We start from the raw sequence: 72,089 nt of genomic DNA, 5'->3' as shown, positions 1-72,089 counted from the left end.
GAAAACGAGGCCAAATAAGCAACACTTCAGAAACAAGCCCAAACTATATATGTCTATGAAATTAATACCAAGGACCCCAACGGAAACAAGTCTGTAAGGACTTTTTTGGTTGGACCTTTTAGACAAAAGTATTATAAATGTAAATGTGTTGTTTTACATTCTTTTTGCCTAATAAAAAATTCAATCAATCAATTAAACTGCTGGGGAAGTTTGTTAACCAACAGGGTGGCAATGGTAGTGAAAATCTGTTTATCAGTAATGAGCGAGCCACTTGAAATAATGCAGATGTTTGTAGTTAAAAATGTCTATTCCTAACTCTAACCTTCTAAACCTAATCTCTAAATGTCTATTCCTAATCTTAACCCCTAGACCTAACCTCTAAATGTCTAATACTAAACACTAAACATAACATCTTAATGTCTAATCGTAACCCTAACCTCTAAAACGAACCTCTATGTGCTTAATGCAAGTCTAACCCCAACTTGAATCTTTTAATTGTAAACCCACCTCAAACATAACATGTATGACGTCATAGAGTGGCCTCCAGGTACTATATTAATGGGCAATGTGCAGAGTCTGCTCTTAACTACAGTTCTGCTTCCGAAGTAACTAGCTGTTTAATTCGATAACTGCAATATTAGTTAATTAATTTCAATTAATTAAGTGTTTAAGCGTCAGAGAATAATGGATGTCGTCCCAGTTTACGCTGCTGCTTCCCCAGCGAAAGCAGAAGCAAGGAGGAGGAGAACCGTGAAGGCGGCGGGTCCCAAGAGAAGGAGGAGGAGGACCACCGCCAAGAGACGCGTTGCGTCCGTGAGGCCCAGGAGGAGGAGGAGACGCGCAGCTGCAGCCGCAACAACCACCAGGAGACGCAGAAGGTCCACCAGGCGTCGCAGGAGGCCCGCAAGAAGGACCGCGCCAAAGACGCAAGTGAGGAGAAGGAGAAGAAGGCGGGCCGTATCGGCTGAGTAAGCATTCATATTAGCCACTTAAACCCCTGTAGTCTTCTAGGAGAACCGGACTTGAGTTACAACTGTACTTTGGCCACTTTTTCCATTTACACCAAATCCCATCTACAAGCCTGAGCTTGTAGATCAGATATGTGTGGCTAATGTTCCCCCCAGAATATGGACGCTGGGTTCCAAGTGGTTAGGGCTGCAACTATGGATTATTTTCTTTTGATTATTCCCTTGATTAATTATTATAATTTTTTTGTATATGACTGGATTTGATAAACAGATAGTCCTTAAGCATTTTTGTTTCTCCATTTCACATGAAAGCAGATAATCATAGCAAACTTTTAATTAGATTGCCCATCAGTTTTGAAAATGGAATTAGAATCAACGAAGCGATTAACCAAGCATTATTTTTATACTTTGTTGCACAGCGGCGGCATGCAGAAATAGTGAAAATGGCCGATCTAGAAGCTCACAACTTGTGAGCTTGCGGTGAGCTTGTAGATCAGCTGTTTTCACATTTTTTTATTTTAACCTTTTTAGTTTTTTACACTCTTCACTTATAATTGCGACGTGTTGTGAGGTTGTAGATTTTCACCCTTTTTTTTTAACTTTTCACCTAGACAGACATGCCCAAAATAGGGATTGATTGTTAATTATTTTATTACATTAAGGTTCTCAAACTTTTTTATAACACAAACCGTTTTATGGATTTTTTTTTGCCGACCCCACACTTTATTTATAGTGCTATTTCAAAGTGAAAATAAAGAATATCTTAAAATAAAAGCATACATTTCCCTCTATAATCCCATTAGAATTTTCTATTATATTCAAATATATTTTCAAATATGCCTATATAATATAATTATATAAAATCATTTATAGTTAGGCCTATACAATAATAAACACCCACGTATCGTGCACACATACAAATGCTATAATAACAGGCTAAACTAAATAGTGAAACTAATATATTAGTTAAGGGTTATGGTTTTAGTTTAGTTTAGGTTCCTTTTCTGGGTTTTTTCGCGCGTCCAAGGAAAAGACTCACCTTGTGGAGTAACCTGGCCAGTGGCTATCGACGTTGGCCCTGCAGTTCGTCCTCTTACAACAGCTGTTGGAGTTGAATTTCACCTTATGACCCACACAAAGTACAGATACTTGTAGCACGGAGACAATAAGGAAAAACCAGACTCAGACAGGCAACCAAGGGTATAACGAAACATGTTTGTATTCAGATCAGAGAGACATTAGAAGGTTACAGTATATCACAGGTCCGCAACATCGGCCGTCCATCTCTCCGCAGTGTAACAGAGCAAGCACGAGCTTTTAACATTGTCCAGTAACATAAACATATGACATCATAGGATGTGACATCGATGAGGTTCCGTGCGAAGGTGGACTTCTCGGATTGGATGAGAGCGATGGTTACGTCGTCGTCTGATGATGGTAGATGATGGTAGATTATGATGGAGGATGATGGTGTGACAGTTTATCTCTGGACAACAGCGTCCCCATGTCTGGGTCAACAGGTTTGACATCTGACTGCTCTGACCTGTCACTGGTCAGAGGAGATTTGGTGACACTAAGGGAGACAGCTGTAGAAGAGAAGAGAACACCCAGATACCGTGTTCCCAAAACAAGATTGTCACAGAAAGCCTGTAGCATGGATTTGACCTTGGTTGGCAGACAGAGGGACTGAGAGTACAGAGTACTTTTACCATGACAGGCCCATTATGAGACCATAATTAATAGGACATTTTAACCAGGTTAAGGACCCTAGACACATTATGATAATTAAGATAAGATAAGAGATCAAATGACTCTATCAAGCCTACATCTTATCATGATTTGGATAGGGTCAAAGGTCAAGCTGATTGTACCTTGTGACATTATTCAAAATCAAATCAGACAGGCAAAGATTTAAATGACTTAAGGGCAAAAATAAATGGTTATGGTTAGATAACATACACATTTATACTTCTTCAAAAGGACTGTATAATTTATTTATTCAAATAGGAAGCAAAACAGGGTTAGTTCATGAATTTCCTAGACACTCCACACGTGTCCAAGTTTTCCCTTTGCACCTTTGCAAATAACTTTATTATAATTCAAAAAAAAATCTCAGCTAATGTCTCCGTCCCAAGCAAATCTTTTCAACATGTTTGGTTTAACTAAGACAGACAATTTTAGCACAGTTTAACGGCATGGCAGCAGAGAGATTGTAGGGAGGGACAACTTACTAATCTGCAAGTTTTCATATTGAAATCTGACAAGAGACCTACGTCTCGCGTCATTGATTGTTTCTGTACACGTTCAGAAATAGAAAAGTTACCTTCCTCGTTGTGGAGCTGCGGTCCTTGTGCTCTTATCAAGATATAAGTATTTAAAATGGAACGGGACACTTCTGTACCCTATGTAAATTTGTACACTACTTTACACTTTACTTTGGGAAAAAACTTACGCGATATCGTCTTAAAACTCAAGAAATACTTCCTGATTGCATGTAGGCATGGGGCATCAAACATCTGTCTATCCAAGACACAAGTTGAAATCTGTAAGACAGAATGGAAATCAAATTTACTGTTCGGCATAGTTTAAAACAGTTTTGTAACCAGATGTAAAATTAAAGTTTAGCCCTGTATGTACAATTGTATGTACAATTAGCAGGTAATGTGACCTTATGGTTGTCCAGGAATTGGATTAATGGGGTGGTTTACATTCTCGTTCTAAAATGAAACACAAAATGAAAATGAAACACAAAACACAGCAATTAAACATTAAATGAAATCATATTTAAATCAAATATTCATCAAACTCCCCTCTATTTGACACCCATATATCTATAATATAGTGTGTGTCAGATAATTTGTTGATGAGAAAGGGGATGAAAAAAAAAAAAAAAAAAAATTAAAAAGTTATAATTAAAACTTTTAAAATTAAAATATAACAATGAAAAATAAGGAATAAACATCTTTGTTCTGAAGAGTATATTGAAATGAGATCAGTACAGAAAAATAGCTTCTGAAAATTAGCAAATCTACAAGCTCATAAAAAATCTTAAGTTAAAATGATAAAATATTTTCAAAACTTTTAAAATAAATCAAAATGACTTGATAATAAACTTAATATTATAGTTAATGTTCACCAATATTGATATGGAACAAATTGAATCTTATTAGGGTTAATTTAACGGATCTATGTTTTAAATGGAATTCAATATAGACTCAGCTGGTAGGATGACGTTGCCATGGAACCGTGTCTAACATACCACTAACACTTCCTGCTGAAGGAATTATGGGAAATGGAGTCTCAGACCAGAAGGAATTATGGGAAATTGAGTTTTAAGAGATCAGAGCGACCATTTTGGATGAGCTGATGACGTTAAATTAATGATTTGTCACTGACAGATCCTTGGAAATTGTTTTACTTTGTTCTAACTGACTGGGGAATTAATTAAATTTGGACTAAAATGGTTAGAACTAGCGAGACAGACAAACTCAAACATTCACGCATTCTTGCATAGCTGAAATCGTTCATACATAGATAGAAGGGAGAAAAAGATAAACAGATAGGCACTTTCACTCCTTCGTTCCCTCGCTCGCTCGGACACACACACACCGCAGACGACAGCTTGCGGACCCATAGAGAGAGAGAGAGAGAGATAGAGAGAGAAATCGTTCATTACTACACACAGACATACAAACATACCGAACATAGATATCTTCCAGCAACAAACTAATTTTGGAATTAAAAAGATTTTAACCTGATTGGTTTACTTATTATTTTAAATTATATTCAAAAGAAATTAAAACCTATTTGTAAGGCAAAAATAATTATACTGATGGTTCAATGAATTTAGAACAGTGTTAATATATATATATATATATTTTAAACTTTTAAAACAAGCCTTCATAGTTATAGTGTGATTATTATTCTTGTCTGTGGGCATAGCCTTGTTATGATACCAGCTCTGAACAAGAGAATGTAAACAGATAAGACATGGGAGAAGTGAGAGGCTGTAGGGAAGAGGGGTTTAAAACCTATTGTTAAAGCTCAATATATTAAATGGATGGATGATTTAACTACAGTGGTCAAAATAAAACAAACATATAAGACAAAACAAAAAAAATGTACTGACACAATGTACTAAAGTTTCTGAATCAAGGGTGACAACCTGGCAATTGTCGTCTGGGTCGAACATGTTAGTAATGTTCGGTATGCAGCTGGCTGGTAATGTTTCGTACTAAGAGGGATGGTAAGGGTGGTACTGACATTGAAAACACAGATCTGTATACATGGTGTTACCTGTAGCGAGCAGGTAAATGTAGCCAGGATATTGGAGAGCAACACTGAAATACTCTCCTCTTATGGGTTGATATGAGACCCGTTTTGTAACATTAACCCACATATAGCAAATAGGCAGTGTAAAAGGGTGGCTATATCACAGGGGTTAATCTTAGGTCAAATATCAGTATAGAAGGAAAATTAGTACATTATGACAATTGTAAGGATATATTCATGCAGGCACACAGACAAACCCCCCACCTAGTGTAAAACTAATATTAGATAAATTCACCCGCACCGAAAACCAAAGCGTGAAAAAGTGGTAATTCGAGGTACAAAAAAATAAATCCATATATTTATATATATAGCCATGCATTGCTCGAACACCCAAGTTGAATTGTGGGTTATTCTAGACGCCTTGACATGAATATATATATAAATAAAGACAAATAACTGATAGTAACAGCTGATAGTCAAACATCTGTGTAAAAAAACGTCGGGGTGTCTCCGGTGGTCTCATAAACATATACAGAGACAAAGACAAACTATATAATGACCCAGGTAGATAAGAGAATTTATGAGACATTCAGGAATGTTCTCCCAGGGATAAAAGGTGATAAAACATTTTTACTTGACTCACTCCCTAGCGGAGTTATGTTAAACAGTAATTTACAAACAGGCTGATAATTATGAGACAAATGGTTCGGTAAAGACAATAAAGAAAAAGGTACAGTATACTCATCAGATCAAGGCAGGGATAAGTTACATGGAGGTCCCAATCACTGGACCATGGTACAATAAAAATAAAAATATATACTCATCAAATCTGATGTTGGTTCAGGGATCCCGACCCCGATGGCTGGACCATGTGGAATTTGAGACATGTCGGGGGTCCAGTCCAAAGGTCCAGCGATCGCGTCCAGGTCCCAAAACAAAATAAATTGTGATACTGTTCAAAGTTAACCTTCATCTGAATAGAAGTGATAAGTCGTTACACCCAAGGCTGGTTCGTTTGATACGTATTAAAACATGGTCTGCCGGGGAAGAGAGTCTGACAATAGCAGTTCCCCCCCGTACACCATATTTCAAACATATCCTGGCTCGATAAGGACCAATTGTTGGAGTTGAATTTCACCTTATGACCCACACAAAGTACAGATACTTGTAGCACGGAGACAATAAGGAAAAACCAGACTCAGACAGGCAACCAAGGGTATAAGGAAACATGTTTGTATTCAGATCAGAGAGACAATAGAAGGTTACAGTATATCACAGGTCCGCAACATCGGCCGTCCATCTCTCCGTAGTGTAACAGAGCAAGCACGAGCTTTTAACATTGTCCAGTAACATAAACATATGACATCATAGGATGTGACATCGATGAGGTTCCGTGCGAAGGTGGACTTCTCGGATTGGATGAGAGCGATGGTTACGTCGTCGTCTGATGATGGTAGATGATGGTAGATTATGATGGAGGATGATGGTGTGACAGTTTATCTCTGGACAACAGCGTCCCCATGTCTGGGTCAACAGGTTTGACATCTGACTGCTCTGACCTGTCACTGGTCAGAGGAGATTTGGTGACACTAAGGGAGACAGCTGTAGAAGAGAAGAGAACACCCAGATACCGTGTTCCCAAAACAAGATTGTCACAGAAAGCCTGTAGCATGGATTTGACCTTGGTTGGCAGACAGAGGGACTGAGAGTACAGAGTACTTTTACCATGACAGGCCCATTATGAGACCATAATTAATAGGACATTTTAACCAGGTTAAGGACCCTAGACACATTATGATAATTAAGATAAGATAAGAGATCAAATGACTCTATCAACAGCACGTTGAATAAACACCACTGGTTTATCAGTGTGATTTGGATTTGGTGATGAAGGTCTGAATAGGCCGAAACGTTGACAACGCAATACAGAGTGGAGCTTTTTCAGCATCACCAGTGTGCAGACTCCATAATTGTTTTTATGGTGAGTGGAAATACCGCTTCGTTCTCAGTGGTTTTAAGCTTTTGTGTGTCGGAACCTCCGAGCCCAGTCCACATTGGCGCTGATTGTTTTCATATGGCAGGTGAGCATGCCCCCCCTCCCCCCTGCATGCGTGTAGGCTACAACAGACACACTTTACACAGCCCCTATCAGGGCCAATTTACCAGTGTTCATTTAACTCTGAGAGTTGGTGGTGGGAAAAGTACTACTCACATTTTTTACTTAAGTAAAAGTATCAATACTGCAATGTAGAAATACTCTGTTACAAGTACAAGTCCGGAATTCCAAATGTTCTTGAGTCAAAGTAGAAAAGTATTGGCATCAAAATGTACTTAAAGTACCAAAAGTAAAAGTACTCATTATGCAGAATGTCCCGTTTCAAATTTTCAAATGTATAAAATCTTTTGAAAATAGCAGATCTACAAGCTCACAATGTGTCACATCGCGACGCATTGTGAGCTTGTAGATCGGCTATTTTCAAATGGCCGAAACTTATAGGGCTGAAGTTGTTAATGTATGTCTTGTAATAATGATCAAGATCTACAAAGTAACTAGTAACTAAAGTTTTCAAATCATTGTAGTGGAGTAAAAGCACTATATTGCCTCTGAGATGTAGTGGAGTAGAAGTAGAAGTATTGGAAATTGGAAATACTCAAGTAAAGTATAAATACCTCAACATTTTACTTAAATACAGTACTTAAGTAAATTGACTTAGTTACTTTCCACCACTGATAATGAGGTACTGTATAGGAAACCACAATGCAACAGTAGGACACATTAACAATTGGGCCTGTACAAAACAGAGCGGTCACACAACAGAGTCAAGATGACCCGTGATAGGACCCCACGGATAGGCCCCAAGACTGTCCTGTTTGTTGCAACACAGCCTCTCCAGATGTATCAGTGATACAAACTCATTAAGCCATCTACAAGGAACGATGGAAGTCTTCGTCTCTGTTGAAATAATTCTCTTTGCTACCAAGTGTACCAAGCGTAAGAGTCTGTTGGACAGAGTACGGCAGAGCGAGAGAAGCTTCGGAGCAACAAAACAAAATGCATCAGGTTCGATATGAAAACGGTATACTCTGCTATACTAAGCAAAAATAAATTGCCTGAATAAAACAATCCTTAGGCAGGACAGAAAGTGTGACCCAACATGCCCTTGGTGATGTGGCATCTCTGTCAACCAGTGTCAATCAGGAATAGACTGGGTGACGACCACGAGTGTGTGACATCTGGAGAGACAGAGGACGGCCGGAGAGACAGCAACCCGGGGTGGAGAGGGTTGGCAGCCCAAACCACTTATTTCGTGAGGAAAACCAAAAGATACAGGTACAGGGAGGGTTTAATCCATCAAGGCAGAGTGAGATGTTTGTGCCCAGCAGCAACGACGACGCAACACACAGAAAATCCACTTCTGGTCAGACAAAAGTGCCTAGAGCCTCCTAGTGTCGACACCAGCTGCAACATCTCAACTAACCTGGCCTGGCATCGGCCGAACTGATGGCGTGGATACAGGCTGTAGCAGGCTGTAGCTGTAGCAGGCTGTAGCTGTAGCATGCGTGGATCTGTGTAGTCGGTCTGGCCAGTGCCAGGCTAACCTTAACCCCTAATTAGCACCGTCTCTAACTACCCCCAAGAGACAGTGGGGGCAGTAGCATGCCACTTGGACACAGGCCGGGGTCTGATCAGCCTCGGTCGGGTCGCCTTGAGGAGGGTATCTGTTGCAAGACCCGAAACACCCATTGACTCCAGGTAACAACACTGATGTGTTGTGTCAAAATGTGTGCATCAGTTGATGTTTTATTAACAGTGCAAGTCTAACCCCAACTTGAATCTTTTAATTGTAAACCCAACTCAAATATAACATGTATGACGTCATAGAGTGGCCTCCAGGTACTATATTAATGGGCAATGTGCAGAGTCTGCTCTTAACTACAGTTCTGCTTCCGAAGTAACTAGCTGTTTAATTCGATAACTGCAATAATAGTTAATTAATCTCAATTAATTAAGTGTTTAAGCGTCAGAGAATAATGGATGTCGTCCCAGTTTACGCTGCTGCTTTCCCAGCGAAAGCAGAAGCAAGGAGGAGGAGGAGGAGAACCCTGAAGGCGGCGGGTCCCAAGAGAAGGAGGAGGAGGACCACCGCCAAGAGACGCGCTGCGTCCGTGAGGCCCAGGAGGAGGAGGAGACGCGCAGCTGCAGCCGCAACAACCACCAGGAGACGCAGAAGGTCCACCAGGCGTCGCAGTAGGCCCGCAAGAAGGACCGCGCCAAAGACGCAAGTGAGGAGAAGGAGAAGAAGGCGGGCCGTATCGGCTGAGTAAGCATCCATATTAGCCACTTAAACCCCTGTAGTCTTCTAGGAGAACCGGACTTGAGTTACAACTGTACTTTGGCCACTTTTTCCATTTACACCAAATCCCATCTACAAGCCTGAGCTTGTAGATCAGATATGTGTGGCTAATGTTCCCCCCAGAATATGGACGCTGGGTTCCAAGTGGTTAGGGCTGCAACTATGGATTATTTTCTTTTGATTATTCCCTTGATTATTCCCTTGATTAATTATTATAATTTTTTGTATATGACTGGATTTGATAAACAGATAGTCCTTAAGCATTTTTGTTTCTCCATTTCACATGAAAGCAGATAATCATAGCAAACTTTTAATTAGATTGACCCATCAGTTTTGAAAATGGAATTAGAATCAACGAAGCGATTAACCAAGCATTATTTTTATACTTTGTTGCACAGCGGCGGCATGCAGAAATAGTGAAAATGGCCGATCTAGAAGCTCACAACTTGTGAGCTTGCGGTGAGCTTGTAGATCAGCTGTTTTCATATATATTTTTTTTTTAACCTTTTTAGTTTTTTACACTCTTCACTTATAATTGCGACGTGTTGTGAGGTTGTAGATTTTCACCCTTTTTTTAAAAACTTTTCACCTAGACTGACATGCCCAAAATAGGGATTGATTGTTAATTATTTTATTACATTAAGGTTCTCAAACTTTTTTATACCACAAACCATTTTATGGGATTTTTTTTGCCGACCCCACACTTTAATTATAGTGCTATTTCAAAGTGGGAATAAAGAATATCTTAAAATAAAAGCATACATTTATATTATTATATTATATTCAAATATATTTTCAAATATGCCTATATAATATAATTATATAAAATAATTTATAGTTAGGCCTATACAATAATAATCACCCACGTATCGTGCACACATACAAATGCTATAATAACAGGCTAAACAAAATAGTGAAATTAATATATTAGTTAAGGGTTATGGTTTTAGTTTAGTTTAGGTTCCTTTTCGGGTTTTTTTCGCACGTACAAGGAAAAGACTCACCTCGTTGAGTAACCTGGCCAGTGGCTATCGACGTTGGCCCTGCAGTTCGTCCTCTTACAACAGCACGTTGAATAAACACCACTGGTTTATCAGTGTGATTTGGATTTGGTGATGAAGGTCTGAATAGGCCGAAACGTTGACAACGCAATACAAAGTGGAGCTTTTTCAGCATCACCAGTGTGCAGACTCCATATTTTTTTTTATGGTGAGTGGAAATACCGCTTCACTTTCAGTGGTGTTAAGCTTTTGTGTGTCGGAACCTCCGAGCCCAGTCCACATTGGCGCTGATTGTTTTCATATGGCAGGTGAGCATGCCCCCCTCCCCCCTGCACGCGTGTAGGCTACAACAGACACAATTTACACAGCCCCTATCAGGGCCAATTTACCAGTGTTAATTTAACTCTGAGAGTTGGGTGGTGGGAAAAGTACTACTCACATTTTTTACTTAAGTAAAAGTATCAATACTGCAATGTAGAAATACTCTGTTACAAGTACAAGTCCGGAATTCCAAATGTTCTTGAGTCAAAGTACAAAAGTATTGGCATCAAAATGTAAAAAATACCAAAAGTAAAAGTACTCATTATGCAGAATGTCCTGTTTCAAGTTCTCAAATGTATAAAATCTTTTGAAAATAGCAGATCTACAAGCTCACAATGCTCCATCGCGACGCATTGTGAGCTTAGATCGGCTATTTTCAAATGGCCGAAATTTATAGGGCTGAAGTGGTTAATGTATGTTTTGTAATAATAATCAAGATCTACAAAGTAACTAGTAACTAAAGTTATTCTTTCGTTTCTACATAAGAAACTTACCTATGGGATATCATCGCCCTCTGGCGATGGCACAGAGCACAACACATGAGCTCCCGGTACTAATTCCATTTTTTCAGGGTCATGGGACGCGAAACCGGAATCCGGCTCGGGTTTAAAACCCCCTTCACTCTGCAAAGCGAAAGCGCACGGAGCCTGAAGCAACACTACAGCACGAGGAAACTTTTAGAATCCCAGCAACTCCCAAAGCGAGGGCACCCAGTGTCACTCTACGGGTGATTCGTTCTCAAAAAGTTTCAGTTATTATTATTATTATTATTATTAACTCTCCCGAGTTACTTGATTTTCTTTCCTGTCCTCTCAAGTTTTTCATGCCTCGAGGCAAAAGCTGCAGCGCTACCGCTGTGAAGCAGCTAAAGCTAAGCTAAGTGCTAAGCCAGGCTAGTGTAACAGGCTAGCTAAGTGCTAGCTAGCCTGTTAGCCTCGGGGGAAAAACAAGAGGAGAAGATGGAGGCGCCGCGTGCCTACGGCTTGGACAGCTGCAGCCTCTTCGTCGCCGCAGAAGATCGTCACCACCTTTGCATCTCCTGCCTGGTGCCTAACCACGCGTGGATAGCCCTGGATGGTCCGAAGGGTTCGGACGCATGCAAGGCCTGGGGTGACTTCTCCCGACACCAGCTGGAATGCCGCTTCGACAGAGCCAGGAGGCTAGCGGCCTCCGGAGGTAGCGGTGCTCACCCCGACGCTGGCCTAGCCATGGGCCCTATGGCGTCGGCGGTGAGCACAGGCCCAGGCATGGGCCCACCGCTACATGCGTTCCAGTGGTGCCGCGAAGAAGACTCAGCGCGAGGCGCTCACCTCTTCGCCGATCGATGCTCCTCTCTCTCCCGCCGTCTCCCTCGTCTGGGACGGCTCCCAGCCGGACGTCATCGACTCGGACGGCGACGGATCCTAGGGTGACGACGTCATGAACGAAGGGGGAGAAGAGAGCGAGCTCACCTCCTACCAAGTCAGCCCGGAGGTGGCAGTGGCCGGCCCGGATCCTCCAGTGGCTCCGGCGGCGACGGCGGTGGCTCCCAGCAGGGCGGCGGAGTCCTCCGAACCTGTGGCGGCCATCCTGAAACGGGCAATCTCCAGATGCGGACTGGAGCAGCCCATGGAGGACGTGAGGGTGGTTACCCGGGCCCCCATCCCGGGTTTCCAAGGCCTGGCACCCCTCCCTCCCCGGCGGGACGAGTCCAAACTACTGCCCGAGGCTGACGGAGTCCGAAGGGCCCTGCACTTCTCGTGGCAGAAAGGGAGGAAGGAACCGGAGAGAAGGGGCTTCCCGATAAGAATCCTCTCCAGAGCGGACCTGGGGTCTTGGGCCTCCCTCCCATGCTTCACGGACAGGGCCACGGGCGGATACAGGGGTACACTGAGACTAAAAGAGACAATGAACTGAAGCCTTGCCATGGGCTTCACTAGGTTCACAGTGTCCTTTTTGCCGGACCCAGGGGGTCTGGCTTACATGAGGCTTTGTACCTGTTTTCTCCATACATGGGCATGGTCACTTTGTCCTTAGGCCCCAGCCATAAAAGTCTGTCCCCCTTTCGTCCATACATGGGCATAGACACAGGCTGACACGTCATGTGAAGTCTGGGTCTGTCAGAACCAGGTCTCCTGGTCTTGTTTGTCTAAATGTGTGTGAAATATGTGCATCCTGTGTGTGAAATAAATGTTTAATGTCCAATATCACAAATGCTCATCTTTTCACGTGTAAATGAACGAGGCGGTTCATACCCCGAGTCGAACGAGGTGCCCTGCCCTCGATTCTCCAATGAGCCCTCAGTGCTCGGTTTGCGCCTTGGAACAGCATTCCGAACACTGTAGGGACGGGTCCTGTGCATGCTGAACATGATGAAATCAAATGCAGGTAGTAAAACCTTTGCTATGAATCAAGTGTCTCGAAAATCATTGTTTTCTAGGTGTAGAACTGGGCCCCTCTGTGAGAAAAATACATTTCTAACTGCGCCAGTGCAGTTCCTTCTTCTGTCCGGAAGATGGCTGCAAAGCGCATCTGTAGGACAGTTGAGGAACAACATGGCGGCCTCCCTCAACCAGCCCAACATGGCGGACGAGGATAGGCGGAAGTTTACTTATCAGAGGGCCCCGGTGTTACACCGGCGAGACTCCCCTTGTGGGTCGAAAGTTTCGTTCCGTGTTACATCAACGACACCGTACAAGAGGGCCGGTCAGTCGACCTCACCAAGATGACGGACGGTTGGAGGAGGATGTTGTCATGGCAGAGGACCCCGGTGTCACCCCATCGACACTCCCCAGGTGGGTCGGGAGTATCGCTCCGGGTAAACAACGACACTGCGGTAGGGTTGCGCTGTTTCACCGCTCGAGGCAACGGTGCCCCTGTTTCTCACGAGAACGGGCACGTCCTCCGACGCGATGACCTCATCACGTCCACCACACGGAAAGTCCTGTGCGTGCTTTGAACATAATGAATCAGGTACAGGTAGTACCCTTACTGTGAATCAAATGTCTCTAAGAGTGTTGTTTCAAGGTATGAAACAGGGCCCCTCTGTGAACGAAACATTTCTATCTGCACCTGTGCAGTACCTTCTCCCGTCCAGCAGATGGCTGCAGAGCGCCTCTGTAAGACGAGGGGAGGCGGAAGTGTACACTCCGGAGGGCCCCGGTGTTACACCATCGAGACTCCCCTGGTGGGACGAAGGTTTCGTTCCGTGTAGCAACGACACCACACGAAAGGCCCGCCCCAGTCGACCTCCCTAAAATGGCGGTTGTCAAGGGGCGGAAGTTGACGGACCAGAGGACCCCGGTGTTACCCCTTCGACACTCCCCGGGGGGGACGAGAGTATCGGTCCGGGTAACAACAACAAAACCGAGAAAGGGTTCCACTGTCTCGCCACTCGGAGCGACGGTGCCCGCGTCTCTCACGGGAACGGGCACGCACTTCGGTCTTGTGACCTCATCACGTCCACCGCACGCACTGACGCTGCCGCGACTGCCCCTGGTGGACGCCTCCCGAATGATCATGGTGATCAAAATGGAGTCGTCACTGGTTTCCTAGGAGACGGGCAGGCGCTCCTCGGAGCAGGTGACGTCAGTGGCCCCCACCTACCCCGCGAACCCTCTCGCTCGCTGACTAGAACCCGGGGAAAACTTGCAATCCGAACCTCTGGACGGACCAGAAGGGCTACGGTTCGCATTTTTCCAGAAGACTTCCATTGTCAATCGATGTTTTGTCTTTTCAAGCAACGGGCCTAACCGCACGAATGCTGGAAACAGGGGGTTACCTACGTAACCCGGGGTTTTGTCACTACGGAGCAGAGGTGTGATCAGAGAAATTTTACTGAAGCAGAGTCCACTGGGCTCTTTTTCAACTTATTTCCTGATAAAAGAGAAGGGGGGGGCGTGAGGCCTTCTCGGTACCTGATGGTTTGTATCAGGTCCCTGAAAGTCATCGTCTTGCGAGTGCTGGCAATGGACACGTTGTTTCACTCAACACGACGAACGGACTGGAAAGCGAGGTTGGATCCTTTGGACGCCCACTATCGCGTCCCAGTCTAACCGTGACACCAGAGGTTCCTGCGCTACGGCTTAGGAACCGTGGTGATCCACTACACAGTGCTTCCGTTCAGCAGCCCACGGGGCCCCGGGGTTTTGGGTGGATTGCTTGAACGAGGACATGGCGCGGTAGCGATAGCAGGGTCTCCTCCGGGAGATAGTCCTCATTGCTCTCAAACGCCTTGTATACCACATCGCAGATCGGTTTGCCCTGGACTAAGGGGTCAGTACCACAACGATGTGCTATGCCAACAAACAAGGAGACTTGGATCCCCTTGTGTTGGACTGCTTGGCGTGCGTAATGACGCAGTGGAGAATGTCACTCCTAGCTCTACCACACGCCGTCTGGACACGGAGCCTCCTGAGTTTCAGGTTGGGCTCGCTGCCCGGGAGTGGTCATCAGTGCGGGAAACGGTCACGCAACCTCCGGGTCGTGGACCTTTGCTGCTCACTGAGACCCTGGCCGCCCGCTCCAGCGTGGCACATGAGGAGGTTGGGAGTCACTCCTCCCCCCCGCTGCGAGCCACGAACTCCCCTGTTGTTCGGAGACGATCTGGACCAGGACCAGGACCAGGACCACGGCGCCTGGTGGTGTCTTGCGGACACCACCAGGCGCCGGACCAGTGGGTCTGGCTCGTGAGCGTACAAGTTTGAGCTCACAGGGGCTGCCTCCTGATGTGGTGGCCACCATTCAGGGTGCCAGGGCGAGTTCCACGGGGTCTCAGTATGACATCAGGTGGAACATTTTTGAGTCCTGGTGCGATAGGCGCTCGCCTCCAGTAATAGCCTTCCAGGCGCCTGTGGCCAGCGTCCTGACTTTCCTGCAGAGCAGAATGAACCAGGGCCTGGCTTTCTCCACCATCAAGGTGTACTTGGCAGCCATCTCCGCTTGCCATGTGGGGTTCGATGGCAAGTCAGTGGGCCTTAATTTGCTGGTGCAGCGTTTTATGGCCAGAAGTGAAACGGGCCAAGCCGGTCAACAGGCCTTTGTTCCCTACATGGGACCTGGTGGTGGTGCTGGACGCACTCTGCCTTCCTCCTTTTGAGCCGTTTGAGACCTTGACTCTGAGGATGTTCAGTCTCAAAACGGTTCTTCTGGTGGCCCTGTGTGCAGCTACGCGCGTTGGCAACTTGCAGGCGCTCTCGGTGAGCTCTGACTGTATGCAGTTCTCGGGTGACGGCAGGGGGGGTTTTGTTGAAAACTGACCTGGCCTTTGTCGCTAAGAATGGCGTGTTTGCTGGGGCCCCAGTGGAGTTGGGGGCTTTCCATCCTCCGCCGTTTGGTTCAGCGGAGGATAGGCGGTTGCACTGTCTCTGCCCAGTGAGGGCTCTGAGACTTTACTGTCAGAAGACAGCGGCCGGCAGGGAGTCGACTCAGCTGTTTCTCTCCTACGGCCCGGGCGGCCGGAGGAAGGCTGTGGCTCAGCCTACACTCTCCAGGTGGATTGTGGAGGCTGTCCGGTTGGCCTGTGAGAGTAGAGGGACTATGGTCCCGGTGGGCCTCAGGGCCCACTCTACTCGGGGTGTGGCTGCATCTTGGGCCCTCTACAAAGGGGTTCCGATGCAGGACTTTGCTCGGCAGCGAACTGGTCGTGTCCCTCCACGTTTGCGGCCTTCTACAGCCTGGACGTGGCGGCATCTGAAATGGCGCACACGGTCCTGGGCGTGGCGGCCGGTAGCAGTCAGGCGGGGGCTTGAGCTCTTTCACCTCCCACTGACGGGGCGTCCTCGGGTCAAGGGGGTCTTGACTTCGTGGCCTTCTACCTGGCCATGGCGGCGCTGTGCTTCCCCTGGCCCAGCGGGGCTGGATCTAGGGGGAAGGAGGACCTGGTCTTCTATGCCAGGGGGTGGACGGGGTCTTTTACCTCCTTGGCTGTGAAGGGCGGACTTCGGTCTGTTGGGTCCTTGCTTTTGGTCCTTTCCTGTCTTGCCCTGCGGGGTCAGCCGCCTGGTGGCCTGGACCTTGCCGGGAGGGCAGGGTCTGGGGCCATGAGGTGTGGTAAGGATGGGGTTCAGCAGGGGCTCCCTCAGGGGACGTCTATGTGTCCCATAAGTAAGTTTCTTTATGTAGAAACGAAAGAATAACTATTTTTTTTTGTTTCGTAGTAAGAAACTTACCTGAGACCCCTTCTGTGCGCTTTTTAGCATGCAGAGTGAAGGGTTACGAGGGTGTTCCCTGTGACGCGAGGGGTTTTTATACCCGAGCCGGATTCCGGTTTCGCGTCCCATGACCCTGAACAAATGGAATTAGTACCGGGAGCTCATGTGTTGTACTCTGTGCCATCGCCAGAGGGCGATGATATCCCATAAGTAAGTTTCTTACTACGAAACTAAGAAAACTGGGGTTACCTATGTAACCCCTAGTTTTCAAATCATTGTAGTGGAGTAAAAGCACAATATTGCCTCTGAGATGTGGCATCTCAGAGGCAATTTGGAAATTGGAAATACTCAAGTAAAGTATAAATACCTCAACATTTTACTTAAATACAGTACTTAAGTAAATTGACTTAGTTACTTCCCACCACTGATAATGAGGTACTGTATAGGAAACCACAATGCAACAGTAGGACACATTAACAATTGGGCCTGTACAAAACAGAGCAGTCACACAACAGAGTCAAGATGACCCGTGATAGGACCCCAGATGTACTCGAATGTTACTAGACTGTCCTGTTTGTTGCAACACAGCCTCTCCAGATGTATCAGTGATACAAACTCATTAAGCCATCTACAAGGAACGATGGAAGTCTTCGACTCTGTTGAAATAATTCTCTTTGCTACCAAGTGTACCAAGCGTAAGAGTCTGTTGGACAGAGTACGGCAGAGCGAGAGAAGCTTCGGAGCAACCAAACATGGCAGTTAGTGCATCAGGTTCGATATGAAAACGGTATACTCTGCTATACTAAGCAAAAATAAATTGCCTGAATAAAACAATCCTTAGGCAGGACAGAAAGTGTGACCCAACATGCCCTTGGTGATGTGGCATCTCTGTCAACCAGTGTCAACCAGGAATAGACTGGGTGACGACCACGAGTGTGTGACATCTGGAGAGACAGAGGACGGCCGGAGAGACAGCAACCCGGGGTGGAGAGGGTTGGCAGCCCAAACCACTTATTCCGTGAGGAAAACCAAAAGATACAGGTACAGGGAGGGTTTAATCCATCAAGGCAGAGTGAGATGTTTGTGCCCAGCAGCAACGACGACGCAACACACAGAAAAGTGCCTAGAGTCTCCTAGTGTCGACACCAGCTGCAACATCTCAACTAACCTGGCCTGGCATCGGCCGAACTGATGGCGTGGATACAGGCTGTAGCAGGCTGTAGCTGTAGCAGGCTGTAGCTGTAGCATGCGTGGATCTGCGTAGTCGGTCTGGCCAGTACCAGGCTAACCCTAACCCCTAATTAGCACTGTCTCTAACTACCCCCAAGAGACAGTGGGGGCAGTAGCATGCCACTTGGACACAGGCCGGGGTCTGATCAGCCTCGGTCGGGTCGCCTGGAGGAGGGTGTCTGTTGCAAGACCTGAAACACCCATTGACTCCAGGTAACAACACTGGTGTGTTGTGTCAAAATGTGTGCATCAGTTGATGTTTTATTAACAGTGCATAACTTTGAACTGGACAAGCTGCAATCTGGCATTGACTTAGCCCAAGTGAATCCTCTTCAAACCCTCGCTCCAGATCTCATCAGACAGTTCCACACCAATATCAGCCTCCCATGACGACTTGATATGGTTTGTTGACAGAATAGACAATTAAGAAAACAATTAGATAAATTTGGATATTAGGTGTTTAGAATTAGGATGTTTTTTCAGTTAAATATAAAAACAGTGTTCCTGAGGTAATTTTTCAAAATAATTGAAATTATTTTGAACAAAACGAAAAAAGTGGGCTTGTGGAAGAGAACATGCTTCTTTCAGCTCAGTAAATGATTTAAATGGTTATTTATATATAGATCTGAAAAGGTTATCAGACCCTTTTCTTTCCAACATGTAAAAGCTTTATTTGACTGAGTGGAATACAATTATGATTGAAACAAATAGGAGAGTGTACTGACAGTTCAGGAACTGAGAGCACTCTTTTTACCTGTTTCAAAATTGTGATTGAATTTACCAGAACAAAGTTGTCTCCCAATAGGTGCGCTGGATATTCCTTAGAGGAGAACAGGAGAGCTGAAACATAGCTATTCTCAGTGAGTTTGTCAGTAATGAGCGAGGTACTTATAATGAAATAATGCAGATGTTTGGGGTTCTAAATGTCTATTTCTAACTCTAACCTTCTAAACCTAATCTCTAAATGTCTAATCCTAATGCTATCCCCGAAAATGTTACTCTAAATGTCTATTCCTAATCTTAACCCCTAAACCTAACCTCTCCTAACCACTAAACCTTCTAAATGTCTAATCCTAATCCCAACCCTTAAACCTAACATCTAATCATAACCTTAACCTCTAAAACTAACATCTATGTGCATAATCCAAGTCTAACCCCAATTTGAATCTTTTAATTGTAAACCCACCTCAAACATAACATGTATGACGTCATAGAGTGGCCTCCAGGTACTATATGAATGGGCAATGCGCCGAGTCTGCTCATAACTACAGTTCTGCTTTCGAAGTAACTAATTGTTTAATTAGGTAACTGCAACATTAATTAATTCAATTTCAATTAATTGAGTGTTTAAGCGTCAGAGAATAATGGATGTCGTCCCAGTTTACGCTGCTGCTTCCCCAGCGAAAGCAGAAGCAAGGAGGAGGAGGAGGAGAACCGTGAAGGCGGCAGGTCCCAAGAGAAGGAGGAGGAGGACCACCGCCAAGAGACGCGCTGCATCCGCGAGGCCCAGGAGGAGGAGGAGACGCGCAGCTGCAGCCACAACCACCAGGAGACGCAGAAGGTCCACCAGGCGTCGCAGGAGGCCCGCAAGAAGGGCCGCGCCAAAGACGCAGGTGAGGAGAAGGAGAAGAAGGCGTGCCGTATCGGCTGAGTAAGCATCCATATTAGCCACTTGAACCCCTGTAGTCTTGGAGAACCGGACTTGAGTTACAACTGTTCTTTGGCCACTTCTTCCATTTACACCAAAGCCTGAGCTTGTAGATCGGATATTTTTGGCTAATGTTCCCCCCAGAATATGGACGCTGGGTTCCAGGTTGTTAAGGCTGCAACTATGGATTATTTTCTTTTGATTATTCCGTCGATGACTTTGTTTGATTAATTATTATAATTTTTTGTATGTGACTGGATTTGATAAACAGATAGTCCTTAAGCATTTTTGTTTCTCCATTTCACATGAAAGCAGATAATCATAGCAAACCTTTAATTAGATTGACCAATCAGTTTTGAAAATGGAATTAGAATCAACGAAGCGATTAACCAAGCATTATTTTTATACTTTGTTGCACAGTGGCGGCGTGCAAAAATTGTGAGAATAGCCAATCTAGAAGCTCACAACTTGTGAGACTGTTGAACGGCTATTTTCACGTTTTTTTTTACACTTTACACTTATAATTGTCACACGATTTTTGATATTTTGTTTTCACTTTTTATTTCTTACACTTTTCACTTATAATTGCGACGTGTTGTGAGGTTGTAGATTTTTTACTTTTTTGTTTCTTTTTTTAAACTTTTCACTTAAAATAGGTCAATTACTTTTTTTTCAAACAATCAATCGATTGGTTCAATTAGCTGTTGCAACCCTAATCCATACAGTAGCCTACGACGCTGAGAAGAACGACAGCCACATCAAGATCGCTGATAAGACCCTCGCGAGGAAGGACCCCTGCTCCAGAGCTTCTGGATCTTTCAAGCTCTACAAGAAGGCTATTAATTAAGGGACATTAATTGTTCTTCAGGCCAAGGACCCCCTTAGCTGAGAGAGATGAAGCAGGGACCTCTACTACATATATTGCAGAATTGCACTACATAAATTGTGTTGCAAACTTCTTTTCTTTTGTTATTTATTTTATTTTTGAGAAAGCGTTCCATGCAACTTGATGAGAGGCTTTCAAAGCAAGCTCCGCTTAGCTGATCGTCACATCAATGTCTGTTGACCATTAAGGGGGACTTGAGACTAGCTTGGCAGTATTCTACAGGTTTTTTTATATTAAGTGACTATGGGTTGAGTTTGGGGCTAGCTTGGATGTACAGTATTCCACAGGTTTTTATTTTAAGTGACTATGGGTTGAGAGATTTTGGGCTAGCTTGGATGTACAGTATTCCACAGGTTTTTATTTTAAGTGACTATGGGTTGAGAGATGTGGGGCTAGCTTGGACAGTATTCCACAAGTTTTTATTTGAAGTGACTATGGGTGTGACATCACGCTGGACATCACTCTAAGAAAACAGTCAAACGCTTCTTGCGTTTGACTGACCAAGACACATGCACCTGCAAAGACACTAGTGCAACCAAGAGATCTCTGGTCTCTGTTATCAGCACCCACCAACCAGCAGAAATGTAAATCAGCGCCCATGGCAAAGGAACCCTGCTCCGGGGGAAAGTCTCTTTTCCCGGTGTTTCGCCCAGGTGGACAGGGTTTTTAGGTTAGGTTTAGGCATAATTTCTGTGAGGTTAGGGTTAAGGTTTTGTGAAGTTAAAATGTTAGGGTTTAGGTGCCACCTCGGCGACACACCAATGAAAGAGGGAGTCCCCCTGCTCCAGACCAAAGGTACCGGAGCTTATAGATTAGTGTTTCTCAAACAATGGGACCCATTTGTAACCTGACTTCGCCAGATGGGGGCAAATGTGACGCAAGCTTCTTCCATCTGGAGTCAGGTTAACCAATTTGTGGGTCGCGGACAAATGTGTATGTGTTGTCAGTAAATACACATTTTTGTTTGTTTGCTATATTTGTTTTTATTTCAACCCATACTTTGATTCTTACCTGACGTCCCCCAAACCCCCCATCACCCATACTGCCGTGGTTCTCAAACTTTTTCATGTCAAGGACTCCCAAATTAATACATTTAATATGTTGTGCAATTGTGCCGCAGGGACCCCCATACAAGATTTGTGTTCATTTTTGTTGCCAGACCCAAGGGGTCGGGCTTACATGAGGCTTTGTACCTGTTTCGTCCAAGGTCTGTCCCCCTTTCGTCCATACATGGGCATAGACACAGGCTGACACGTCATGTGAAGTCCGGTGACGTAGGGCTCTGATCTTATAAAGTACTTATTCTGGGTCTGGCAGAACCAGGTCTCCTGGTCTTGTTTTACAACAAATATTTAAAATTGTTAAAACATTTTTTTTCCCCTAAATAGCAGATCTACAAGACATCACATTGTGACACGTTGTGAACTTGTAGATCTACTATTTTCAATACAGATGCATGGATTTTTTTATTTTATTATAGCAGATCTATACCTGCTCACAAGATGTCACATTGGGACACGATGTGAGCTTGTAGATCTGCTATTTTCAATGCTCTATGTATGGATTTCTTTGTTTAAACAGATCTAAATTGTTTAAACAGATTTTGATGCCATATTAACTACTTTTTCTGGGGACTGCTTGGAACGCCCTTAAGGACCCCTGGGACCCCACTTTGAGAACCACTCTACAATGTACTTCATATTCAGACACACACACACACACACACACACACACACACACACACACACACACACACACACACACACACACACACACACACACACACACCTCGGAGGAGACAATGCAAAGCACCAACCTGCTAATCAGGAGAAGTTAGGGGGTTCAGTGTCTTGCTCAAGTTTTCGACATGAAGACCGGGGAATGGAACCGGGAACCTTCTGGCTCGCAGGTGGCTGCTCTAACTCCTGAGACACCCCAGACATTCAGACAGGGAAACCGGCAGCACAGCGTCTTATCATCCCTTGTGGCCAGAGAACTAAGAGCATGGCATGGACTGGTAAGATAAGAGTTTTATTATTAAAATAAGAGTTTTATTGATCCCACAAGGGAAATTCAGTCGCCAAAGGCAGCACAGCAGCTTAAGATACAGTTACAGGGCAAATAAAAAGTACTATCACACATAACAGAAACACCATTGCTAATGAACAATATTTTTGTTTGTGACAGCAGTGAGTCCGGGGCTGAGAATTGCAATTGGGCTTTAGGTCTTATTGTTCTTATTGCATGAAGTGTACGGTCCCCTCAAAGACAACCAAAGTGAAAGTATACTGTTTTGAGTCAAGCTACTCTCTGTACACACTGTTTATTCTGCAGGGCCGTTTAATGCACCATAAACCTGAGAGATCAGGGTTGTATAATGGTCTCATACAGGTCAATGTGTGGAGCAAGCTTTTTTATATTGTCACATTCTTACAATATAGCTGAGTCTGTCTGCGAATCTACAGCAGTAGTGGATATAGCTAGATTCTTAAAGGAATACTCATACAGTATTTGTTAAGTGACTATGGGTTGAGAGATTAGGAAAGGATATATATATATATATATATATATATATATATATATATATATATATATATATATATATATATATATATATATATATATATATATATTATTTTTTTTCCTTTCTTTTTCTTTGTTGCCTTGAATATGATGTCTCTCCTTCATGCTGTATCTACCCAAATGTACTTTTGTTTCTCCTTGTCCTGTAACCTGTTCTTAACTGCTTTCTTTGATGCCTGAATTTCCCCATGCACAGGATTCAGGAAAAAGTAGCTGTTTTTGCTATTTTTGTGTGACAGTGTTGTATAATAAATTTACGCACACACACACACACACACACACACACACACACACACACACACACACACACACACACACACACACACACACACACACACACACGTCATAAAGTTGAAGTATGTGGATTCTTCACTGGACGCCCTGTTTTCTGTTGTGATGCACCGCCCCCTTGTGGTGGTTTACATGAATGCTGCCTGTTGTCCACACATGAAGGGCTACCTTTTTTTATATATATATATATTTTTGGGCTTTTATGCCTTTATTGATAGGAAAGTAGGCCGACAGGAAATGGGGAGAGAGATGGGGAGTGACATGCATCAAAGGCCGCTGGGCTCGGGATTTGAACCCACAACGCGCTGTCAAGCTGAGCCTAGGTGCTTGGACCGCTACGCCAGTCGTCCAGGCCGAACATTTTCTTTTTAATATTCTTGCTGCATTGAAATTACAGCAATGCATGACATGTTTAAAATGTTGAACCAACCTCCAACCAGACATGGCCTCACTTTAATGGAACCACATGGATCCGTAAGGGTCCATTTGGTTCCATTTGTACACTCTCAGACTTACAGACCTATAATACATTTTGGTTCCTATGCCTAGGTACCGAGGCTATTTAGTTCCTAATGACCAATCATCTAACTGGGGAACCCCTGGAAACCCCTCAATGACCCCCTGGGGGTCCCCAGACCCACATTGAGAACCGGTAGTCTGGATGCAGATTCTGGTTAAAGGTACAACCCGAAAGTTTCCTGTCCTACAGTATGCGTGGGATTCGAACCCATGTGGGAGAACAAATTCCTACAGCTCTTCCAAGATGGAATAACCCACTTATGCATGGGGGTAGGCTGCGCTTATGGGGCGGCAATGGATGAGGAAGTAGAGTGGCCACTATTAGTGTTGAAGAGCAAGACACTCAGTGGTGGTAAAATTCTTACTTAAAAGTATCAATACTGCAATGTAGAAATACTCTGTTGCACGTAAAAGCCCAGTATTCAAATTGTACTTGCGTAAAAGTAAAAAAGTATTGTCATCAAAATATACTTTAAAGGGGTAGTTCACCCCCAAAATAACTTTTTTTTTAATTCAAATATATTTTTTTGTTTTTGTCACATTCCTAAGCCAATAATTTGATTATAATAAATGTGTCCCCATTGATTCCGGTAGGAGACACAAATGCATTTGTGTCTCCTACCGGAATCAATGGGGCTAAATTTATTATAATCAAATAATAAAGGAAGGAATGCGACAAAAACAAAAAAATATCCATGAATTCAAGGCTCCATGGGGTGAGTAATCAATAGAAAAAAAGTTATTTGGGGGGTGAACTACCCCTTTAAGTACCAAAAGTAAAAGTAACTAGCAACTAAAGTTTTCAAATAATTGTGGTAAAAAGTTCAATATTTGCCTCTGAGATGTAGTGGAGTAGAAGTAATAGTGTTAGTATTACACATTGGAAATACTGTACTTAGTTACTTTCTAACACTGGAAACAGAAGGTTCCCGGTCGATTCCCAGCTCCCCATAAGTTAGTGTTGAATGTCCTTGAGCAAGACTGAACCCCTAACTGCTCCAGGTGAGCAGGTCGGTGTGTGTGAATGTGAATTACATTGTAAAGTGCTTTGGATAAGGGCGCTATATAAATGCATAATTTACCATCGCATGAGCTTCAGGCAGTCAACCAGGGTACACCAGGGTGTAAACGTCTCAACGGAAGAGTAGGGGGACCACCCATAGAGTTATAGTATGTCCAGAGAACGGACTGCCCCAGCCCCCACCTATGCAGTAGCATTTTAAATACGGAAGTATTGCAATCCCAGATTGGCCAAGGCAGTTTCACTGTTCTACCGCGGTTCTGGGGGCTTGGGACCACCTCCAACCTCTGCAGATCAGATGGGCTACTTTGTACGGTCTTAATGCAGATTAAAATAATCATTGTATTCATAAATTCCGGATTACAGCTTTAGCCCCCCAACATGGTCAAGATGGCAGATGGCCGCCCACCCTACTAGCCTGGTTCTGCTCGAGGTTTCTTTGCGTTAAAGGGGAGTTTTTCCTTCTCATTTTCGCCTGTCGCCAAATGCTTGCTCAGGGGGGAACGTTGTGTCTCTGCTCTACATGTAAAATTGTATTTTGACAATTTCTTGTGACAAACATCCGGGACAACGCTCCACACATCCCAGACCCTTCTCCCTTCTGGCTCACAAACTGTGGAACAAACTCTCCATTGCAGTTAAAACTGCAGACTCACTCCCAATTTTTCGCATAGTAGACTTACCTCTTCAGACTCTACCTTGACCCGTAGCACTTGCCCTAGCCTAGACCATGCACGACTTATGCAAAGGTTAAAATGTAATTTTATAGCATGTTATTTATGCAGATGCCAGGTTTATTTGTTGATCTGGCATCCTATAGTTTGTATAGTTTCAATGTACATACATTTTTATATATTGTAATGTTTAGACTGATGATTATTTGTTATTGGTTTACCTATGATCCTAGATTACTGAGGCACTACACAGGCTCTATGCATTTGATGTATTACCTTGTGTTTACCTCTGGATTAAGAGCGTCTGCTAAATGCCTAAATTGTAAATTGTAAATTTGGCACTATAATAAAACTGAACTGAATACAACTGTAGCGTCAGAACACAGTACTTAATGACACTTTTTCTTAATGTTGAAAATGTGTCTTTTTTGTTGGTCGACACAGTCGTGGGACCAATTATAAAAGAACTATAACTCACTAATTACTCAAAAAGTGCTCAAGCCATTGTAATGGTAAGTGATTGAAGAAAATGTATGATATTTGGATTGATGTGAGGACAGATAACTAGAATAGTAGGAGGATAGAAGGACTGATAAATTGGTAGACAGATGAACGAATGAAAGATGAATACAGGAACAGATGGGTGAATAGTTGAGTTAATTAGTGTGACTAAACTAGCTGGCCGGGTAATTAACAAAGCCCTGCGATGTGGCGCCAGCCTTCAATAAAGAAGGTCCTCTTCTCAACAGCACAACACTCGACAATTACCCTATTGTTCTGCTGTCTCACTTGGCAACACACAGCAGAAACGAAATCCCAGAGATAATTACTGTTTTCAGCAGTGCCATCCAACCAACTGGCAGGGTGGCACTGCAATTATAGAGTGTCACAGAGAGAGGGCTCGGGGTCAATGCCATCACATGTCTCCTTCAGACAGACACCGAAGCCCAAGACACCAGCCAAATCGCACTGAATCACTTTTCAGCAATGGTGGAAGAAGTACAAGTAAAAGTAGCAATACCACAATGTAAAAATGTTACAAGTAAAAGGCCTGTATTTAAAATTGGACTTTGGTGAAAGTACAAAAGTGTTGGCATCGAAATATACTTATACCAAAGTAAAAATACAAAAAATGTTCAAAAGTTGTATACATATTTTGAAAATAGCAGATCTACAAGCTCACACTGTGGTTAGATACATACGTGATACATGCACACTCACAGTTAGATATGCATATGTATATCACCTGCATGCTTCTGGAACTGCTGCATATTGATAAGCTAATGTACCTGACTGAGACATGAGATATAAAAATAATTATTTCTTCTCTTACTCAAAGCTACACTATGTAACTTTCCTCTTCTACCCCGGATTTGAAACTGGTTTCCTGCGCATGTGCGGATTTTTCTTTTACCATTGAGCTTGTTCAGGGGATAAGTTGAATCTCGACCTTCAGGTCAAAGTTCGTGTCATATCCTGTGTCTAGGTGAGACATGACCTTTGACACGATCTAAATGTCTCAATAGAAGAGCAGAGAGACAAAATATTATATAGTATTAACATACAGATTGGACAAAATTACATTTTATTCATAAAAAATAGTTACAGTGCCGCCTTAATATATTATTATGACTAGGATGATGCAGAATCTTTAGTGGAACAACAACATTTCACTGCTGTAAGTTAGTGACTAATAAAACTTGATTCTTGATGGGTTGAGTACTGTGTCCACCACTGGTCTCTGTCTCTGTTCTCTCTCTTCTGTCTCTATGTCTTCTTGTCCCTCTATGTCTCTGTGTCTTGTCTCTAGTTTCTCCCTCTTCTTTATCTCTACTCTCTTGTCTCTGTCCTCTCGTCTCTCATATTGCAGCAGTGCAGATTTTTTTGAGCGGTGTAGCCGCTCCTATAAGTGGGGTTGGGGTCGCTGTACTGTGATTGGCTGATAAGTATTCATACCCTTAGCTCAGTACTGTGATTGGCTAGCGAGACGCATGATGAAATTCATAACCTGTACTGTGATTGGCTGATAAGTATTCAGACCCTTTGCTCAGTACTGTGATTGGCTAGCGAGACGCATGATGAAATTCATAACCTATAAATAGCACCACGCACTTCAAAACAAGACCAGGAGACCTGGTTCTGCCAGACCCAGAATAAGTACTTTATAAGATCAGAGCACTACGTCACCGGACTTCACATGACGTGTCAGCCTGTGTCTATGCCCATGTATGGACGAAAGGGGGACAGACTTTTTTGGCTGGGGCCGGAGGACAAAGTGACCATGCCCATGTATGGACGAAACAGGTACAAAGCCTCATGTAAGCCCGACCCCTTGGGTCTGGCAAAAACAGGTACAAAACATGAATTACGTCACGGCTAAGCCGGACTTCACATGACGTGTCAGCCTGTGTATGCCCATGTATGGACGAAAGGGGGACAGACTTTTTTGGCTGGGGCCGGAGGACAAATGGCCCCTGCCCATGTATGGACGAAACAGATACAAAGCCTCATGTAAGCCCGACCCCTTGGATCTGGCAAAAATAACCATTATTTTTTTGAAGTGAGCTTCCATCACTGTGATATACACCACTCATTTCACACTGGGTGTGATTTTTTATTTAATGGAAGGGGATGGAAACAGACTTTCAGCAGTGGCAATAAGTCAGTGGCACAATTAACATAGAAACTACAACTGTCAACTAACTACTATATCAGTCACTCTGTCAGACGGTCTGTCGGTGGAACAACCAGCCAGGTTGACCTGGTGACAGACTGCAAGTACCTCAGAGTTTGACTCAAATTCTGAAAAAAGTTTGAGTCAAAAAAAAAAAGAAAGACAGTTACTATCAAATTTAATCTACAACATTTTCAACATATCAGGCCTTTCCTGACAGTTAGTGCTGTTATCCCACATTGATTATTGCTTCACAAGCTGTTCTTTTACAGCTGTGGCGATTCTCAATCCCAAATAGCAGTTTTCCAAGTGAGCCATCAAGGTATTTGACAGAAACCTCACCACTGCAATATCTTAAAGAAATATAATTTAGTATTAATAATTTTAAGGTCTTTAAACACGATTTGTTTAAACACGTTTGTGTGATATACTGTACAACTATTACTTCAGGGAGTTCATAAAGAGACGGATTTGTTGCGTTGTGACGCGTTGTGAGCTTGTAGATCTGCTATTTTTGCCGAATGTTCCTCCCAGAATAGGGATGCTGGGGATACTGAAGGACGAAAATGAGGCACTTTTACTTGACTTGAGTGTTTCCATTTTACGATAATTTATACTTCTACTACATTTCAGAGGCAAATATTGTGTTTTACTCCACTACAATCATTTGAAAACGTTAATGACTTCTAGTTACTTTGCATATTTAGATTATTATTACAAAACATAGCTACATATCCTACTTGAGCGCTATTTTATACTTCAGCTAACGTAAATAGCCGATCTAAAGTACAAGCTTACGAGTTGCATTGCGAGCTTGTAGATTTGCTTTGGACACATGTTTTAAATTTGAAAAGAAAAAACATTCTGCATAATAAGGGAGGAGTGGGACGGAGGCTCTAGGTCCTCCCGGTGGGGGCTCCTCACTGGAAGGTGAGTCAGTGGCAGCAGCAGTGACAAGACACAAATGTGTGTGAGGAGGAATTGTCATAATGACTAAATTGTGGGGAAAAGGGGGCAAAAAGTAAAAATAAATACATAAATAAAAATAAATCTGACTACTTCTTCCACCACTGCTTGTTTCAAAAGGTTATCTTATCTCTCTCCAAACATCCAAAACAAAACAACCACCCGCCCTGATCTGACTCTACCAATGTTGTCTTTATGGGTGGAGTGAGCAGAGCTTGAAGAAATACATTCTCTGTGTGTGTGTGTGTGTGTGTGTGTGTGTGTGTGTGTGTGTGTGTGTGTGTGTGTGTGTGTGTGTGTGTGTGTGTGTGTGCGTGCATTACTATGTTAGGCCAAATGTTCTTGTTCCTAGAAGTAGAATTTGAGAAATAGACATTGTGAGAACAATTTTCCTGGTCCTCATAAGACAAATGGATGTTTTATGGTTAGAAACTTATTTTTAGAGTGAGGCTTAGTCTGTGTTCGCATAGACGGATACAAAGATACAGTGCACCATTCATTTTCAATGGAAGCCAGCGACATGAAGATACAAAGCAACATCCGACGTTTGTAGCAGGCTACAAAAGATACAAAGCTACAACATCCAAGTTGAGCTGGGTTCAACTTCCAGATACAAAGATACACAACTACAACTGCACAATGAACTGCGATGCGACACATTGTGTTCTCTTGTAGATTAGGTATTTTAAAATAATCTTGACAAAATGTGTTTTAAAAATGTAATACTTTTGAACAACAACTTAAATGTGTTGTTCAAATTGTATAGACGCTCCCCTGGCACATATTTTAAGATGGGGGGTACATATTCATTTGGGGGTCCTTGACATGAAAACCCGACAAGCCCTTTTGTTTTGTTTTTTGCCTTTCCGGCACATAATCTTTTTATATTTATTTTCTAGTTTCTTTCCATTTAAACGTATTGCTCTATCGTTTTACATTTTGTTTTACCTTATGGTTTAAATGTATGTGCAAATAAACTAAACTAAACTCAACTAAACTAAACTAGTTTGTGTTTGAGAGCCACTGTTGGCGAAGTGGTCCTTTACATCAGTCCTTTACAGGTTGAGAACCACTGCTATACATAATTCTTTAATGTGTGTAGGCAGCAGCTACCTGACCACAGTCACATGATGGTTGGTAATGAAAGCTCTATCACATGCCTCCCCTCTCATCATCATCAGCAACCTTTTCAGGCCGTGACCCCCACAATAATCATATTTGAACTGGGGACCCCCCACCCTGACAAGCACATGGAATTGTAGGAGTTGAGGCATTACATTTTATTTGACTCGATTCCACAGCGTTGTGAGCTTGTAGATCGGCTATTTTCCAAAAATGTGCCTCTTTCTTATATTATTTGACAATTCGGCCATTGTTTGACATGTTTTTATAGTATGGTTTTGTTGATTACATCTTTTTTTGGTATTAAAAAGGTCTTAAGTCCTTAAATTGTCACTTCACTGTCATATGGAAACCCCCCAGGTTGAGAAACACTGCTATACATAATACTTTAATGTGTGTAGGCAGCAGCTACCTGACCACAGTCACATGATGGTTGGTAATGAAAGCTCTATCACGTGCCTCCCCTCTCATCATCATCATCAGCAGCATCCCAGCATCTCCTTCAAGGTAGAATCTAGATCCCATAGCCAGGGGGGTCGCTGGCTCGCTGTGATTGGCTGGTTGCTGGATGATGCAGAAAAAAAAGAATAGTGTGACAGTGTGACAAAAAAAAAGAAACTAATCCAATAACATTTGAAGTGATTTAAAGTTTATTTGTAGCACACTTCAACATGCAAAGTGCTTTATGCAACACACTAAGAACTTGTATTATGTTGTTTACACAGACAGAGGCTATAGGTTTATGTTTACCTGGTCACTGGTGTTTCTTTGAGGGACTATAATTGTTTCTTTGCACTCTACTTACTTGAGCACTTAGGCCAGGGGTCTTCAACGTTTTTCCGCCCATGGACCCCTTAGCTGAGAGAGAGATGAAGCAGGGACCCCCCACTTACATGGATTCATGTTAAATTTGTGTTTTGAGATATTTAACAACTTAAACCCTCAATACTTTGTATACTTGACTTTTCACTCCGTACTTGGTCTGCTCTTTTGTCCCTCTACACCAAAACCTCTTCACCGAAAATAGCCGATCTACAAGCTCACAATGCGTCTGACTCGTTGTGACCTTGCCTTGAATCGGCTATTTTCGGCTAATTTAGGCTAATGTTTATTGTAGAAAATAAAAACAAATAAAGTCCCTATCACACAAAGATTTGGCGCCCCCCCTGCCGTATCTCTGAGGACCCCCTGTTGAAGACCCCTGATTTAGGCTACCCTGTTGTTGGTTGACTATGGGTCATTTACTGAAATGTTTCACTTGTAAGACAAAGGGCAAATGACACATTTTATGCAGCAGAAATCTTTAAAGACTCCGTTTGAAGTTGTTTTGAGGTCTCACACACACACACACACACACACACACACACACACACACACAAAAATGTAGAATCATTTAAACAAAAAATCTCGTATGGGGGTCCCTAGCTAGAAGAACATTCAACTAACATGGGGGTACATGGCCAAATACATAATCAGTTTGAGAACCACAGTGGTTGCCTGACAACCACCAGCCAGCCAATCACAGCGTCATCATCCGTCCGGACAATGGGATGCGAGCACTTCCCTTCTTCTTCAAGGAAGCTACAACAGTAGCAGTTAGCCTGCATTGGCGGACAGGGAGTGAACGAGAGACATTAACGGCGTTATAACGCTGTTCTGCGGGAATAGAAGAGGAACACGACAGCGCGTGAGTGAGCGTCCACTGGACGTTATTGTCATGTTATTTCACCTGCTCTCATCTTAACGCTCACCACTGGTTAATGAACAGTCCCGGCGGTAGCACACCACCGTCTGCTCCGGCAGTGGCAGCAGTTGCACCGCATGTGGAGACTTATCGAATTCCGTGACGACAGAGGGCAGGGCACTGTTTCCATGTTCCTTTGGTCAGACAGAGTGCACTGTTTCTTTGGCTATATATTTACTGTTGGGCGTTATTTATTTGTATTAGTCTTCGTCGGTAACTATCAACCATGTTTACTTTTTGGTCCGTAAATGTCAGATGGCTGCTTAAGGTGAAAGATTAAAGGAATACTTACTTGTACATTTATTTGGTCTGTTAACCCAAGCAAATTGGAAAACGTAGCCTATCAATCGTCACAAATTCACAATTGTCTTCAGTGACAGCGTTGACCGAGCCAGAACCGGGCCAGAACCGGTTTGACGGCTAAACTGGTTTTTAATGGCCACGCATTAACAATTCGGCCGAATGCAAATGAGCAAAACAAAGGAGACTTTCTGTGGTCGGCTACAACAGAATAGGGTGAGAGTATTTTAAATACAGTGTATTAGAAGACAATGCATATTTCATATAAATACCCACAATTTCCCGCTTTTCATATCTAGAATCTTCTGTGTTACTGGGAAATCGCGGATGTGCGGAAACGGTCAAACAGCGACACTCAGGTCACGCAATTCGATGGGTCATCAATGTGGTCGTTACACCGGGTGTGTTTGAAGCTTCCCTCTCTTATGCACACGGCACATTAACTCCTAGTGCAGGGTGCACCGAAGCAGCGTGCTGCTGGCGCTCCATAGCGCTGTTTATAAACACAAACATGTCCTGTTGCTGGTGTTGTCGTTATGGTTGTTTTTAATGTCGTTACTGAACGTTGTTCATGATAAAATGGTTAATAAACGCCAGACAGGCCGGTGTCATCATGGCCACACACTAGGCCCAAAGCCCTCCTGTCTGTGCTGTTGTGAAGATGCAGAAGAGAGAGAGAGAGATTTATTGGACTACAGTGTTTTAAATCATCTCTACTAGTCTATGGTATACTTAGGCTAACTTCTTCTATCACAGTTTTATACTATTTTCTTTAACAGCAGATGTAGGCCTACGATGTTTCAGTGTATTTTTAAGAATTTTACCTTCTACAGCTGATCAGCATCAGCTCTGCCAACACCTTTATTTTTTCTTATAGGCATATACATTTACAGTATTGTACATTTATCTTTTGCAGAGAGAGAGAGAGAGAGAGAGAGAGACTTGCTGACTGCTTTGGTCAAATATAGGCTATTTAGCTTGTTAGTCAACATATTTCACAAGTTCAGAAGTGAAAAGGTGAGATTATTCACAAATGAGCACATTGCAGTCAAAAAAACAGGTGTCCTTAGATTACTCTTATAGCACATTGAGGTATTTGGGCCTGTTATAGGCAATTTTCTTATTATTTGTATTATTTGCAAATTTCTTATTATTTGCAATAGTGAAAATAGCAGATCTACAAGCTCACAATGCGAGTTTGTAGATCGCCTATGTTTGTGGCAAGAAACATGACATGTAGGTCTTTAAGTGGTTAACAGAACTCTAGACAACCTGGCTGGACCTAAAGCTTTGTGAAAAATATTTTAATCACCACCTGCCAAAATGCTGACAGATTATGTGTACTCCAGCAGCTGCTAGGCTTATCTGCTGTACTGTACTCTGTGACATGCTACCAGTCATCATTTGGAGGTTGGGTTAGAATTTAAAAAAAAACATGTGGTTGGTAAAATATTGACAGTGACATGAGGACTGTGTTAAAACATAAACCCAAGTTCACCATAATTCAGTCAAACACAAGTTGGTCTCAGTTACGTTACTGTGGATTCATTGATTCATTTATCCACTAACAACCAATGGAGCTAGTGTGGCTCTATACAGAAATATGGATATTGTGATGATACAACAAGACTAGATGATATTGTCTGGTACTTAATTAAATGTTGTCTTTTTTTTCTGCTCCTAAAGGTTGCATTACTGAAACAGTGATAGTTCAGTCAGTATAGTACACAAGCCTTTCATTAATCAGTTCCTTATTTTGATAGTTGTATATTTTGTCATCACATCATACCTAGTTCAGATATTCACAGTGTGCATCAGGTGTTCAGAACGTACTCGTCCAACATTGTGTGTTTGGTTGGTTTGATCTTGACTGTAAACACTGCCCGACGCTGCTGTAACAATTATTGCATAATTGCCTAATCGCAATTAGTTGAGATAATCGCAATTATTTTGCGTAACCGTCATAATCGTTTCCATGTTGAAACATACATTTTCAAACATTTTCAAAAATAGTGGAAATAGTAGATCTACAAGCTGTGATCGGCTATTTCCACTAATAATTGTATATTTAAGTTATTTGTCATTTCTGCCCTGCGCAACTTTTGTTTACGTAGCCTAAAAGCCAAACAGGAATGTCATTTTTATTCATTATGTTCCAATGTTCAACGCCAAAAACACAATTAAATAGTTAATCGCAATTTTTCGTATGACAATTAATTGTCAAGTAAAATAAATTATTTTTTATCCAAAGGATGATGGAGAGGACAAGGAGATCTGTGGTCCTGCTGTACCTCTTTGCACTTTTCTTACCATGCCTGAACAGCAGTGGTAGTGCTCATACTACTGCTACAACCCTGAGGACCACCGACCCATCGGAGGTGGGGATGGGGGCAGTAGAGATGGTTTCTGCTGTGGTGGACGGTCAGAAGGCAGAAAACACTCAGCGACAACACCTGGAGGCGTTATTCAACCGGTAGGTTGGTGCCTGCTGTGGAAGAGAAGGGGGGCCTGGCATGGCGATATGAGTTAAAAAAAAACAATATCACTATTATTTCAAAGGTTTGCCTCGGATTACGATTATTAAAATCAGCGAATGGATTAACCTCTCATGCCCTGTTTTATACTTTGAAAATAGCTGACGTGTTGTGAGCTTATAGATTGGCTATTTTACATATTTTTATTCCCCATTTAAAGTCTAAAGCTCCCTGTCCCTGCCCACCACCACGGAGGTTGTGGGTTCGAATCCACCGTGGTGCATCCGGCTTTGTCGAGCGTCTACACGAACACAATTGGCCCGTGTTCTGGGGAAGGGAAGCCGGGCGGGGAGGGTGGTAAAGGTCATTGCACGTACTCCTACGGGCTGGGGCGGCACCTGTCAGCGGGGAGTGTTGGGCAGGAGGAGTAGGACAAAGGCTCTACGTCCTCCTGGTGGGGGCTCCTCACTGGCAGGTGAGTTAGTAGGATACGACGGCAGTGACAAGACAGAAATGTGTGTGGGGAGGAATCAATTGGTAAAACAACTACATTCAGGAGAAAAAGGGGTAAAAAAATAATTGGCTACTCTAAAAAAGAAATTTAAAGCAGAGATAAAATCATGGCTCCACCGAAATTCTAATTGGTCTGGCCTGTCCCTAGGATTGCAAACGGCTCACTCCTTCGGTGAGTCTGTCTCTTGTGAGTGGAATCCTGCCATGTGTTCGTATTGCTGGCCCCACACCTCCTTTTTATTTTCATGAATTGTTTTGAAACTGCGTATTTTAATATTTTATATGTTGTGTCTTTGTTTGTCCAGTTGTGTGAGTGTTGAATGTTTCCACAACGTAAACACACCTTTTGTTTTTTTTTGTGCCTCATGATCCATTTGGCGTTTTTTCATTTGATGTACTCCTGTACTTAAAAAGAATGCCAATACAATATGAAATCAATCAATCACTGATGTGAGCCGTTTGACCTCCCAACAGGTACGGTGAGAACGGCTCCATCTCCCTGGCGGGTCTGAGGCGGCTGCTGCACAGCGTGGGTCTGGACCGCATCAGGAAGGTCATGGTTCAACACCACGAGCAGCCCGGCCAGGAAACCCCCCACGACCACCACCTGCACCATCACCACCATCACCACCATCACGCCTTTCACCATCAGCATCACCACGGCAACAACGACACGCACCGCCAGAAACACAGCCGCGACAACGCCTCAGAGCCCGGGAAGTTCTCCCCCAAGACCCCCAAGGTGCTTTTTTTTTACACCCCCTTTACTCACCAGGTCCCCAAGAGCTCAAAACGTTTCATTAAGGCTACAACTGTCAGAATCAGAAATTAGTTTTTCTGCTTAGTTCCCATCGTAACGTTATTTCCATAGAAAGAAGGGGAGGAAGAAGGGGGAGGAGGGGGCAAGTGGAAAAGGAGATCAAACAAGAGAACAAAAAAAACTAGTTATCTACATATTTACACTAGTACCTGAGATACTGTAAGATATAAAAGGTGCGTGAGCATAGCAGCAACGTATACTGTGCATGATATACTTATGGACGTTAGTTAAGGTGCTTAGAAAAAAAAGCACAATAAAAGACAAAAGTCAGTGCGTTATACATGGGATTAAGGTGCAAAATGTCAGTGCGTGTTGACCTCATAATCCACTTAAGGTAGACTGACCCTGGTATAATCCGCAAGTAGGTCCATGAGGAAGAGCAAAAAAGAAGAGGAAAAAAAAGATAAATTCCGATTGATTTTCTTGGAACACTGTTGCTCTGATTCGCAGCAAACTTGGCACAAACACTATTCAGGGGACTGCCATCAGGATAGTCACACGTGGGACAGCACGCGGTGGGATTGGCGCACTGGTGCAGGGGCCACATGGCCCACAGGGGTCCTGCCAGGCCCCCCAGGAGCAGTGTTTAACACTTCAAATGCAGTGATCATTGCTCTGATCAGCGCAATATGGGACTAAGACTTGAAGGCCGCGTAGCGACCTGACAATCTAGTAGTATTCAAATGTGTCTTTTTGAAACATGCTCCTGTCTCCCTGTTGCGAAATGGAAGGTTAATTCACGTTTTTGTTTTCCTTCCAACTGTTCCGACCGCTCAGGTTCCCATGCAGGAGGACGCTGTGGCTCCGGGGAAGAAAGCGGAGAACCCCGACGTCCGCTACAACCTGTACGACAAGAGGACCAGCAGCACCACGGAGGCCCAGGAGCTCAGCACCACCCCCGGATACAGCACCCACCCACATCCGCCCCATCAGCACCGCCGGCGCCGCAGGGACGCCCTGGACGTGACGGGAGAGGCGGCCTTGGGGGACGGGGACCTGGACGGATTCCACGACGACCACGGAAATCACGACCACGCTGACCACGAGGCTCTGCACAACGGAAGTCACGACCACGAGCTGAACTCCGCCGAGGTAAACATTTATAATTCCATGAAACTGTACTTAACGGATATATACTGTAGATAACATTGTTATGAAAACAAATGATGACATTTAAATCATACATCCAAAAGTTGTGGAAGGAAAGTATTGCTTTTTACCCCAAAAGGCAAAATACCAAATTCCAAACTGTTACTTTTCAGGTATTGGAAATAACCTGTGTTCCTTTTCATCCAGTGTAATAATTATTTAGTCACAAGCTCTTGTTAATAATCTTCATTGGTTAAATATTTATAAAACCCACAGGCAGTAGATTGTAGATCGGCTACTTTCGTGCACCACTCTTGTACAACGAAGTAGGGAGTTAATTTATGGAAAAACGAAATAAAAAGGTGAAATATGGACATACGTACTAGGTTTCTGCCCGACAGCAACAAATTATAATAATGTAAAGCATGGTTTATTTTGTCTCCCTCCCCCTCAGTGCATGAATGCGTCCACCATCCTGACGTCTCACGGCATGTCCAAGGAGATCGTTCTGTCCCTCAGTGACTTCAGCTTCCTGTGTCCAGCCCTCCTCAACCAGATAGACACCAAGTCGTGTCTGATACACGGAGTGCAGCCTGAACCCACAGGGAAAGGTCTGTCCACTCCACTTGACCTCACAAAGATGCCCCCAAATTGTGTTTTTTTTTGTTTAGCACACTTAAAACCCTCTTGACTTAGTAAACTCGACCTGAGTTGACTCTGTACTTGGACCGTTTTCCCCCCCGTCTATACCATATGTCTTAGCCAAAAATAGCAGATCTACAAGCTCACAACGCGTTGCCTTGCGACGCGTTGTGAGCTTGTAGATCGGCTATTTTTGGCTAATGTTTCCCCCTGAATATGATTGCTGGGGTTCAAGTGGTTAAATTGTTCTTGAAGCTTACCTATAATCAGAAGTCTGGTACAGTACATTGGTGGAGCAGATCAAAGAATAGACACTGTATTCACTTGCTTAATAAAAGAAGAAACTTTTATTCAAGAATGCAAGGTTTCGATCAAAGACCTGCATTTAAACGCGATGTGTGGCATTAGGAACAGGAGCGCTCCGGCGTGTGTTTACCATAGAAATGCTAAACTGCTGTCTTTGATCTTTCTGTTAAAATGGAATTGGCTCTCAACAGAAACCTCTGAATCATAACTTTTAATTAACGGTTTCCTGGCACTGTAACTGAGTATATGTGAGGTACGCACCTGAAATGATTGAGCCTTGATAATCGCATACTAAATGGTGTTGTGAGTTTATACCTCTCACCATGCAGGCTTAATCTTCTAATGCGCTCACAATGTAGGCTTAATCTTCTAATGCTCTCACAATGCAGGCTTAATCTTCTAATGCTATGTACACATACAGTACTATATGAATGTAGTCTCCCGTAGCTGCAGGTGATCAGAGACCTCCACCTACTGTGAAATCTAATTTCGGTGTAGGGGCCGGTACTGCAGTGAGACTGGCTAAGATGTTGACGTTGTAATATTAAGCAACTGAGGGGTATTTCTGAAGGCTTAAGAATCAGGATGTGACCAAAGGTGCGTTCCCACTGAAAGCTAAAATATCTTTCTAGTCGCTTGAATCGCTCCACTTTGGTCACGCTGATCAGCTGGTCAGGGCGACGCTTGATTCGCGTCGCCCTGTTCACGCCGCTTAATGCAATGTCGCACCAAGTCTCGTCTCACCCACACTCATCACCCATTTTCAATATTGTCTTTATGTAATTGGTCCTCGCTAATGCTCATTATAAGATAATTAGCATAATGTATGTACAATGACTTTGCGCCTCATTGGTGGGCTGTGGTCAGTTCAGAAACCTGCGTACCAATGACGTCCAAGTTATTGTGCCATCCCATAGTGAGCATAGTGACCATATATGGAGATAATGTTGAAAAAGGACACATACACAATGAAACTGTCCCCAAAAGCTAATAATTAATATTAATTAATAAAACAAGATCCCTGAAACTGATTTTATGTCAACATCGTGTTCATGTGTCATATCCTTTCTGTTGTTCCTCTCCCACACAGACCATAAACATCATCACCACGATCACAGTCTCCACGGTATCCACGACCACTCAGATCACCATGACAACACCAGTGACCACCTCAGCGGTGACGGCATCAAAAACATCGGCATCGGTAAGACCTGCCTCTACTGTATTTAGGTGAAATTTAAAGCTACAATCTGTACCTTTCACGTCCTCAGCGGAATTCATACCCAGATCTCCTGTGTCGTAGACCAAACATCCATCGTTGATCCTAGAGGAAATCCCCGCTTGTCCAGGGGGAGACATATTGGGCTTATTTTATGAGCTTCAGGCAGTACTACCTGTCAGCCAGTAGGCGTCCTACCCGACACCAGTAAAAGTCCATAACGGTCCATTTGGTTCCATTTTGTTGGCAGGAACGAAATGGACAATATTTAGGATCAAGGGTCCATTTGTTTCCATTGTGTTGGTAGGGACAACATGGACGATAGTTAGGAACCAAATGGACCCTTATTTGGTTAAATTAACACTGGATTTGACCGTGTCGCTTGAGTTCCCAGATAGAAAACATCTCATCAAATGGGGGTCCGTTGCATGCATATCTAACTGGGGGTCCTTGGGATTAAAAAAAGGTCACTGTCCTCACAAGTATAGTAATACAAACATGTTTGTGTGTGTGTTGCAGCGTGGGCTGGGGGCTTCGTATCCATCACAGTGATCAGTCTCCTGTCCCTGCTGGGCGTGGTCCTCATCCCTCTGATGAACCGTGTCTTCTTCAAGTTCCTAGTCAGCTTCCTGGTGGCGTTGGCGGTGGGCACGCTCAGTGGAGACGCTTTCCTTCATCTCATCCCCCACGTGAGTTACCTTTTTTTTTATTAAGCACGGTAACTATAAATCGCTGTTGTCGTCGGGCAGAAATTAATTCATAATCAGAGTCAGTCTATCCATTTATCCTATTGCATGCGTCTTTCAGCACCACTGAGACAGAGATCTCTCTTTTGACAAAATTGTAAAAAAAATGTAATATTTCTGAAAGATTTTAACAGGCATCTTTTATGGGGTTACCTGGCAAAAAATATTTGCGGCCAAATACATATTCATTTGGGAGTCCTTTACATGAAAAGGTTTGAGAACCACTGTTTTAATGAGCCTAACGACAGTCATGTTGGACTTGGACAGTGTCTTTGGCATATTGTTTTCTTACTCCTTGTCTCAACAGCGTGGGTTAAAGTTCTCAGTCGCCATTACTGATTTCAATCATTTGGATTCCATAGAGGCCTGTATGTCTTTCTCTTGGCTTGACACTTGGCTTTCTCTTGTGCACTGGTTGTCCGGCGCGTCTTGCACCGAAAATAGGCGATGAACAAGCTCACAATGCGTCCCAGCATGGCACGTTGTGGGCTTATAGATCAGCTAATTCCGGTGCGCAACACGCTGCACAACCAAGGATACAGTAAACCAGGCATAACACCTAACCCTTGTGGCTGCTAAAGCCAAGCCCTACAATAATAAGTAGCATTAGAATACACATTCAGAACCCTAATGGTCTCAGATATTTCATAAAGGCAAAGGTTAAAGCCTCAATCTGCAATTTCTTCAACTGGTTGGCTGTATGTCGCACAGCAAGAACATTGGTTTAGAATGATAGTACCAACTCCACATATCGTGCCACAGTAATTGTTTAGGAAACGGAGCGCTAGTATGGGGAGGCGCCTTTCACGCTCATTTTTTTTTTGGTCCCTGCAACCCTCAGTCCCAGGGCGGTCACCACCACCACCATCACCAGGAGGATTCTGGGATGGAGCTGGGGGCTCATGAAGAGCACGAGGAGAGTCTGGACGGGGTGTGGAAGGGTCTGACGGCGCTGTCGGGGGTCTACGTCATGTTCCTCATTGAACACTTCCTGACGCTGGGCAAGATGTACAAGGACAAGAAGCACAAGGTCACAACTTCAGTCTGCTCTGCTCACAGTGACGGTCATGTTAACCGCTTAACCCATTAACACATTAACCGCCAAGAACGTAGTCCTACGGTCTGTTAAATCCAACTGTTAAGCGCCGAGACCGTAGCCCTACGGTCCACGGTCTTTTCGCGCTATTCACTTCCGGAATCTTTTTGATCCACTTCCGTTTCCGGTTTGATGACCGGAAATAGAATTATTTGGGATCCGGTTTTGACGATCACGCCCGCTCCCATTCTACAGACGAAACTGAAACTCAATTCTCTTCCTGTAGTTTTTTCTCCTCGCATTTCACTGTTTAACGTAATCCGCTCTAACTACAACATGGATGCCCCGTTTGACACGCGATCTTCACTGGGAGATACAGGGAGATCTCGCGGATGTAAACAGACCGTGTAGAGCTCAATCTTAAGGATTTTAACAAGATCTATGGCGACATGAAAAAAACAAAAAAACAACAAAAACACCTTGGCACTGGTGAGTACATTATGAGATTAACCTCTGGCGGTCGATGTGTTAAGACCTGAGGCGATTATTAAAAATGAAATATTTTTTCACGTTTTTTCAAAAATAGCAGATCTACAAGCTCATAGCGCGGCACTCGGTGCCGCGCTATGAGCTTTGTATATCTGCTATTTTTGAATAGCCAAAGAAATCTAAAGTGACACCGATGCATTCCAGGTCTTAACACATTGAATGCCAGAGTTATTTCAGATTTTTTAGCTGTTTTATGCCAGAGATTTTTCATTGAGAAAAAAAAAGTACTCAGGAGCCGAGATACAGAATTTTTAAGTATTAAGTTAACAAGGAAGTGGATGGGAGTTTAAATCTTAAAAAAATCATATCTCCTTGGTCTTTGGGTCAAATTAAAAAAAAAATATATATATATATATATATATTTTTTTAAACGCATCTATGCGTTCTTGGCACTCAAGTGATGGATTCAAAAGAACGCAAAGAACGCATCTATGCGTTCTTGGCACTCAATGTGTTAATGGGTTAAGCACTATGTACTTTGCTGTGTGGTGAATAGTCAGTTTACAAGCTCACAACACGTCACGTCAGGACGCCATGTGAGCTTGTAGATATTCCTAATATGAGTAGAGTGAATATATCGCTGTTGTCGGGGCAGAAACTTTATCTCTATATAGACATACAGTATGAGGTTTCCACCCGTAGCAGATCTACAAGATCACAGCTTGTAGATGTACTATTTTTACAATTTTTCATTGAGTAATCGATGTAGTCGATTATGATAAAAAAAAAAAAATTGATTCTTTGCTATTTAACACATTCCACGCGTTTAATATCATAATGTACTCACCAGTGGCAGCGATTTATTGTTGTTTTTTTGTTTTTTTCACGTCACCACAGACCTCGCTAAATACCTAAAATCGCGCGTTAAACTGTTTGTAGACACACAGGGTAGCTGTGTGAGACGCCCAGAGAAGACTGTTTCGATCGGCGATCGGCCATTTTGAAGTAGTCACCGTTTATGTTAAACAGCAATCAGCGAGGAGAAAAACAACAACTGAGAAAATGGAGGATTAGTGGGAGCTTTAGAACGGAGGCGGGTGGGAATGAAAATCTCCGGATACCGATATTTCCGTTTCCGGGTGTGCTACAATGAAATGTGTCGTGGCGAGGGAGGCCTACAATGAAATGTGAACCTGCGAAAAAAAAAAAAAAAAAAGAGTAACCACTTCGCGTAGATCTACGCGACTGGCACGTTGCGCAATTATTTAGGTTCGCGTAGATCTACGCGATTGGCACGCAATGTGTTAAGAGAAAATAATGATCAAACAAATCTTGATTATTTGGTTATAAGTCGGTTATTGGTTCTCAATATCGGTTTCAATCCGTTTTCGGATAATTACCCAGCCCTACGTGTACATATTCTGTAAATATATGAGCATAAGATGTTGAGAGATGTTCATGATGTTTAATTGTCCATTTTAGAAGAATGACAAAGGAGATCCGGAGAAGCTTCCAGCACTGGAGGAGAACGACCTCAAGCATACTGAAGGTACAGTCATGTTCTTAATAATGATGAAGGGTTTAGAGCAGGGGTCTTCAACGTTTTTCAGGCCACGGACCCCTTAGCTGAGAGAGAGAGAGATAAAGCAGGGACCCCTACTACATATTGTACAATTGTGTTGTACATTAAACTTTTTCATAGATTTCATAGATATCTTCATACACAAGCTCACAACGCCTCGCAACGCGGGGCGTTTTGAGCTTGTAGATTGTAGATCCTATCACACAAAGATTTGGAGGACCCCCTGTAGTAACTCTGAGGACCCCCTAGGACATATTTGACATAAGATACGCCACATTCTAAATTGTAGTTTCGACATCGTTGCGATAACCTCTCTGCGTCGAGAGAGAGAGACGACACATCCCACAATAGGGACGCCATGTTGAAAGTGGTTAAAATGCTAATGATGTTGATTGTAAATAAGAGTTATTCTAATGGTTCTGAACATAGATATAGAAACCTAGATACCTCATTGGCCTCTGCAGTTCATTGTAACGACTGGTCTCTCAATACAAGGCTCTTCCGGGGGGCAGACCAATCACATCACGTTAACTACTGGCCAATCACAGCGCGTCTAACTGACTAGTTGCTGCGCGGCTGCCTCTTAAGAAAAGACCCACCCCACCTGCCTCTGATTGGCCTACCGAACGCCCCCTTCTGTGACGCACACGGAAGTTTCCAGCTTCCCCCCGGAAGCATAGAGGAAGTGGAAGTGCGTCCGAGATGCCGACGCTTCAGAGCCAGAGGAGGCGTCTACCTTTATATGTCTATGGTTCTGAACCTATTATGTTGTAATTGACCCCCCCCAGACGTGGAGATCAACGGTGACGCCTCGGTGACCTGCCTCCACGACGCAGACGGAGCGAGCGTCGCCGAGGAGGAGCAGGTGATGCTGGCTCCGCCCCGCCCGCCGGGGGCGGGGTCGTCCGGCGCCGCAGGTGGGGCGAGCGGCGGCCCCGCCTACACGGGGGAGGACTGCGAGAACAAATGCCACTCCCACTTCCACGACACGGTGGGGCCCGCGGCGGGGCCCGCCCACCACCATCACCACGACTACCACCACATCCTGCACCATCACCACTCCCAGGTTATTATACTTTTTCATTTTTCATTAGTTTTTATGCATATTGTTTAGTTTTCAATTTCAGTTTAGCTTTGATTAGATTTTAAAGCGGGATTTCTGCTATTCTGTATTTATGTATTTATTTCTTTATAAAAGCTGCATTTTAGTTTAGTTTTTAATGTTAGTTTTGGCGTTTGCTTTCCGTAATGGGGATTACCGGTAGTCAGGGGCGAGATTCAACAAGCTTAGAAAAAAACTGCAAAAATAGCAGATCTACAAGCTCACAACGACAACGGGGCTTAAAACTTTCCACCCAAAATCTTACGCCTATTATGTACGAAATATTGACAAAGACTAAAACTGACATTTTCTCTATGATTTGAGTTAGTTTTAGTTAGTTTTGTAAACGCACAATACAGTTTATTTTATTTCAAATGTTTTTTTTTTTTTTATATATACACTTTATATTGTAGTTTTGGTTCTGTGGTTAGTTTTATGTACTATACTAAACTTGTTGTCACCCCTCACAGAACCACCACCCTCACATGGTTCTGTGGTTAGTTGTATTTATCTATACTAACCTTGTGGTCACCCCTCACAGAACCACCACCCTCACAGCCACAGCCACCACCAGCAGTACAACCAGCAGCACTTCCAGCAGGCTGGAGTCGCCACGCTGGCCTGGATGGTCATCATGGGTGACGGACTGCACAACTTCAGCGACGGCCTGGCCATAGGTCTGTTTATGAACCACATTGCTGCTTTAAAATCTGATCTTAGATCAGTGTACGGCCTGGCCATAGGTCTGTTTATGAACCACATTGCTGCTTTTAAATCTGATCTGAGAGCAGTGTACAGCACACATTGCTATAGAGTTCAGTAACGGGAGTGTCTCCAGCTCTATTGTAAAAAAATAAATTTTCAGGTTGGGATACCAATTCCTTACAACTAGATGGGCAAATTTGTATAAGATACAGGATACAAAAGTTAAATTGAAAATAATGAAACTAACAAAAACAAAAGTGAGCAGACATATTTGGAATCGGGTCACTATCACATTGATGCTGATAAATGGGTTCTCTCTCCTGATTGGATGAAATTGAACATTTCCAACTGAAAATGTATTTTCTGTTTACTAAAGAGCTGGAGAGATGGGAAGATTCCTGTTATTGAACACTCTATTGCAATGATGTCACAATATATTATAGATTTTTAACTCCCTTACACAAAATGCATTGTTTCAACCAAAAAATATCACCCACACTACATTAACTAGTAGTCATAGAAGAGACAATAAGGGTGACATCATGTCATTTCTCCCCAGGCGCTGCGTTCACTGAAGGTTTGTCCAGTGGCCTCAGTACGTCTGTGGCCGTCTTCTGTCACGAGCTGCCCCATGAACTGGGTGAGTACACAGTCACTGCTTCTGTGGTTTGTATACAGAATTGCAGCTCTGCTCGCCATTTTAGTTTTGGTTCCACATTCCACACTTTTGTATCTTTCTCTTGCGTTGAAATACCAGCTAGAGTAGGCTACATGAATGTGTCATAAGGTTTATGAATCATTGTTCAGGAAAAAAATTGTTGCAACACAACGATACATGTCACTTAGGAAGTGGAGCTCTGCATGCCATATTGTTTTTGGTTATACATCAATTAGTAATTTGTCTTGCTTTGAATACCAACTAGAGTGCATGACTGCGGCATAACATTTATCAATCATTGTTGCCACAAATTTACCAGCGTGTAGAATTTGTTGCCACAACGTGTATATACAGTAGATAAGTTGTCATACAAGGAATAGCGAAAATAGCTGGTCTACAATCTCACAATGCGTTGACCTTGTAGAACGTCTATTTGGTAAAAAAAAAAAAAAATGTGGAAATCTTCGCCTCTAATGACATGTCCAAAAAAGGACGTTTGGTTGAAAGTGTTTAATCTCAACCCAAGACCCACGACCATGAATGTTTTGCCCCGACTGGTCAGTTGTAGCTAAAAACAGACAAAAAGACTGTCTGCCTTATGATAACCATGACCTGTCTGATGGCTTGGATTTCCCAGGTGACTTTGCGGTGCTATTGAAGGCCGGCATGACGGTGCGTCAGGCCATCCTGTACAACGTGCTGTCGGCCATGATGGCGTACCTGGGCTTGGTGACGGGCATCCTCATTGGTCACTACGCCGAGAACATCGCCATGTGGATATTTGCACTCACCGCAGGGCTCTTCATGTATGTGGCCCTGGTGGATATGGTGAGCACACTTTAAATATACATATTATGCATCATTATTTGAACCACTTTTCATTTGAACCAGTATTCTGAATAAAACGGCCTCACTTGCCAACTAAAGAAACCATTTTATTCAATTAGCAACATTTTGGTACGAGACCTTCATCTTCTTGCCTGAATAAGTGGGGAGCATTCTAGCGAGTATTAAAATGGTCTTAATAGTTCATTGTAACCAATATTAAAATGGTATTATAGTTAATTCTAACAGTATTAAAATAGCCTTATATTAGTCTTTAGTTGAATCTGAGTCTAATGGTCTTTAATTGAACCTCTCAGTATAAAGTGTTGAGTCATCAGAACCAGGTTTGTTGACAGCAGGTTTTGACCTAACGTCTAACTAACCCTCCACACCTACTGTACAAGAATGACAGTACAGTAGCTCAGCCTGTGGCCTTCAGAAGCACCTGGACACTTCTCACGCATGCACGCGCGAGCACACACACACACACACACACACACACACACACACACACACACACACACACACACACACACTCTGAGTTCAACCTTGATACAGCTGCCAGGAACTGAAACCTGTGACTTCCATTTTTATTTATGATCTAATCTCTTTCTGTTCTGGTGGAAGGATTAGCCATAGGCCCTACAGTTTTTATTTCACATTTTTAAGACGATTAGCAAAAATCACTGACGTACATCGTACAAGCTCACAGCGTGTCGTGGCGTGGCGTGGCGTGGCGCATTCTAAGAACATTTCAAGAAAGTGGAATCATTCAGTTACTAATCTCTCAAGACAGATTTGACTATTCAGTCTAGCAATAACACAAATGTTGTCAAAGTCTGACCTCTTGTGGTGGTTGACAGTAGCACATGGTGCCCCTTGCCTTGTCTAGGATCACAGATCCTACCGGAGCCTGCTCAGCTGTACTACTATAAAACATTTGCAACAGTGATGGTCCACAGTTGATGCAAAACCCATGTTGTTAATTAAGAAACATACTGTCATTATGTAGAATATCATTTTTTATTTCATATCACTTGCATTTTTACAGTATTTCATGTTTTGTATTTAATAGCATTTAGCAAGTACCTCTATATTCTGATAGTAATCAATCAATTGGTGACCCACCTGATTGGTGACCCACCTGAAAATGTGTTTTCCATTTATTAAAGACCTGGAGAGACAGGGAGAGCCCCTGTTACTGAACAAACACACTATAGCAGGGGTGCCCATTACGTCGATCGCGATCGACCAGTAGACCGCAGAGGCTGCGCAGGTAGACCGCCTGCAATTGCCCCTGGAAAAAAAAAAAAAAAAAAAAAAATCTTTTTTTTTTTTTTTTTTTTCCAGGATCTAGGTGGCGCTGTGGCAGAAAATGGTGGCGCGGCGCTTATTATTATTTATTTTTTTAGCAGGATCTAGGTGGCGCTGTGGCAGAAAATGGTTTGCCTAGGGCGCCAAATATTGCCTAGGGCGCCAAATTGCCTAGAGCCGGCCCTGTGTGCGTGTGTGTGTGCCCCTGAAAAAAAAACAAAAACATAAAACGCCTCTTTTTGTCTTCTGCTCACTGACTGACATGCACGGCCTGTCGGCCTCACTGTCAACGCCCAGCGGCTTCAAACCCACAATGCAATGCCTTGTTTTCATGAGTAAATAGCGCGGAGAACGTCAGTATTCAAGTCTATTAAAAATTAACAATTATATCAAGATGTGCGCGGCAAAGAAGCCAAAAACGTACCACTTCCATACAGAGTGGGAAGAAGACTACTTTTTCACGATGTCACATTCCAATTGCGTTTGCCTTCTATGTAACACCAGCGTCTTTGCAAAGAAAGGAAACGTGGAGAGACATTTTACAACACGTCATAAGGATTTCAACGGTGAATTCCCTCCCAAAAGTGAAGTGAGAAGGAAAAGGTTGGGCGAACTGAAAGCACAATTGACCGGACAGCAGTCATGTTTCACAAAGCCCACTGCAAAAGCAAAAGCAGCCACTGAAGCATCATTCCGGGTCAGTCATATGCTCATTCAAAGTAAGAAATCCTTCCAAGATGGACAGATGGTAAAAGACGCCTTCCTTGTGGCAGCAGACTCGTTATTTCGTGATTTTAAAAACAAACCTGAAATCGTATCAGCTGTCAAATCCCTTCAGTTATCCAGAAATACTGTTACACGGCGGTGTGAAATGATGGCTGGTGATTTGACTCAGCAACTTAAGAAGAACATTGCAAAATGTGAGTGTTTCTCGTTGCAGTTAGACGAGTCTACTGATATAAGTGATACAGCACAATTGTGCGTTTTCATTAGGATGGTATTCAAAGATATGACAGCAAAAGAGGAACTATTAACAATTCTACCAATGAAAGAACACACTCGGGGCGAGGACATTTTTCAGACATTCAAAAACTTTGTTGACAAAAACCAGATCCCGATTTCTAAATTGGTATCAATCACCACTGATGGTGCGCCTGCGATGGTGGGGCGCAGTAATGGATTCATCGCCAAATGCAAGCAAGATGACGATTTCCCCGACTTTGTTAACTATCACTGCATAATACACCAGCAAGCACTATGTGCCAAAATGTTGAATATGAAAGAGGTGATGGATGTCTCAATGAAAGTCGCCAACTCTATCCGGGCCAGAGCACTTCAAAGACGGCTGTTCCGTGCGCAACTGGAAGAGGCTGACAGCGACCACACTGACCTATTGCTACACACCGATGTCAGATGGCTGAGTAGGGGCAAATTCTTGCAGAGATTCCGAGAGCTCCTACCAGAGATAAAAGAGTTTCTCCTTAGCGCGAAACATGCAGAATACAAACAGCTTGATGACGAGAAGTGGCTGCTAGATTTGGCATTTTTAGTTGATGTGACCAACATGTTGAATGAGCTTAACTTGGAGCTGCAAGGGAAAGACAAAACTGTGGTCGACATGATCGGCTCAGTTAATTGTTTCAAACGAAAACTAGAAAGGCTGTTATCAAAAATGCAGCGCAAGGATCTGACGAAGTTTCCAAACATAGAGTCCGAGCTGGAGAGGCAAGGAAAGGCAACTGCGCAATTTGACAGTGCGCGCTACATAGAGCAAATAAAAAATGTGCAGTCAGACTTTAACAAACGCTTTCAAGATTTTGCTTTACTTGAGCCCATCGCTACATTCATGTGCTTCCCATTCGGAGAAGACACTGATGTTGATTCCATGGCCTCGAACATCGCAACACTGTTTAACATGAACTCATCTGCGCTGGAGAATGAGATCATGGCACTGCAGGCTGACATACAGTTGAAATCACGGGCCCGTGATGGACAGTTTTGGAACTTACTCATGGAGGAAAAGTATCCAAACATCAGGACATGTGCAGCCTCACTCACAGCATTCTTTGGCTCAACGTATTTATGTGAATCAGCGTTTTCCCACATGAAGATAATTAAGTCAAAATACCGTTCCACCTTAACTGATGAACATTTGGAGGCCTGCTTGAGACTAGCTGTCAGCCGTGACAGTCCGGATTACGCAGCACTAACGGACTCCATTCAATGCAAACAGTCATCTGATTAAGGTAGGAATCAGTCCTAAATCTATTTAAATATTGTGTGTGTGTGTGTGTGTGTGTGTGTGTGTGTGTGTGTGTGTGTGTGTGTGTGTGTGTGTGTGTGTGTGTGTGTGTGTGTGTGTGTGTGTGTGTGTGTGTGTGTGTGTGTGTGTGTGTGTGTGTGTGTGTGTGTGTGTGTGTGTGTGTGTGTGTGTGTGTGTGTGTGTGTGTGTGTGTGTGTGTGTGTGTGTGTGCGCGCTTGAGCGAGCGCATGCGGCCATCTGCGCTGGAGAAGCGCGTCTGTTAGAACCATGGATTAGAGCGCGCTCCTATGATAGCCATGGAATGTTGCTTGTGTAGATGTGTACTTTTTGGTTTCTTAGCCTTGCTTCTTTTTGTGGTTTTCACAGGGAATTGAAGGGACAGACAACGAGAGAGAGAGAGAGAGAGAGAGAGAGAGAGAGAGAGAGAGAGAGAGATTCAAGCAATCAGTGGTTTCTAAACTTTCTATGTGCCTGCTGGAACTACAAACTTGTAGGAATAATAACTTGAGTGAGAGACTGGTCACTGGTGGTAATGATGAGTCACTTGAGTAAGAGACTCAACTGAGCTGTTTTATGTTACTTGTTAAGATTGTGCAAGGCACAACTATTTATTTTTTTCTTCCTGTGAACCAAAACAGTGTAATTTGGTGTTGCCATCTTATTGATGAGATAGTAAGAGACTCTGTTCCTGCAAATGAGCTGTTTTATTGTAGCCTGGCTACCTGTTAAGATTGTGCAAGGCACAACCATTTTTGTTTTCTTCCTGTGAACCCAAACAGTGTTATTTGGTGTTGCCATCTTATTGATGAGATAATAAGAGACTCTGTTCCTGCAACTGAGCTGTTTTATTGTAGCCTGGCTACCTGTTAAGATTGTGCAAGGCACAACTATTATTTATTTTTTCTTCCTGTGAACCCAAGCAGTGTTATTTGATGTTGTTTAATGGATGAGAAAGTAGAAAGAGACTCTGTTCTTACAACTGAGCTTTTTTAGGCACCTGTTGTTTCATGGCTCATTGAAACTCTTTCTGAGTTTAGTGGTGCATTATGCCTTCATGTGACTGTATGTATGAATTGTTATAATTTTGTGTTACATTCCATGAGTAATTTGTAACTAAGAGTAACTTTACCAAACATTCTCTGCTTTGCAATTCAACTTCTTCCAATGTGGAGTAATTGGAATGATAAATAAATGCATTCATTGATTTTGAAACAGTCCTAATGCCTTAATGTTGTTATTTAGCCCCCATAGGTAAATGTTTAAGTATTTTCATTAATGGGATAATAATTATTTGTTGGTTGGTAAATAAAATGAATGAATAATTTTTTTCCGGTTCTGTATCCGGTTTGGTTACATTTCCGGTTCCGTTTTTGTACTTCCGTTTCCGGTTTACGGGCATTTCCGGTTCCGTATCCGGTTTGGTTACATTTCCGGTTCCGTTTTTGTACTTCCGTTTCCGGTTTACGGGAATTTCCGGTTCCGTATCCGGTTTGGTTACATTTCCGGTTCCGTTTTTGTACTTCCGTTTCCGGTTTACGGTCATGTCCGGTTCTGTGTATGGTACTTCCGTTTCCGGTTTAACGGCATTTCCGGTTCCGTCTAATGAGTGGTAGATCACCTTGAGCTGGCAATTTCAATAGTAGAACTCAAGTTAAAAAAGTGTGGGCACCCCTGCACTATAGCAATGATCACTAATGAAAACTTTTTAGTTTTTAACCTTTTAATTACAATTTCATATAATTAGTCATTAATCATTCATAATAATAAGTAATTTATAGTATTTCATATAATTAGTATGTCATAGTATATTGTCAGGTTGAAACCACATATGTCCAAAACTGTTACTTTTCTGGATGCAAATTCAAAAGTAGCAAAAGGTGCAGCTCTACAAGCTCAAAACAGGCAGCTTGTGGATCTGCTACTTTTGATGATTTTGTGTGACACTTTTGTATGATCAAAATTAATTTATGAAAAAAAAACGTTTGAATATGGAGATAATAGGTTTCTGCCCGACAACAACGATATAATCCGTGTGTAATATTATGTGTTGTCCTGCAGGTACCAGAGATGTTACACAACGACGCGGGGGACCAGGGCTTCAGTCACTGTGGGTTCTTCCTGCTCCAGAACGCCGGCATCCTGCTGGGTTTCTGCATCATGCTGCTCATCGCCGTCTTTGAACACAAAATACAACTGGACCTGGGCTACTGAACAGTAGCTCCTCAGAATGACTGTCTCCTAAACCCCCCCCCCCCCCTACCCCCACCTCAAGTCCAACTGGACCTGGGTTACTGAAGAAACATGATGCTAGCTCCTAAGAATAGAGCACTGAAGACTGACATCACCCCGGGTCACAGAGTTATGTTTTCTATTGAAATTCCCCATAGAGAAATCTTAGATCGCGTCATATAAGAACTGTGTTACAAAAAAAACAAATCAGCTAGGACGATTTTACTCATATGGATATGAAGCAGCCATCAGCTGACAGTGAAAAAGTACTAATTTATCCACACAGACGTTATCAAATGTAACTCAATATCATAAACGACACAGAGTCACATACCTGACAGAATCCCCCGGCTGGTTTGTTTTATGGGTATTTTCAATAGAAAAAATACTTCTGTGACCCAGGGTGTAGCGGGAGTGACGTCAGGACTTCGGTACTCTATGACTGTCTCCTAACCCCCCGCTATCCCTCCCCCCACCCCAAGGCAAGTCCTGTCAAATCGTGTATCACAAATCATGGAATTCCCTGCTCGCTCGACTTCTGAACAAGCTGCTAAGCCTGAGCTATACGGTACACATACAGTTGCGTGCGGATGTCGGAGTCTGGAAATGGCAGAGCTACAAAATAACAATGCGTGGCAACGTGTTGTCAGCTTTTAGATCGTCTATTTTCAATGTGTGACGCTGGTGTGCAACTAAGTATAAATCGGGCGCTACATTTACTGTGCTCTCCTGTAACCCAACCACCCTCCTCCCATGTCCTGTCAACGTGTGTCACTGTCACAAAAGTCATTGAATCCCCCGGTCTCGCGTAGCCAGGTGATCAGAGATCTACTGAATTTGGAAATTAAAACAAAATAACTGCGTTGCAGAATCAATGCAATGACTTTAGTGGCGGTCCTTCATATTGGGACGACGGTATCAGGATTGGTTTTCAAATCGGTAAGCATTGGTTTGTTGTCGCTGGCTTCCAAGCCCATTCAATAAATCGTCTCTGTCAGGGCCTGACACACAACTCTTACTTTTCAGGATTCAAATAAGATAACATAAAAGTAGAAGATCTACAAGCTCAAAACGTTCCGCTTCGCCGCACGTTTCGAGTTTGCAGATCTGCTACTTTCGATGCTTTTGCGTGACACTGTAGTATGATCAAGTACGGCATTAATTTACAAAAAAAAACACCAACCTCTTATCTCAGAATATAGAGATAAGAGGTTTCTGCTGCCCGACAGCAATAGATTTCCCCAGACGTATCAGTCGGGTTGAATCTTTGATCTTCTGGCTACGCGACTCTATCGAATCCCCCGACTCGCTCGATTAATATATTGCTGCTGTGTGTCCCAAGTGTGAAATTGTTGGCTGGCATGTAAATGTCATCTTCGTGATCGCTGTCCCCTGAAACTACAGGTCCAATAACATGTTAGAGAGAGAGAGGGTCTTCTTCTTATTGGACCAAAGCCCCACAATGCATTCCAGAGCGTCTGCAGTGTTACCATGTTTTCTGTCTGTGTCTGATGCAGCATGTTTAACGGTCAGTTCCACTTGTCATTCAGAAAGGTCATGTTTGTTACTCACAGCGTGTGTGTGTGTACGTGCACGCAGGACCAGTGTTACAGTGGGAAACCAAAGACAATGAATTCTCTACCAGTTGAACCAGTATAGGCCTGGCTCAGTACAGCCACTGAAAACAACCACACACCCCGTCAATGAGCATGTTCATCTTATGAAGAACTCATCCCTTTAAATGACTGATTAGTGACAATTACATTACTTTTCCCTACTTGTAGTGGTGAGAGAGGCCTGGCTGTAATCCTAGCATCACTGGTTCATGTCACATACAGTCAAATAAACGCTGGTTCCAGTCCCAGAATAAACCTCAAAGTGCCCAAAGAGACCTTGAGAAACAAACTATAGACAGTTTCAATCTGACTATAATCTGACTATAATAAGTCTATAAATGAATCTGGATAAAATTACCAACTAAAGGATAAAATGTAATTAAAGTACAGCTACTGTATGCCTGAAAAGTGAAACTGGGAGAAGAAAAGGAAAGTTAATCAACTATCCTGCCAAATGTATAGTTTAGTAGTTCTTTAAAGGGTGTGATTTTAGTTAGTAGAATCTTTTTTTTTAACTCACAATTCGCCTTTCGCCTAACCTGCATCTGTTGAGCAGATAATATGTTTGTGTCAAAAGTCAAACTTATCAACATGAGCATTATTATAGTTTTTTATTTTATTTATTTGTATTTTCTTAATTGCCATTGTGTCAAGATTTGCCTGTTACAAAATGCCTGTTACAAGCATTTAGTGTAGATCTGGTAGATAATCCAGGATCTTTATTTCCAGTCAAAATATTCTGTTTCTTTAGTTTTGTTTCTATTTTTGGGAGAGACTCCCTCATGTATTAGCCAAATATCTGTAGGCAGTCTTGTTTAAAATGTCAAAGAAGAAAACTTAGTGTTTATTTATTGTGTTGTGTTTAATATAGTTTAATATAGTTTGAATTTCAGTTGTTGGATCTTCAATGGATCTACCAGGGCCCAATAAATTGAAGCCAGTCTGACGATCTCTTCCTTGTGGTCCTTGAAAGAAAACTGGTCGGTTCACTCACCTACAGGTGACGGTATAGGAGAGACAGACAGTGTGAAAGCTGAAAGGGAGACAGTGTAGGAGAGACTGACTGTAGGAGAGCTGAGAGGGAGACAGTGTAGGAGAGACAGACTGTAGGAGAGCTGAGAAGGAGACCGACAGTATGAAAGGTAGACGGTGTAGGAGAGACGGGCTTGTAGGAGAGCTGAGGGAGACAGACAGTAGGAGAGCTGAGCGTGTAGGAGAGGAGAGGTATGTGAGTATGTTTATTGACAACACTGATCCAGGATGAGGCAAGAACGGTTTTCCTCTTGAGGGTTTTATCCAAAACGTACAAAGTAGATCATCTGTGTGTTGTACACAGGAACTTACCTAAGGAAACATGCTTACGCAAAATCTGCATATTTGGACAGAAATGAAAGAATATGTGACTGAATATCTCTCCCAAGGTGAAGGTTACTTAAAGTATATTCAAACATGAGACAAATCCATCATCATTAATGTCTGCTGTTTGTACATTTGACCACGTCATTGCTGTTCCTTTAAACTGTCAGCTACAGGATAAAGCCCACAGTAAAACAAGTTACTATTTTTATATTCATCTTTTATGAAGCCATGGTTGCTGGTTAGCTTGGCAGAGGTGTGTCAGTTCTACACATGTTCTCACTGAGGAACCATAGTTTGTGTTTGGGTTGTATTTATGTACAATTGATTTTCACTAACAAAGGTCATATCATTTTCCACATCCATTCAGAATTGAGTCTCTTGAAGTGTCTTAAGTTGTCTTATACAGTAGTTGAACTTAAAGTTGAACGTATTTTTTAAGGGCCTTGTCCACTGAAAGTGTTTTATTGAGCAGAGGAGGTCTTTGGATATCATGATCGTCTCATGATTGTGGTGGGCCTACTGATTCAACGTCAGGTCATAAATGACAGGGTTGTCACACACAGCCAGGAGCATGAAACGTGACATTGATGACCAGCAATCCTCTCCAAAAGTTGAAAACCCCCTGGAACCCCCTCAAGGACCCCATGGGATCCCTGGACCCCACTTTGAGAAACACTGCCCTAAAGAGGCTGCTCATGTAGAGGTCAAGTGAAGGAGGGATGTTTGGTTTTCTATTGGTTGTGCTCGTGTGGGAAGTGAAGCTCACGTGGACAGAACCAACATGAACAGTTGTGTTGTGTAGACGGATGTGAATGTTCACTGTGCTCAATCACATTCCTAAACTACATAAAACGTACTGCTCTCACTGGAGGCACTACTTGTTCTTTGTCTGTTGTCTGTTCAGCACTTTACTGCATAACTGAAATATACAGTATTAGAACTGTGTGTGTGTGTGTGTGTCCGTCCGTTGGACTGATCAGTTACCTTTAGAATTGTAATTGTAGAATCAGGAGACATTCTGATGTGGCACAAAACACAATTCAACATTTAACGCATAGACCTATCTAAAACAAACAAGCAAACAAAGAAACATAAATTGTTTAGCACTCTGTGATTACCTGTGAATGAACAGTGCAATACAAAGAAAATGTATTATTATTATTATTATCAATGGATTGTTATCTACAATATATTCCTTCCCGTCTCAGAGCTCACAAACCTTTAGTTCTACTGACAGGTCAGCTTCTGTTCTGTTGTTATTCTCAGCTTCACCAGTAGGTTGCGGTGTTCTCTCTTTCTTGTTCAAGTAGTCACAAAGTGGCTCTGGCAAAAAAAGGGACTCACATGTATATTTTGGCATCTATATTTTGGCCTTGTAAATGGGCTATTGTATTCATGTTGTATTGTATTCAACAGCTAAATAGCTCAATATTCTCTTTAGTAATCATTAGGGGCGGCCATAGCTGAGTGGTTAGTGAGCCCGCCTAGGGAGCCAGAGGCCCTGGTTCCCAGGTTCGATTCCAGGCCACGCCAGCATATGTATCGATGAAATGAAATTTATCCCTGAGCAAGACTCTTAACCCCTAATTGCTCACAGGCCCTCATTGGAAACAAGCCCGCAAGGACTTTCATGAACGTCCTGTTAAAAGGAATTATATTACTAAAGAGTGTTCACGAACAGGGTTCTACCTGTCTCCAACTGGTAAACAGAAAATGCATTTTCAGGTCCTGATACCAGTTATTTCGAATCAGGAGAGATAACGAATACAGCATACAGAAGAAACAAGTGGAATTGGAAGTGATGACAGAAAGAAATTAACAGACAAAATAGGAATTGGAACAATATACAATTCAAGCTGATAAATGAATACTCTCTGGATTTATGAAATTGGCAACCGACCTGAAAATGTATTTTGTGTGTGTTTTTTTAAAAAGAGCTGGTTAGATGTAGTTCTACTGTACAAACCCTCTATAGCAATGATAACAAATGATAGAGCTTTAACTTTTTAACAAAAAACATTGATTGACCAAAATATATCCAAACATTAAATGTTTTATGTCTGAGCTGGTCTCCAATCAGTCTGTCTGGATGTCTTTTGGTTGAGGAAAATGCCCTCCCTCCACACACACACACACACACACACACACACACACACACACACACACACACACACACACACACACACACACACACACACACACACACACACACACAAGCTGCGTGCTTAATGAGAGTTCCAGTTTAGTAGACCTTGTATTGTGAATTTGTACTTCCATGTACTGTTATGTACTGTCATGTACTATTCTCATGTCTTACTAAATAAACTACATCAATCAATCAATCAAACAAACACACACACACACACACACACACACACACACACACACACACACACACACACACACACACACACACACACACACACACACACACACACACACACACACACACACACACACACACACACACACACACACACACAGCCCTTTGGCCTGGCCTGCAGGGCCTGTGTAATCTGTGTATTATGTACTCCTGTGTATATGTTTCTCCCTCAGATCCAGTAGGATCAGCCAACTTGGAGTTCACAATTAGGTGCATTGGGAGCACCTGGCCAGTGCCCCTGCATGGAGCCCTATAAAAGAGTGAGCCATTCCATGTCTCCCTCAGCAGATGACAGCACCCTTTGCTTGTTTCCCTTTAGTTTACACACTCTGCAACACTCCACACTACATTGAGCACACATCCATACATTGCTGACATCACTGATCTTACTGAATTGCACATCTCATATGTAGCAAATTGGGAGCTCTTGCCGCTTTCCAAAGTAAGAGATACTCGGGTTGGCCGTGACTCTGTGTACAAGTAATTTCCTGTATTGTTTAAAGCCTAGATTGGCAACTTTAGTCATGGCATTAGTGAGGAGGTGCATGGTAGTGTTTGAGTAACAATCTGAGTAATTGTTTGAATAGTTTGGTTAAATACAATTTAGTTTTTGTCTCCGCCGGAGGCGGAGAGTATGTTTTCGCTTCGTCCCGCTGTGTGTTCACCTCCCTCCTAGCCAAGCTAACATTGGTCAAGCTCCACGTGACACGTGTCAATATGTTGACACCAATGCCTTTGATTGGCTAGAGGGACGCATGATGAAATACAATCCTATAAATAGGTGTCACTTCAAAAAGCCATTTATGTTTTTGAATTGGAACTTTACCTTCCAGTACAAATCACCCGTCCGTGCATGTGTGTGTCCCTCTGAGAACACCTAACATTGGTCAGTTTCACGTGACATCACAATATGTTATATAAATAGCTTATACAGGAGAGGCTGAGATCACACAATGCAACTAACTCCCATTATGCAAACTGAAGAAGCAGCAAATGAGCATCTGAAACCTGATGAAGAAGCAAAGACGCAGAAGGCCAAAGCTAAGAAACAGAGAGAAATAATTAAATTAAACAGAGACAAAGAATCCCTAAATGACAAAAAACGAAGACGAGCCACAAATGCTGACAACATGACACAGCAAAGATTGCTACAATCTCTGGAAGAAAAAGTACAAGAGTCTGTAAGGAACATCGAAAGGAAAAGAAGGCACTGGTCACAGTATTCAAGTAATGAAAGACAACATCAACAAGCACATAACACCAGTAAGAAGAGACGCTACAGATCACAAGAACTAGAAGTTGATGAAGCTGCTGCCGCATTCTTAAAGAAGATGATTTTACGTAAGAATTAGAACATTCCTAGAGAACTATGGTTAAAGATAGGGTAAGTGATTTCATTTGATTAAAATAGCACGGGTCTGCTGGCGGAGACTTCTGCTCCGAGGAGCACATTTTCTAGTTAGTTTTGTGCTTTCATTTAGTTACCACTAGTGTGGTAATTAGGACAGGTGTAACAGGTGTATCTTGGACAGTCTGAGGGGCGGTGCGGTGGTCCCCACCCATGTAGGTTAGTGCCGTTTCCCCCCTGTGGGACTTATTGTTTTTTGTTTTGTGTGTGTTTTGGTTTTGTTTAGATTCTGTCCCACAAATGCTGGGATGGGGTGGTACCACTGGGATGCCGTGTGGTAGGGGGACTCGGGAGGGCCACCGAAAACCAGGGTTGAGTTGTGTGTGTTTAGTTTTGGTTAGGCAGCTGAGGTAGGGGGAACACCAGACCTGTAGGCGCACCTGTCTCACCTGTCCTGGCTTGGCAGTGTCAGAGGGGGAGCATTTGTTCCATTTCGGAATTTTAGTTTTGCTCTCTTTAAAAAAGAAAAGAATGAGAAGGAAACTAGAAAAAGTGCTCCTCGGAGCACAGTCTTGGCCAGGTCAGGTACGTTATTGTGGCCTCCTGGTGGCGCTAATAATAGACCAATGTGAAAGTTGTGCCATTTATTCCTAGGCCTTTCACGGCAAGCGGACACTGCATTTATGATTTGGGGCATTTTGTTCCAAAAATGTGTTTTGCTAAATTAGACATGCTGGTGGCGTTATAACAGGCCAAGGTGAAAAGGGTGGCATTTCTTCCTCGGCCTAGTGGGCGTGCCAAATTTCACGGAAATCGCACACTGCGTTCATGATTTGAAGAATTTTGTTCAAAAGGGACCTATCCTACAAACTTTGGAAGGCAATGTTAGCCAAGTCGGATGGAATATGAAATATCGGACACATCCATGTTGATCACATGACTATAGAGATACTGTATACCGATTTGCGTGATTTTTGGACAGAATCTGAAGGAGTAAGAGCAAAAAATGTGTATTACAAAACTCAGCCTCCTGGTGGCACTCTAAAAGGTATATGTGAAAAATGCAGGGCAAAGGTTTTTCCTTGGCCTCTAGGGAGTGTGGGTGCAAAATTTCACACAGATTGGTGCAGTTATAGCTAAAAACGTGAATCGGCCTGTTATAGCGCCACCATGGGGCTGATGTGAACGTTTTCAAGTGGCATTTCTTCCTGGGCCAAGTGGGAATCTCTGTGGAAATTTTCACGGAAATCGCATGCTGCGTTCATGATTTGAGGCATTTTGTTCATCCTGTAAACTTTGGAAGCCAATTTTAGCCAATCATGATGGAATATGGAAAATCAGACAGATCCGTGTTGAGCACATGGCTATAGAGATACTGTGTACCGCTTTGCGTGTTTTTTGGACAAAATCTGTAGGAGTAATAGCAAAAAATGTGTTTTGCAAAAGTCTGCCTCATGGTGGCGCTATGACAGGCTGATCTGAAAAATGTGGGGCAGAGGTTCTGCTGTGGCATCCAAGGAGTGCGTGTGTGCAGTTTCACAGCAACCGGGCCAACGGTGGCGGAGATTAGCTGCTCGCAGACAGAAGGACGGACACACACACACGCGGACGGACGGACGGGGGGCAAAACATACTCTCTCGCCATGCCTATCGGCCTGGCGTAGACAAAAATACATAGTATATTTGTAATAAAATAATAATAATAAGTCACATGTTTGTTTCCTCTCTTGACCAGCTTGAATTTATTGTAGGGGTTTGAACACTGTCTGATATAGGGGATTTTGTGAAGACTCCATGTGAGAAGTCTTTAGATGGTTTTACTAAGGAGCTACGTAGACTAGCAGATCACTATAAAATAGAAATCTCTAACAAGAGGTGGAAGGAGACAGTGAAGTACATTTTGAAAGCTCCTATAAGAGGAGTCTCCTGTAACTGAGGAAAAGTCAGCTGAAGTGGTTAGTCAGTCTAAGCTGCCCACTAGTCAGTTCACATTTGAACAACAAAGAGTTGCTTATGTTGCAATCAGAAGTGAAGAGGCTGCAGTCAGAGAAGGAGTTGCAAGTAGAGAGGCTACGAATAGAGCAGTCTAGACTGTAGGTTGAGCGGACTAAACTTGAGTTAATAAAAGTAGTAGGTCATCGGCTTCAGGGTCTCAAGCTCAAGATATTTATATTTTCAGCAATTTGCGCCTTGTGCCCAAATGTTATGAAAAAGACCCTGAAACCTTCTTTTCCATGTTTGAACAAGTAGCCAAGGTGCGTAAATGGCCAAAGTCTGCCCGCACGTTATGCTGCAATGTGTGTTAACGGGCAGGGCGCAGGAAGCCTGCCCGTGACCATGATAAGGCCCATGTCCTTATGTTAAAGCCTTTGAACTTTCCAGAAGCCATTGCAAGCGTTTTCGCATTTAGAGTTTGCGGTGCTCCTTTGGCGCTCCTTTGGCGCTCCTTTGGCGCTCCTTTGGCCAGCTGCACGCTGGTAATGACAGTGGTGATGATGGCTCACGTGTCAAAATGGGTTTTGCTGGTTGTTCAGGCATGGCGGTTGCACCAGAGGTGAAAACTGATCATGGCACGTGTGAGGAAACTTTTGTCATAAAAAGGGCATTGGAAAGCTGATTGCTACGCTCTAAAAGCAAAGACTAAGCCTACCTCTCACCCTGCAAAAGGCATTGCTGACATCACTGATCTTACTGAATTGCACATCTCATACCTTTGTAAGCATTACAGTTACTTTTGTTCATTAATCATTGTTACTTTTAGCACTACCACCGTGTCCTCCTCAATTTGTCATGGCCCCACGGGCCGGGTTGTGACACACCATTGAGAACTTCAATGTTGTAACAGCATAATTATATTGTAAGTGCACGTGATAATAAAAACTTTGAACCTTAAACCTGCTCCACATTGACCTGTATGAGACCATTATCCTATTAAAAAATGTGTTATCTGCTGCCTCTTGCCACATAAAGAACAACAGTGTACAAAGAGTATCTTGGCACAAACCAGACAATAAAATACGTATTACTTTGACTTTGAACTTGTTTTCTTGCAGGGTTGCATTTCTGGGAAATGGGCTAAGTGACAGTTAATGGATTACTTAAGTTAATAGTTGAGTTCCAGGCACTTTTTGAGTACAAGTTAATTTAACTCATGTTAATTCATGTTTGCATAACCTTATTTAGAAATAACTCAATTTATTCTCTGATCTTTCATCTATGCCACTGTTCTATTCCTGGGTCCAGTTGGAATTTGGTGCATGTCACCACACCACACCACTCTATATCCTTCATAAAAACATTTAATTAAAAGAAAATATAATTATAATTTTTTGTGCAAATAATGCAGTCCAGGACATTATACATGTAGTACAATCACACTGGCAAAGTAAGAGTTACTAACAAAATTGCAGAAACAGCAAGGACATTTCACCAAGCTTAAATGACAAATGATGGTCTCATCAGGACTAGTTAATTCCTGGCTCACAAGATGGTGAAACACTGCGAGCCATCAGCTGAGGGGGATTCATAAAAGAATGCCTTGTGGATTCTGCAGCAATTGTGTGCCCTGACAAGAAGGGGACGTTTGCATACTCTATTTTTTTTAAATGTTTACTTATCATTTGAACTGCAATATGTGGGTAGCTTGTAAAAAAAAAAAGAGAGAAAGGACATACAAATAAAGTGAAGTTAATTCGTATCTGGCCAACAGAAATACATTTCTCATGTAGCCCTCACGGAAAATTATTGACACCCCTGATCTATGCAAACCTGTGCACTGGTGATATATCAGGTAGGTAGGCTTACTGTATATTGTATTTGTAATAGAGGTGTTAATGTAGCCTACAAACTGGGGCTCCTGGATGCAATTTCTCTTTTTTTCCCTTCAGTCCCTTTGTATCATTATTATTATTCCAGGTGTAAAACAAGGAGAAGAGGATCCAACTGATTTAACTTAATGTACCCATGGTTCACCCATGGATGGTACAATAAGTAGGCTACCGCGTAAATCGGACCACAATGGAAACAAGTCCCCAGGACTTTTTTTGTGTTATCCTTTTAGCCCACGCTTTACCTATAGGACTGACCGTGGGTAGCTACCTGGAATGTAAGTTTGGGCTTGATCAACCCCGGTCGGGTCACCTGGGCGAGGGTGTATGTTGCGAGACCCGAAACGCCCTATGACCCCAGGCTACAACACTGATGATACATCCCAGGTGCATCCATGTGATGTATTCTTTATAGTACTGTACCTCCGTGCTGTTTACATTTCGGACTAATAAAGTATTAAATTAATCAATCAATCAATACATTTTTCATGGACACAACCCACAATCAGTCCAGTACTCTTGTTTGTCATGCCAGTCCAGTTTTCAGTCTTTTGCCTCGGTCTAGCCCTTGTCCCTACGGTCTTGATGTCATCTTCATGTTCTGTCTTGCTGTTCTACTCTTCATTTAAGAACGTTCACCTCAGATCAGATCACACTCAGATATCATGCTTGCACATTAGCATGCCCTAGGCTCTGGAGTCTGGACACTATGAAAATCTAACACACTCCTTATGAATTTGTTTGTTGCAGCTGTGTTGTTTACTAGTCTGCCATGTTTTCAATCTGCTGTAGCTTTTAACCTGAACTAGAAAACTAATTTCAAAATCAGCCTGGGGTTTCAGTATTTTGTTCAATTTGTTCACAATTATTGGAGGGTTTTGAATAAATGAAAAAAGAATTACATTGATTGATTGATGTACTTTATTTAGTAAGACATGAGAACAACAGTACATGGAAGTACAAATTCACAATACAAGGTCTACTAAACTGGAAGACTCATTAAGTACTGAGCTTGTTTAAGATGAGATCCCCATGCACACAAATCATGATGACATATAAGAGACAGACAGATATACACACTACTATACAGATCGTCATACAATCAGCTTACAGGTTACTGGTATGAAGAGTGAAAAATATGTACAAGAGAAGAAAAAAAGGGGGAGGGGGGGGGGTAGGTTAAGACTTAGACAGGGGACATTTTTGAATTGCAGCCTCCTGAAGGTGTTTCTTTAGGGCAGTTTTGAAAGTGAGTAGGGTTTTACACTCCTTTACTCCTTTTGGTAGGGCATTCTGTCACGGATGCAGAGTGATTTGAACCCAAATGCAGAGCCACAACAAACAAGAGTAGATTTCAAAGTATTTAATGAATGAGGCAAACCTTACAGCATAGAAGCAGGCAGGAAACAAACAGAAGACAATGGCAGTTGGCAACACAGTCCAATGGAACGAACAGCAATACGTAACACCAAGGCATGAACATCAAGACAACAAACTATGATCTGACAATGGCTGCATGCAATGAGTCCAGTTTTATAGGGAGCAGGGTGATTGGGGAAGTGTCCACAGGTGTGTAATGGGCATGGCACTGCTGAGCTGATGAGGGAGTGGGGACAGGTGTGTAACTGCGACTGAAGTGTGGTGGAATAGAATGTGGGCGTGGCCAGGGCAGAGAGACAGAACAGAAAGAGAGAAATAGACAGGCAGAGAGCCAGACCGTGACAGTACCCCCCCTTAAAGGACGGCTTCCAGACGTCCCACCACTTTGACCAGGTACCAACAGGGTGGGTGGAGGGGACCAGGAGAAGGGAGACTGTCTCAGGGGACCGGAGAAAAGGGGTCTGGGAACCTGAACCCCAGGCGGACGGCCTGGAGACTGGACAGGGACTGAACAGGTGACTTCAGGTGGGCGGCCTGGACGCTGAGAAGAGGCAGTAGTGACTTCAGGTGGGCGGCCTGGATGCTGGGAAGAGGCAATGGGGACATCAGGTGGAACGCCTGGATGGACCGGGGCTGAGCTGGTGACATCAGGCAGACGGCCAGGACGGACCGGGGCTGAGCTGCTTACGTCAGGCGGACGGCCCGGGGCTGGGCTGCTTACGTCAGGCGGACGGCCCGGGGCTGAGCTGGTGACGTCAGGCGGACGGCCAGGACGGACCAGGGCTGAGCTGGTGACATCAGGCGGACAGCCCGGGCCTGAGCTGCTTACGTCAGGCGGACGGCCCGGGGCTGAGCTGGTGACGTCAGGCGGACGGCCAGGACGGACCAGGGCTGAGCTGGTAACGTCAGGTGGACGGCCTGCAGGCTGAGGCGAGGCCGAAGAGGTGTCGTCTGGTGGACGACCTGGAGGCTGAGACGAGGTCGAAGAGGTGTCGTCTGGTTGACGACCAGGAGGCTGAGACGAGGTCGAAGAGGTGTCGTCTGGTTGACGACCAGGAGGCTGAGACGAGGTCGAAGAGGTGTCGTCTGGTTGAAGACCAGGAGGCTGAGACGAGGTCGAAGAGGTGTCGTCTGGCGGACGACCAGGAGGCTGAGACGAGGTCGAGGAGGTGTCGTCTGGCGGACGACCAGGAGGCTGAGACAAGGTCGAATAGGTGTCGTCTGGCGGACGAACTGGATGCTGAGACGAGGCAGCAGAGATGTCGTCTGGCGGACGACCCGGATCCTCAGACGAGGCAGCAGAGATGTCGTCTGGCGGACGACCCGGATCCTCAGACGAGGCAGCAGAGATGTCGTCTGGCGGACGACCCGGATCCTCAGACGAGGCAGCAGATATGTCGTCTGGAGGACGACCCGGATGCTCAGACGAGGCAGCAGAGATGTCGTCTGGCGGACGACCCGGATGCTCAGACAAGGCAGCAGAGATGTCGTCTGGCGGACGACCTGGAGGCTGGGATATGGCAGCATAGACGACATCGTGTGGACGGCCTGGAGGCCACTCAGAACCCCATGAAGAGGGATCTGGAGGATAACCAGACGGAGCCACACAGGACGCTGCAGACGGGACCCCAGACGGCGCTGAAGACTCTGGCGACAGGACCCCAGACGGTGCTGCAGACTCTGGAGACAGCACCCCAGGCGTCGCTGCAGACTCTGGAGACGGGACCCCAGGCGTCGCTGCAGACTCTGGATACGGGACCCCAGGCGTCACTGCAGGCTCTGGATACGGGACCCCAGGCGTCACTGCAGGCTCTGGAGACGGGATCCCAGGCGTCGCTGCAAGCTCTGGAGACGGGGCCCCAGGCGTCACTGCCGAATTTGGAGACGGAACCCCAGGCGTCGCTGCAGACTTCGGAGACGGAACCCCAGGTGTCGCTGCAGACTTTGGAGACGAGACCCCAGGGGATGCCGCAGATGCTGGAGGCGACGCCACAGTGGATGCTGCACATGCTGGAGGCGACGCCACAGTGGATGCTGCAGATGCTGGAGGCGATGCCACAGCGGATGCTGCAGATGCTGGAGGCGACGCCACAGGAGATGCTGCAGACGCTGGAGAGCCATCATCCGACACACTTGTCAGCTGAAAGCCAAGGACCAGGGCTTCCATGACTTCTGGCAGACACAGGTCACCAGTGGAGATGACTGACAAGGGCTCTGGCAGGTCATCGGCTGATGGGGCTGTTGAGGGTGCAGAGGAAGCAGGCAGGTCATCTAGGGAGATGTCTTGCAAGAGCTCTGGCAGGTCAGCAGCAGATACAGCCGGCGAGGATGCAGAGGGCGCAGGCAGGTCACCAATGGAGGCAGTTGGAGAGGGCTCGTAGATGCTGGGAGAGCTGAGTAGCGGGGTGCCGGGCAGCGGAGTGCCGGGCAGCGGAGTGCCGGGCAGCGGGGTGCCGGGCGGCGGAGTGCCGGGCAGCAGGGTGCCGGGCAGCAGGGTGTCGGGCGGTGGAATGCCGGGCAGCAGGGTGCCGGGCGGCGGAGTGCCGGGCAGCAGGGTGCCGGGCAGCAGGGTGCCGGGCGGCGGAATGCCGGGCAGCAGGTTGCCGGGCGGCGGAGTACCGGGCGGCAGGGTGCCGGGCGGCGGAGTGCCGGGCGGCAGGGTGCCGGGCGGCGGAGTGCCGGGCGGCAGGGTGCCGGGCGGCGTGCAGGGCGGCGGCGTGCAGGGCGGCGGCGTGCAGGGCGGCGGCGTGCAGGGCGGCGGCGAGCAAGGCGGCGGCGAGCAAGGCGGCGGCGAGCAGGGCGGCGGCGAGCAGGGCGGCGGCGAGCAGGCCGGCGGCGTGCAGGGCGGCGGCGTGCAGGGCGGCGGCTTGCAGGGCGGCGGCGTGCAGGGCGGCGGCGAGCAGGGCGGCGGCGAGCAGGGCAGTGGCGAGCAGGGGTGCGGCGAGCAGGGGTGCGGCGAGCAGAGGTGCGGCGGCTCCTGGACGTTGGGCAGCATGGGCTCCTGGTGGCGTAGGGGGGCATGGCGACCGCGCCTTCTCCGGGCAGGCCCACGGTTCCCCACACAAAGGGCCAAGCGAGACCCCTCATAAGGGTCCTGGACTGAAGCCGGACCAGGAGAGATAGATGCAGGAAGATCAGAGTCACGGCAGGCGGGGCCTGGAGAGCCTGGCTGGGTGCTAGCAGGCTGGTCGGTAGTCAATTCAGGACTAGCAGGCCAGGGGCTAGCTGGCCGGGGAGCTGACTCAGAATAGACAGGGATAGGTTGGACCCTGCTACAGAAGTAGGCCAGCAGGCTCATTGACTGGGTTTTAAGCTGGTCAGGTTCAGTACAGGCGGGCTCATGAAACACAGAAATAGGTAGAGAACATAACTGTTTGGAGGACTCAAGACAGGCAGGTTGAAGGGCCACGAACCTGAGTCTAATAGATTGGTGAGCTGGCCGGGAAGCATGGGGTAGAAAACTGGTCTCAAAGTTCTTAAGCCTCCCACGAATCACATCCAAATGGGGGACAAAATGACTCACCCATGGCCTCTCTTTAAACCACTGCTGCTGGATTGAAATCTCCCTTTGAAGTTCAGCACGCAGGTTAGGGGGAGAGGCCACGAGATGATCAACAACATTTTCAAAGTTCCCCACCTTCTTCTTGAAAAGTTTTAACTCTGCTGGGTTCATTTTTATGGTCAGATCATACTGTCACGGATGCAGAGTGATTTGAACCCAAATGCAGAGCCACAACAAACAAGAGTAGATTTCAAAGTATTTAATGAATGAGGCAAACCTTACAGCATAGAAGCAGGCAGGAAACAAACAGAAGACAATGGCGGTTGGCAACACAGTCCAATGGAACGAACAGCAATACGTAACACCAAGGCATGAACATCAAGACAACAAACTATGATCTGACAATGGCTGCATGCAATGAGTCCAGTTTTATAGGGAGCAGGGTGATTGGGGAAGTGTCCACAGGTGTGTAATGGGCATGGCACTGCTGAGCTGATGAGGGAGTGGGGACAGGTGTGTAACTGCGACTGAAGTGTGGTGGAATAGAATGTGGGCGTGGCCAGGGCAGAGAGACAGAACAGAAAGAGAGAAATAGACAGGCAGAGAGCCAGACCGTGACACATTCCACATTGTTGATGAATAGCATGAGAACGAGTTAATTCCCTTTGTTGTGCCAAATCTGGGTTGAACATGATTCGTGGAGCTGCCTCTGGTGTTATGATCGTTGTCTTCATTAACGTTTTGGAAGTATTTTGACAAATACAGGGGGATCCCAATGTTGTGGTGTATCTTGAAGACCAGGCCCATAGCAAGTTGCTGTACTCTGTCCTCAACTCTAAGCCATCCAATCCTAGCAAAATGAGCAGGGGTTAGATGGGTTTTGTGATTGAGGCCAAGAAGTAGCCTTACTAGTTTGTTTTGGGATGTTTGGAGCCTTGTTTTTAAGGCCTTGGAGGTGTTGTGATACCATGAGGAGCATGGATAATCGTAATAACCTTGTTTGAGGGCCCCTGCAAGAATCTTCAGAGTATTCTTACTGACTAGACGTCCAATCCTATACAAAAAGCGTATTCTTTGGTTGAACTTTTTGATCACTCTTTCGGCGTTTTTGTTACCGGAGAGGTTTGCCTCCAAGATGGAACCCAGGTAGGTAATTTCCTCCTTTCTTGTGATAACATCATAGTAGGGGGTACTAAGTGAAAAATCGTTACGCGGCGGATAAAAGCATGAAATTTGATACAGATGTCCCTTGGGTCATCCTAAAACATCCTAGAAGGGGTGCCCAAAAAAATCTTAAACAGGAAGTGAGTTATGGACAAAATCCAAAATGGCCTCCTAAACTGTTGACCGTTGACTCAAAAGACACCAAAATAATCTCCAAAAAGCATAAAATGTGGCACACATGTCCTTTGGGTCATCCTAAGACATCCTAGAAGGGGAGCCCAAAAAAATCTGAAACAGGAAGTGAGTTATTGACCAAATTGAAAATGGCCGCCTAGTGTTGTCGATTGACTCAAAAGACAACTAAAGAATCTACAAAAAGTATAAAATGTGTCACACATGTCCCTTGGGTCATCCTAAGACATCCTAGAAGGGGTGCCCAAAAAAGTCTTCAACCGGAAGTGAGTTATTGACTAAATTGAAAATGGCCGCCTACAGTGTTGGCGATTGACTCAAAAAGCCTATAGAATCTCCAAAAAGTATACAATTTGGCACATATGTCCCTTGGGTCATCCTAACACATCCTAGAAGGGGTGCCAAAAATAATCTGAAACAGGAAGTGAGTTATTGACTAAATTGAAAATGTCCGCCTACAGTGTTGAAAGATGATGCAAGATACCTACAGAATCTCATAAAAGCATGAAATGTGGTACAAATGTCCCTTGGGTGATCTGAACGCATCCTACAAGGGGTGCCCAAAAAGGTTTTAAACAGGAAGTGACCGCCTAAAAGCAGTTGACACAAAAGAAAACATAAGGGGACGTCATAAAAGTGTATAATTTGGTACGTACATTGAGTGCTTCTTAATATATCCTAGAAGGGGTTATTTATTTGTTTGCTTGTTTATTAAACTTTCTAGGAAGGGACCATGTTGAAGAAATTCTAAATGGCTGTTTAAACAGTTGACCATGGCAGTCTGCATATTATGCAGACTCAATACGACAGGTTATGCAGTGCATAACTTGCCGTATTTTGTAGTCTACCTTCTGTTTTCATTTCTACATCACTTATTTATTTTACTTTCTGCATAATTTTTGTATTGTACTCTTTGAATCTCCTTTATTTATCTAACTCTCTGCATATTCTCATTTATTTTACTCTGCATCTTATCCTACTCTGCATATTCTTATTTTACTCTCTGCATCTTATTTATTTTGCACTTTACATCTTCTTGCTTGTTTTACACTCTATCTTCTCATGTATTTTCTTCTTGATCATTACTGTTTTTTTGTGATTAGTGTTTAGTAACTACATGTATTCATGTGTGCCATTTCGCAATTACCAGCACATTGGCATAATGCTCTGCAAGGTAACCCAGCATCCCGGCATCTACACTTTCTCGAACAGAAGGGCTCAGCTTTGCAGCCACACTTGAGTTCTCTACAAACTTAAGCAGCCTCTGGCAAGAGTGTCCATAAAGGTGTCCACGAATCAGCGACTTTAATTTATTTGTCAGGAGATGGTAGAGATTGCATAGCTTTCAGGCTTCTGGACCAAATGCTAGATTGGCTGCTCGATTTGAATATTGTAGCAGTGCAGCCCGTGTGGGAGGAGTGTTTTCCATTGAGAGACTATTCAAACTTTTTTTGGCACCCCTTAGGATGCATTCAGATCACCCAAGGGACATTTGTACCAAATTTCATGCTTTTATGAGATTATTTTTTATGAGTGTCTTTTGCATCATCTGTCAAGACTGTACACAGCCATTTTCAATTTAGTCAATAACTTTAAATTTTATGAGATTCTTTAGTTGTCTTTTGAGTCAATCGACAACACTAGGCGGCCATTTTCAATTTAGTCAATAACTCACTTCCTGTTTCAGATTCCTTTGGGCACCCCTTCTAGGATGTCTTAGGATGACCCAAGGGACATATGTGCCAAATTTTATGCTTTTTGGAGATTATTTTGGTGTCTTTTGAGTCAACGGTCAACAGTTTAGGTGGCCATTTTGAATTTTGTCCATAAGTCACTTCCTGTTTAAGATTTTTTTGGGCACCCCTTCTAGGATGTTTTAGGATGACCCAAGGGACATCTGTATCAAATTTCATGCTTTTATCCGCCGCGTAACGATTTGGCCATTTTTTGTGCTTAGTACCCCCTACTATCATCACCCGCTTTGATCGTGAAACTCTCAGCCTTGCTAAGGTTAGAACTGGAACCAAAGAGGATGGATTCAGTTTTACCCAGGTGTAATGATAGTTTGTTGTCGGAGAGCCAGATACAGATCTTGTTGAGTTCAGTGCTGAGAGTTTTCTCAACCTGCAGCCTGTCCCTGTCATCTGTGAACAGGAACAGTTTGCAGTCGCAAGCTGAAGACATATCGTTCACATATATCAGGAACAGTAGAGGTCCTAGTATACTTCCTTGCGGAACACCACAAGTCACTGGGAGGGGAGGGGACTGGGTGCCGTTTACTTCCACCACTTGCTCCCTCCCTTCCAGGTAGAATCTCATCCAGCTCACCGACGTATCATCAAAACCTATTGCTTTGAGCTTGTCGATCATAATTGGGTAATTAACGGTGTCAAAGGCCTTCTGGAGGTCGACATCTTGTTTGATAGAATCGTTCAAATAGAGAAGGCATGTGTCAGTGGAGTGGTTTGTTCTGAAACCAGATTGGAATTTGTAAATTAGATTTTTCTCTGCAAGATATTTATCGACCTGTTCGTAGACAATTTTTTCCATGACTTTCGAGATGGAGCTAAGAATAGAAATAGGGCGGTAGTTGCCAGGGT

At 43.9% G+C, this 72,089-nt stretch overlaps 1 protein-coding gene across 1 annotated transcript; it reads left to right on the top strand.

The window, feature by feature from the left end:
* The first annotated feature begins 32,232 nt into the window (after positions 1-32,232).
* slc39a6 (solute carrier family 39 member 6) lies at positions 32,233-55,284 on the top strand. Its single transcript, XM_080439305.1, has 14 exons — positions 32,233-32,349; positions 34,958-35,179; positions 36,168-36,435; positions 37,291-37,605; positions 38,057-38,213; positions 39,641-39,754; positions 40,289-40,458; positions 41,357-41,545; positions 43,523-43,589; positions 44,411-44,688; positions 45,266-45,401; positions 45,989-46,069; positions 46,725-46,915; positions 52,548-55,284. Exons 2-14 carry the CDS (start codon positions 34,959-34,961, stop codon positions 52,698-52,700), a joined length of 2,340 nt encoding a protein of 779 aa, XP_080295431.1. The 5' UTR covers positions 32,233-32,349; position 34,958; the 3' UTR covers positions 52,701-55,284.
* The last annotated feature ends 16,805 nt before the right edge of the window (positions 55,285-72,089 follow it).

Source organism: Gymnoscopelus braueri (genome assembly GCF_963280865.1).
Source record: "Gymnoscopelus braueri genome assembly, chromosome: 10".
Taxonomy (NCBI): Eukaryota; Metazoa; Chordata; class Actinopteri; order Myctophiformes; family Myctophidae; genus Gymnoscopelus; species Gymnoscopelus braueri.
This window is presented reverse-complemented; position numbering and strand designations above follow the sequence as displayed.

Bases quoted from the DNA above. Each gene is read 5' to 3' on its own strand.
- slc39a6 (XM_080439305.1), top strand. From the start codon at position 34,959: ATGATGGAGAGGACAAGGAGATCTGTGGTCCTGCTGTACCTCTTTGCA. The intron at 39,755-40,288 runs GTAAGACCTGCC...TGTGTGTTGCAG, and splicing joins CATCAAAAACATCGGCATCG to CGTGGGCTGGGGGCTTCGTA. The intron at 41,546-43,522 runs GTCACAACTTCA...TGTCCATTTTAG, and splicing joins ACAAGGACAAGAAGCACAAG to AAGAATGACAAAGGAGATCC.